The sequence below is a fragment of the Barbus barbus genome (genome assembly GCF_936440315.1).
Source record: "Barbus barbus genome assembly, chromosome: 7".
NCBI lineage: Eukaryota > Metazoa > Chordata > Actinopteri > Cypriniformes > Cyprinidae > Barbus > Barbus barbus.
The window spans coordinates 5,047,540-5,108,487 of NC_136735.1; the positions used below are offsets into that span (position 1 = coordinate 5,047,540).

The following is a 60,948-nucleotide window of genomic DNA, read 5'->3' on the forward strand; positions in this document are numbered from 1 at the left end:
AAGCAGTGTTAAAGTTAATGAGATAGTTATGTGATTAATTAAGTGCTGATTGAGCATTAGTGAGGAACAGCAGCTGTTAACAAGCAGAATAACTGAAGAAAAAGAGAAACACAAGAATTTCAACTGACTTCAGCCACAGCCTTTGATAAAATCAACTGAAATAAAAGACATTAAATCTCTCATGATCTCAGCAGAGGTGGATTAAACAACTCCACAAACAGCATCCCCAGCTTCACTCATGATTGACTTTATTTCTGTCAGATTAATACAGAAGCTCTTATTGAGAATTATCAGAGGTTTAAATGTTGATGCTTTATTGGTTAAAAACAATGTCACCATCATAGACATCAGTGTTTACTTTGGTTGTGCTCTTGACCCTTGACAATTTGTTAGATGTTTCTTTACAACAGTGCATATGTTGCTGTAAAGCAGAGAAGTCAGTGCTTTACACTAAATACATAGCTGTTTCTATGTAATGAGATATCCATTGTGAACATGCCAGATTACATTTTTTATTGGTATCCTACCACCATTTATATATTTAGGGTTTGCACAAGTAACTCTAACACTACATTATAAAAATAAAATGTTGCAGTCAACAGTTATCATGAATGATTTTAAAATGTGCATAAAAATGTTTGAAAAACTATATTACATACACACACAGACATCCAGAATAAGCACATAAATCTCAACAATGGTGACAATCCACAAAACGCTTCACACTGCAATGCATGCTGGGTAACACCATACTGAGTGAAGCTGGTGATGCTGTTTGTGGAGTTGTTTAATCCACCTCTGCTGAGTTCTTGAGAGATTTGTTGAGAGATCTTGAGAGATGTCTTCCTCTATTTCAGTTGATTTTATCAAAGGCTGTGGCTGAAGTCAGTTGTAGTTCTTGTGTTTCTCTTTTCTTCAGTGATTCTGCTTGTTAACAGCAGCTGTTCCTCACTAATGCTCAATCATCACTTAATTAATCACTTAATTATCTCCTTAACTTTAACTCTGCTTCAGTGTTACTTTAACACTATTTGGAGTGGGACCAAATATGCTCTGAGCAGTGTTGATTTAACTCTGGGGATTTTACTGTGTACTGTATCTGAAGTCTCGTTCCCGAAATTCAGCCTTGGTGCAGAATTTCAACCACTACGAGCCAGTCCCACAATGAGCTTTCCTTAGGACGTGCCGTTTCTGGGTCTGTAGCATTAAATGCTAATGAGGAGGAGAGAGGCGGGGCAAGGTGGAGGGTGGGTGTGTGGCCTTAACCAGCTTGCGGCCATGGTACCATGCGTTAATGTTGACAGTGGATGTATCGCAATGGCTTGTAGACACGCAGTCGTTCAAGCTTTTCAGTTTGACCCAGAATCTGATCCGGATGGAAAAGCACCGGATGAAGAAGTTGCAACTCAGCGGCTACAGCAGGACATCTCCGAATGGTTAGTTTAAAATATTGTGTCTGGATATGATCAGTGTTTCCCACACATAGACTTTACCTGGGCGGACCGCAACAATATCCACCGCCTGCTGCCATCAGCTCCCGCGTCTCACACACACGAGCGTGACTTTAGCACAATATTTAGTAACTTTCAGACCCTTTAGGCAGCTTTTGTTCCATAATATTTAATAATAGCACAATATAATAATAATAATAGCACAATATTTAGTAACTTTCAGACCCTTTTGGCAGCTTTTTTCCCATAACAGGTACATACTAACAAACCTAGCGTCTTTTTTTTTTTTTAACTATCATTCAGTTGGAAGATGTCTCAAGTACTGCCCCGCTTGCGCGAGGTCTGACTCTCCCGGCACAGTGTCACCTCTCTCGGCGTCTGTTCTGAGCAACGAGCGGCAGAGAAGCAGCGTATTCAGTTTGCCTTAAAGCAACAGACTCATCAATAAATAACTTAATATGAGCATAATTTGTCTGTTAATATGCGCAGTTTATTACTCAGATGCAAAACAGTATACAATAGCCAAAACCACTGCATATAGTTGCTTTTTAGTGTAAGTTAGATGTATATTGATTTTATCAGACGATGTTGCGATTATAAATCAGGATTTAAGGAGTATAGTGAGAGTGATTCAGAGTTAACATGTATTATTAATGGGTCATGTTTACTATTTATACTTGTTTTATGTATGACAACAGAAAAATATTTAAATGTGAACAGCTTTATTGGGCATTCAGTTGTATTACAGTATGTGACATTTCATAGAATAGATAATCTGAAGTCCCAAAAAACAATGCTTCACTCATTTGCAAGCCATGATGTCTCTCGAGAAAAAAAACTTTTTGCGCTCGCCTCGCACGGTCGTAGCTCATTTTCTCATGGGCGGACAAAGCAGAGAAAGGGGAGGTAACCTTTCCCCGTATGATGACATAAAGGGCAGATTCCAGATTGGGCCATCTGAGCTTTCATTTTCTCAAAAGCGAAGCAGGATACCCAGGGCTCGGTTTACACCTATCGCCATTTATAGCCACTGGGGGACCATAGGCAGGCTAGGGGCTAAAAAACCTCATAAAGTGAAATTTTCATGCCATGGGACCTTTACTATATATATTTATTCCAGATGAGCCCAATTCAATCACTGAAATTACAAACAAACAAATTGGATTTTTCATCTTGGATGTAGTTTGTACTTTTTTTTTTTTTTTACCTGCTACATTAATATTAATGTGCCAAGCAAGCCAACATAATAATTGTGTCTCCACTTACCTACAGTGGGAAGAGTAAAACTGACATTGGCACTTGTGTCCGTTGGCTTCACTAATGTAGAAATTAGTTTCTCACTGGTTTTTAACACACGGTTTCCATAGGAGGCTAGTTCAACTTGGTTGGCTGATGATGATGATGATGATGATGTCTCTAGAATCTTCTCTGAATTGTTGAAGGCCATAGTCAAAATATTTGCCACTTTCTAATTCATTAATCAGAAAAATACAGTGTTACTCTACATGTAAACCTAAAGACAACCAGTAAGACAGCACTGCTATGTCGATCGTTATGTAACTGACACAGATTAGATTATTTTATAGGACTTACATCCAAAGGAAGCACTTGGGCGGTAATGTTCTCTATTTGTTCAAGAAGATTTTGAAGACAAGTCTGACTCTGAAATCACAATTGAGCTTTATGCAATGAATAAAATAGACTCTGTGATGTTAATCAAGTTTTGTAATATTAATAAACCTATTTTGTGTGTGTGGGGGGGGGGGGGGGGGGGGGGTCAACAATAAATGGAAAAACACAATTGCATATCAAATATCCACAATGCACGTCTTATTATAGCTTTGGACTATTATATATAGCAGCTGTGAATCCAACGCGATCTCACGGCAATTCGTACATATTTTACGAGGTGGCAATTCGTATGAATTTGTACCAATGACCTACACCTAACCCCGCCCCTAAACCTACCCGTCACTGGGGTTTAGACAAATCGTACTAAATCGTACGAGTGAGGTCGTACGAGTTCATACAAATTAGCCACCTCGTAAAATACGTACGAATTGCCGTGGAATAGCGTTGGTGAATCCAACTTACATTGCATCCTTCCTGCGGCTTTATATTTATAACTGCAATGACAGAAATCAGCATGAAGATAATAATTAAACAAAGCAAGGCAAAAGAGAAAGATCTTTGGTATGGACACTTTTAATCTAAAGACATAACAACCATTAACAACAACTTGTGAACACATAATCTGCTACTGCACATGTCACTCATCTTTACCTGGAGCCAAAAACACCTGTTCAGTTCTACAGATCCTCAAACATTAAGTCAAAACACAATCAACAGAGGAAACATCAGACTACATTACCAGCCGAGGTTGTCTTTGGTGTGACTGTTATATTGGTGCTGCTGATGTAGGTAACATCTGAAAAAAAAAAGAATCAATATCAAGTCAACAAACAAATAGTAAGTGAAAGTGATGTGATGTGTAACCAAGTATGGTCACTCATAATGAGAATTTGTGCTCTGCATTTAACCCATCCAAGTGCGCACACACACACAAAAAGCAGTGAGTAGTGGCAACACGTTCTCACTCTCAACTCGTCACATATTTTTGAAGCTTGGTCAGGAACACTTGACGTTGCTTTTTGACGCTCAAGGTACCCCTTTAGCGGCATTTTTCGACTTGCAGGGTCCTCCGTTGCTTTAAATAAGAAAGCTTTGGCGTCAATATGCTGACGCGAAACGTACCTGGAATTTTATCGTCATAAATTATATATTGGGTAATAATATTGCCATTCTTGCATATATGTTGGGGTGTGATTTCACAGTGCAAACAGTCACAACAGTTTTATTTATATTCCATCATTTACACTGTGTAGGTAGGTTTAGGGGCAGGGGTTGGGTTAAGTGCTCACACATTTATGAGCACTTAACCCAACCCGTGTCTCTAAACCTACCATTTGTCAATAAAACACAAGATATAAAAGGCAGATACCACTACCTTCATAATTTATTCCAAAAGTATTAATATTCCAAGTCTTCCGAGGCAAAATTATTGATTTGTGAGAGGAATAGCCACGATCGCCATCTCTGTCTGCCGTAAAGCTCTTCCCGTGTGCTGCAGTCTCTCCCTGCATTCCATTCGGAAGGGCCCATCCCTATGCCCTAATCCCTTCAAAGGGTTTACCCTCTGGATTGAGAAGGGTTGACAGGTGTAGGGGACCAAACGAGTAGCCCCAGAGTGCACCCTGGATGATGGGGCGGGGCGACACATTAAGGTGGGGCGACACGTGTCGCTCCGCCCACCCCCAATTTCATTGGTTTATAATATAGCAGAGCTTATTGGTGTAGACGTTTGCGCATGAGCTTTCTTTTATATATGTTTTTATGAATGATCTACGCTGTTTGGCTGTACTACAGAAATATTAAGTGCTAACAACAGCAATTTCAGTTAGAATGAATTAGCAAATGTGTGTTTTTTGTTATTATTTATGACGAATTAAGATTAAGTTCCTGTCAAACGCTTGGTGTTGGCATCTCCGAGTACTTCGGGCAGAACAGAGCTGTGTAATATGAGCGGCTCACGAATTAAGTCTGGGGAACAAATTCTTAATTCGTGGCCATGATATAGTCCTACCTATGCTATAGCACGTTAAATGAAGTCAGATAGTATTGCACTTTTCACATTACACAAAGTACTCATTGAGCAGTTTTAGCTGGGCGATGTTGATAAAAATGATCCTCTATTTGAGATTTCGCTGTTTTGTAGTCAGAATGAGCTTAATTGCCAGATATGATCGAGTGTTAATGAATCTAAATTAATCCCGTACACAGATTAGAACACGCACACAATGAGGGCGTGGATACAGAAATAACTGCATTTTTAAAATATGGTGTTACATGGACACTTATTTACTATAAGATAGGAACCTTTAAAAATGGTAAGAGAATCAATATAGGCTCAAATATTTTATTAAGATATAAACAAGGAAACACAGAGCTTGCCATGAAAACATTTTATTAGCACTTTATAACCCACAAGTTTGTGACGCATTGAGCAATTTGCGTATAAAAACCCAATTTATTGCTGATCTGTGGCCTGCCGATCCTCAAGGAAATATGAATGAAGCGGTATTCAGCCTGAAGAACCAGGAGGTGCTGTCATCAAGAGTTTAAACAATGACTTCATCTGACTAAAATTACCATGGTTACTAATCAGATAATAATTAAGATAGGCCTATGATACTAGTTAGCACATAATATTTCTGTAATATGGCCAAATCAATTGCAAAATCGTACACAAAAGTGCGCATGCTCATGCTCAGGTCTACACCAATAAGATTCGCCGTGTTATAAACCAATGCAATTGGGGGTGGGCGGAGCGACACGTGTCCACGTGTCTCCAGAGTGCAATCGTCCAGATTGCACTCTGGAGTACTTGGACCAAACAAGTGTTTCTTGCATCATTATGTTATGCCCACATGGAGGCGCCATCATCATGGAAATAATCAGCGCAAAGCATGGGGCCCGAAGTGTCCATCAGTTACCCTTCGAAATCCTTCCCAAATGGCAAAGAAATATATTTTTTGTGGCCAAAATATATTTGAAATATATGCTAAATATATGTTGCAAACAGTGAAGCTCAATGAAATATATTTTTGAAATAGTAAATATATTTAGCTTCAACCATCATATACTAATTAAATCCAAGGCTGTGGCTGAAGTCAGTTGTAGTTCTTGGGTTTCTCTTTTCTTCAGTGATGTTGATTGTTAACAACAGGTGTTCATTACTGATGCTTAATCATCATTTAATTAGTCACTTAATTATGTCATTAACTTTAACTCTTTGAGGACTTGGGATTTGACTTGAGACTTGTTTGTGACTTGAAAGGAATGACTTGGTTCCTCCTCTGGTGAAATCAGCTGCAGAGTTCATGGGTGGAACAGAAATATGGCAGGACTTTTACGCTTTGGCCCCTGGACTTTTCACCTCTGCCATAACTTTTGTTTCAGCCCCCATTACAGACATAATAATGCAAAAACTGACACTTTGAATTAATTTAATATATTAAAGAAGAAAAAAAAAATTCAATCTCAACTTTGACATATTTTTATTAATAATTAAATATATATCCAAATGCAAACCTAATAAAATAAAATTATATCTGAAAGCAATGTTCCCGGCAACTAGGGCAGAGGTTCTCAACTTCTAGGGGCCTGTGTAGAGTTTAATCCACCCATATCCTCGTTACAACTTTTTAACATTGAGGTAGAGCAATTGAAAGCAAGCAAAGCATGCAATCACACTTTATTAATTTAGGTAAGTAGAGTGTAATATATGTAAGATTAAGAGATGAAAAATGTCAAATCAAACTCATGTTAGTTACTGTTTCTAACTAAAATGTAACAAAAACACCAAAAAAGTCTTGGCTGAAGGGAGGCACAGCATCACACTCACCTGTAGATGTAGAACTGGTAGATGTTGTGGAAGTAACTGTAAGTAAATGAAATGTAGCATTTACAAGACAAAAGAGATAAGTAAGATTTAGATGAACTACTGTGTTTTTTTTATGAGGGCATTAATTATGGAGTGTTACTGATACAATATCACAGTCCAGTCTAACATCATCCTCACCTGGAGAAGTAGAACTGGTAGATGCTGTGGAAGTGACCATCTGTAAAGTATCTAAAAGAATAACAGATTGAAACAGATGATAAATCAGACTGGGATGCCGAATTACTCTGTTACTCATGAACATACTAATTATGGAGGAGCATCTTTTGAAAGCCACAATCAGTCCAGAAACATGCTCACCTGCAGTAGTGGAACTGGCTGATGTTGTGGAAGTGACTGTCAGTATATGTAACGTTTACAAGATGGAACGAGATACCAAGTAAGATTTAGATGAACTACTGTGTTCTTCATGAAGACATTTATTATGGAGTGTTAGTGATTCAATATCACAGTCTAGTTCAGCATCATCCTCACCTGTAGAAGTAGAACTCGATGGTGTGGAAGTGACTTGCTGTAGAGAAACTAAAACAATAACAGATGGAATCAGATGAAAAATGTCAAATTACTCCATTACTCATGAACATACTAATTATGGAGGAGCATCTTTTAAAAGCCACAATCAGTCCAGAAACATGCTCACCTGGAGTAGTGGAACTGGTAGATGTTGTGGAAGTGACTGTCAGTATATGACATGTAACATTTACAAGATGGAAAGAGATACCAAGTAAGATTTAGATTAACTACTGTGTTCTTTATGAAGACACTAATTATGAAGGGTTAAATAAAATGATATGCTGATAAATGATGATACTGTTTATGATTTTTTGCAAGTTTTTGTTGGTCTGTTTTATCATCTACTGATACAAACACACCTACTCACACATACTGAGCGGTACAGATCATCATATGTATCAGACCAGAAAATAAGCTAATAGAGACAAAGTGTTACATTACCAGTTGAGATGGTCACTGGTGTGACTGCTGTAGAGCTGGTGTTAATGCTGCCAACATCTGAAATTTGGATGAATAGTGATTAATGAACAGAGACACAAATATAATGATAATGTTGAAAGAGCTCATATAAATATAATTACCTGCACAGTATGCTGAATTACAGACAGTTGGTCTAACCATCTCATAGACATAATAATTGTCTGGACAAGCTTTGACTTTAATGGGGTAAGACCCGTAATAACAGCAGTAATTGACAGCAAGACCGCAGACATCTCGAGTGACGATTCTATCCTCAACTCTTGGGTGTCCACCACGGATCCACAGTGTGATATCAGTACCACAGCTGTACTGAGCAACACAAGTGTCTGGGATCTGAGCACTCACACCATTAAGGAAGAGACGATACCAGCCGCTCCAGGTGACAGACCGGTCACAACTTCTTACTGAGGCATATGCATTATTGGTGGCTCTCCATGGATTGTCCAGAACAGTGTAGTTGTAGCAAGGGTCAGACAAATTAGCTGTAATGAAATAATAATAATAATAATAATAAATAAATTAAACAAATTGCTGACTCTTGCCTGACAGATACAGAGGCCAACATATCTGAAAAAACATTGATTATAATCTCTTGCAGTCAACAATCAACATATTACACTCAGTAATGGGGGCAATTAAACTAACCCAGTGCTCTGTACCTAGCTCTATCTACTGTATTAGTGAATCACCAACAGTCTGACAGACAGGCAGCAGCTAGTGAGACTGGGAAAATCTTTTGTATTCTTTACACTATTTTTCTCCCTGTACACCAATGACTGCACTGAAAAAGACTCCTCTTGCCAAGTTCTTGAAGTTTGCAGATCCCCAGTCCCCATAGGGTGGTTGAGCATCTGGCTGTCTGGTGAATTCATTCAATCTGGAGCTGAACATGCTCAAAACAGTGGAAATAATAATGGACTTTAAGAGGAACCGAACCCCCCCACACCCCCGTCACTTCCCCCACTCAACATCACAACCAGCACTGTGGCAGCCGTGGAGTCATTCAGTTACCTGTGCACTACCATCTCACAGAACCTAGGACTCTATTCCACATACACTATATTGCCAAAAGTATTGGGACACTCCCTTCTAATAAACAGGTTTGACTACTTAAGTCATTTCCATGAGTACAAATCTCACTGTTAAAGCATATAATGATATTCTAGGGAATTGTGTGCTTCGGATTTTATAGCAACAGTTTGGACAGGACCCTTTGGTATTCTAATGTGACAATGCCTTTTTGTATAAGGCAAGGTTCAAAAAGACATGATTGATTGAGTCAGTGTGGAAGAACTTGACTGGTCTGCAGAAAGCCAAGTCCTGATCCCAGCTGAACACCTCTGGTGTGACTTTATATGCAGACCTTGAGCCAAAAACCCATCACCAACCACTAATGACTTGTACATATGGGTACAGTCATTTTAGACACTTCCAAAACAGACAACTGACAGTCGCACAACTGACACGCAGCGAGGATAAAATATTAAATTAGCTTACTCCTCATCGAAAATGATTTAAAACATTTAGGTCTATACAATGAAGAGCCCTATAATTAAAATAATACTTAACTTACAAAAATAGCCTATGTCTGAACACTGTAAATTAGTCAGCAATGAAAATAAGAGCACAGAAGGAACTTTAAAAAACAACTTGTTTAACATGAAATACTTCAAATCTGGGTTTTTTTCTTCTTCACTACATATATCGACCATAAGAGAGTTTTCTTTTTGTTAGAAAATAAATTCGGACAGTTAGACTGCTCAATTCAGTTAGCCTGCTCAATCAATTGAATAACTTTGTGAATAAACAATAAATTAATGATAACGTAAATTACCAACAGAGGAGTCAAAATAGACACAGAGTTGGCTTGGAAGAAGTGAACATGGTCTATCCATTCTGCAGATAAGCAGCAATTTCCTAAATTGAAGCTGGTTTTATAGAGACAAAACTTATAAAGATCTTACCCTTTTTGTTTTCTTTCTTGCTGCATGAAAGATTAAATGGTTTAAATTCTGTTTTCACGCAGGTGCAGTGATGGAAAAAGCAATGACTTTAGGGAAATCGGTTCATAGCTTCCCTTCAACTCTGCGATACCCTCATGAGAGGCAAACAAAATTTCTGACGTGTCAGAAATTCATCCGACCGTCTGATTGCCAGTCGGGAGAGGTTTTCCCCTGTACAGTGCCCGAAGATTGCATAACAAATGACGCACGACAAAGCTGAAATTCACCCTGACTCAAAAAGGATTCACACTAATCTGAATTTGGCTCAAAATCAGATGAAAATCACACAGTGCCTTAAAGACCCCCTGCTCTAGATGAGATTAGGTCACTACATGACAATTACGTCAACATCAAATTTGTTCTTGTCTTTCTTTCAAACATGTTGCATAAACACACAGTTGCAACAAACTATATTAATAATAATAATAATAATAATCCATTACATTTATATAGCGCTTTTTCTGCTTTTCTAAGCACTCAAAGCGCTCTACATTGTGAGGGGTGGTGTTATATTACAAAGTCAAGGCTCAAGAGCCCAATTAAATATCACACAGTGATTAAAGAGACAGTGTGTTACATTACCAGTTGAGATGCTCACTGGTGTGACGGCTGTAGAGCTGGTGTTAACGCTGCTAACATCTGTTTGGATGAATAGTGATTAATGAACAGAGACACAAATATCCGGAATGTATAATAGGAACTTGTGTAAATATAATTACCTGCACAGTAGGCCGAATAGCTCACAGTTGGTCTAACCAGCTCATAGACATAATAATTGTCTGGACAGGCTTTGACTTTAATGGGGTAAGACCCATGATAGCAGCAGTAATTTTCCCAGTGACCGCAGACATCTCGAGTGACGACTCCATCCTCAACTGTTGGGTGTCCATCAGGTATCCACAGTGGGACATGAGTGCCGCAGCCATATCTTGTAATACACGTCTCTGGGATATGAGCGCTCAGGTCATTAATGAAGAGACGATACCAGCCGCTCCAGGAGACATTGGTGTCACACTTGTGATATTGATGCATGTAATGTGTATTATTGGTGGCTCTCCATGGTTCATTCAGTACAGTGTAGTTGTAGCAGGGGTCAGACAGATTTGCTGTTATGAAAAATAATAATAATAATACAAGAAATTAACATTTTGAGTTATACAATACAAATAAACATAACTAGTAGCCACTCACATACAGAATCCTTCATATCCTTAAAAAATGCCTAAAAATATTTCTGCAATTACCAGAAGCATATTGTTTTTTTCCAAGATTTACATTCTAATATGGGTCCAAATGGACAGAATAAAAACACACCAATCAACATTCAGATCATCATATTCATCACACCATAAAATAGTCCAATAGAGATACAGTATGTTACATTACCAGTTGAGATGGTCGCTGGTGTGACGGCTGTAGAGCTGGTGTTAACGCTGCTAACATCTGTTTGGATGAATAGTGATTAATGAACAGAGACACAAATATCCGGAATGTATAATAGGAACTTGTGTAAATATAATTACCTGCACAGTAGGCCGAATAGCTCACAGTTGGTCTAACCAGCTCATAGACATAATAATTGTCTGGACAGGCTTTGACTTTAATGGGGTAAGACCCATGATAGCAGCAGTAATTTTCCCAGTGACCGCAGACATCTCGTGTGACGACTCCATCCTCAACTGTTGGGTGTCCATCAGGTATCCACAGTGGGACATGAGTGCCGCAGCCATATCTTGTAATACACGTCTCTGGGATATGAGCGCTCAGGTCATTAATGAAGAGACGATACCAGCCGCTCCAGGAGACATTGGTGTCACACTTGTGATATTGATGCATGTAATGTGTATTATTGGTGGCTCTCCATGGTTCATTCAGTACAGTGTAGTTGTAGCAGGGGTCAGACAGATTTGCTGTTATGAAAAATAATAATAATAATACAAGAAATTAACATTTTGAGTTATACAATACAAATAAACATAACTAGTAGCCACTCACATACAGAATCCTTCATATCCTTAAAAAATGCCTAAAAATATTTCTGCAATTACCAGAAGCATATTGTTTTTTTCCAAGATTTACATTCTAATATGGGTCCAAATGGACAGAATAAAAACACACCAATCAACATTCAGATCATCATATTCATCACACCATAAAATAGTCCAATAGAGATACAGTATGTTACATTACCAGTTGAGATGGTCGCTGGTGTGACGGCTGTAGAGCTGGTGTTAACGCTGCTAACATCTGTTTGGATGAATAGTGATTAATGAACAGAGACACAAATATCCGGAATGTATAATAGGAACTTGTGTAAATATAATTACCTGCACAGTAGGCCGAATAGCTCACAGTTGGTCTAACCAGCTCATAGACATAATAATTGTCTGGACAGGCTTTGACTTTAATGGGGTAAGACCCATGATAGCAGCAGTAATTTTCCCAGTGACCGCAGACATCTCGAGTGACGACTCCATCCTCAACTGTTGGGTGTCCATCAGGTATCCACAGTGGGACATGAGTGCCGCAGCCATATCTTGTAATACACGTCTCTGGGATATGAGCGCTCAGGTCATTAATGAAGAGACGATACCAGCCGCTCCAGGAGACATTGGTGTCACACTTGTGATATTGATGCATGTAATGTGTATTATTGGTGGCTCTCCATGGTTCATTCAGTACAGTGTAGTTGTAGCAGGGGTCAGACAGATTTGCTGTTATGAAAAATAATAATAATAATACAAGAAATTAACATTTTGAGTTATACAATACAAATAAACATAACTAGTAGCCACTCACATACAGAATCCTTCATATCCTTAAAAAATGCCTAAAAATATTTCTGCAATTACCAGAAGCATATTGTTTTTTTCCAAGATTTACATTCTAATATGGGTCCAAATGGACAGAATAAAAACACACCAATCAACATTCAGATCATCATATTCATCACACCATAAAATAGTCCAATAGAGATACAGTATGTTACATTACCAGTTGAGATGGTCGCTGGTGTGACGGCTGTAGAGCTGGTGTTAACGCTGCTAACATCTGTTTGGATGAATAGTGATTAATGAACAGAGACACAAATATCCGGAATGTATAATAGGAACTTGTGTAAATATAATTACCTGCACAGTAGGCCGAATAGCTCACAGTTGGTCTAACCAGCTCATAGACATAATAATTGTCTGGACAGGCTTTGACTTTAATGGGGTAAGACCCATGATAGCAGCAGTAATTTTCCCAGTGACCGCAGACATCTCGAGTGACGACTCCATCCTCAACTGTTGGGTGTCCATCAGGTATCCACAGTGGGACATGAGTGCCGCAGCCATATCTTGTAATACACGTCTCTGGGATATGAGCGCTCAGGTCATTAATGAAGAGACGATACCAGCCGCTCCAGGAGACATTGGTGTCACACTTGTGATATTGATGCATGTAATGTGTATTATTGGTGGCTCTCCATGGTTCATTCAGTACAGTGTAGTTGTAGCAGGGGTCAGACAGATTTGCTGTTATGAAAAATAATAATAATAATACAAGAAATTAACATTTTGAGTTATACAATACAAATAAACATAACTAGTAGCCACTCACATACAGAATCCTTCATATCCTTAAAAAATGCCTAAAAATATTACTGCAATTACCAGAAACATGATTTCTCAAGATGTATGTACTAATATAGCAAAACATACTAGTCTACAGAGCTGCTCATTTACAGCCAAAATGACACAGCACAATACATTACCAACTGCATTTGATGTTTGTGGGTTAGTTAGAGAGGCCAATACATCTAGGGAAAAAAGATAACAAATACAAATTAATTAAAACTATTACAAAGGCTGCAATGTTTATAATAGCAGAAAACTGACAATGAAAGGCACCTAAAGCTGTCAATTATTCAGGCTCTTTTAGCCTTATAAAACATAAGAAATATCAACATTTTACACACATTTGTTTTGGGTGATACTGAGGTCACTATTACATGTTATAATTGTATAATATTCACTGTAATTATATATATATATATATATATATAGATATATATATATATATATATTAGTGCTGTCAAATGATTCATCGCAATTAATCACATCCAAAAATAACTTTTTTTTTTATATATGTGTGTGTGTACTGTGTATATCTATTATGTATATACAGTGCCTATAAAAAGTCTTCATACCCCTTCATTTTTTTCACATTTTGTAATGTTGCTGCGTTATATTAAACTGTTTTAAATTACTTTTTTTCCCCACATCAATCTACACCCCATACACCATAATGACAAAGCAAAAAAAAAAAAAAAGGTTTTTAACATCTTTGCAAATTTATTAAAAATAAAAAACTTAAATGATTCTATTGCGTAAGTAATCATACCCTTATCTGGAACAGTTGGAATTTAGCTCTGGAGCATTTATATTGCTTGTAGATGTTACTGCACTTTGAGTGAAGTTAACCTGTGGCAAATTCAATTGAATGGGTATGATTTGGAAAGGCACACGTCTTAATAAAAGGTCTAACAGCTGAAAATGCATATCAGAGCAAAAACCAAGTCCTGAGGTCAAACAAACTGCCTGTATAGCTCAGAGACAGGATTGCATCAAACCACACATCTGGGGAAGAGTTCAGAAAAGAAAATATGCTGCATTGAAGTTTCACAGAAGCACGTAGTCTCCGTTACCCTTAATGGAAGAAGTTTGGAACAACCAGGACTCTCGCTAGAGCTGGCCTCCTGGCCAAACTGAGCAATTGATGGAGAAGGGCTTTGGTTAGATTGATGACCAAGAACCTGATGGTCTCTCTAGTTGAACTCCATGATAATATGTGGAGATAGGAGAAATCTACAGAAGGACAAACATCACTGCAACACCCCACCAATCTGTGTTTTATGCTGGTGTGGCCAGATCCTCAATGAAGGTGTGGCCTCTCCTCAGTGAAGACACATGAAAACACACTTGGAATTTGCAAAAAAAAAAGGTACTCTCAGACTCTGAGAAAAGAGATTCTCTGTTTTTTTATTTGTAATTAATTTACGAAGTTGTGACAATTCTGTTTTTGCTTTGTCATTATGGTGTATGGAGTGTAGATTAATGTGGAAAAAAAGGAAATAAAATCAGTTTAACATAAGGCTGCAACATAAAACGTGAAAAAAATGAAGGGGTTTTTGTAGGCACTGTATAAACACACACACACATGCATGTATATATTTAAGGAAAATATGTATTAAATATATTTATATATGATATAATTTAAATGAATATAAACATACTTTTCCCCCTGTGTCATTCCATTTTATTACACATAACTTAATTTCTAAAATGATTTGTTTTGTTTTATTTGTATGTATGGATTACTTTGGTGGTTACGACATCTGGAGGAAATTTCATAGCAACAGCACTTTTAGAAACATATTTACTGGGAAAAACTTTACTGGGTGACACTCAAAATTAAAAAATTATTTAAAAAATTTACTGGGTGACGTGTTCAATACTTTTTTACCCGCTGTATGTATGTATTTATGTATGTGTGTGTGTGTATATATATATATGTATATATATTAGCCATGTCAAATTAGTTCGTTAACGCAGGCGATTAATTTTTTCAGTTTAACGCGATTAATGCTGAGGTGGAGCTAGGGTTGGCCACCCCACTCACAACTGCTGTTTCTGTGACTTTTTCTCTTGACAAGAAGTGCATTTCTGCAGTCACAGAACGTCTTTACGATCACATCAAACAGGAGACATTTCAGACGCACGCTCCACTTTACTCGGCAGGCGCAAGTAAAAAGAGTGCGGAAACGGTACTGTGCTTGCAGCGCATGCTCAATTGCACGTGCAAAGTTGCCGGCACGCGCTGTAGCCTGCCCAGTCAACAATTTGATTTCACAGTGACCTCACCATGAGCTCACAGGATACTCGTGAAGAGGTCACAATGTGAGGTAACAGTGAGCTAAAAGTGTATCCTCACAGCACCCTCAATGTGAGCTCATAGTAATGTGAGGTCAAAGTGCACTCACTGCACAGAGACTAGGTACCAAGCATCCATTGTTGAGATTCATAGACCGATTCTTGATATTTCTCTTTGTTTTGAAATGGCAGAGAAGTTAATAATATTTCAGAAAGTTGTGCAATTAATTTGCTACATTTTTTAATTGATTAACAGCGCTAGTATATATACTGATATATATATAATACAGCAAACATAAAAAAATGCTTTCTGAACCATTTCTCTTTGTGTTATGTGCTCTTTGTTTATGTTCTTGCTCTATTGAAAATGGCCTCTAAGCAAAGATTTTCTGTCAATGATTTTGTCCCAGTTTTTTGACAGTGAAAGTGACAAGAGAATGTGTCTGAGACAGACGATAATGCTGAGAAGGACCCTGATTATGAGGCGTTCTCTTCAGGTGAGAATAAGACTCCTAGTGTTGATCCTCCTCTTGTCTCTCAACCACCAGCAGAGACATTACCTTCCAAAAACCATCTAAATGGTTCCAGGACCCACCAGATTTGCTGTCAGCCATGTCCAATATATAAAATCAGCATTTGAGCTTTTCATTACAGCACCAATTGAAAAGAATATACATATAATAACATATAATAATATGCATATAATAATATATAAACCAATAGTGTTCAGTCATTTGAGCTGTATGTAGAGCCATTTGATAATCTGATTGGAGATTCAAGTGCAGTGAAGACTGCAAACAAAATAAAAGTTCTCCATATGTTAAACATAAATCAGAACAAACAGAGTATTCATACAGTTTTCACTGAAGAAAGAAAGAAAGAAAGAAAGAAAGAAAGAAAGAAAGAAAGAAATGGGTTTTGAGAGTTGTGAGTTCCCAGCAGGCACCGGACGTCAATATAACGTCAGATTGACGTTGGACCCCAACGTCGGAGAGACATTGAATTTTGGTTGAAAATGAAAATCGGGTTGATGTCAGAACCCAACGTCAGATTGATGTCAGAACCCAACGTCATGTTGACGTCAATCTCCAACGTTGGACAGACGTTGCATTTCGGTTAGTTAATGCCACAACCTAAAAATAACTGAAGATCAACGTCAAATGATGTTAGAATTTGACGTTGTGTGGACGTTACCATTATGACGTCTAGGCGAAGTTGGGTTTTGGTTGCTATACCTGACGACTATATATCAGTATTTGATGTCAATGTAACGTTGGCTTAAGATGTTGGCTCGACGTTGGATTTTGGTTGCTTCACAACACAACCTAAAAACAACAAAATATCAACGTCAACTGACGTCGGTCTTGGACGTTGAATTTTGGTCACCTGACGTCGCGACCTAAATCTAACCTAATATTAACGTTGTGTGCCTGCTGGGTAATGTCTATGAGTGTTTATACTTAACAGTTTATACTTACATATCATAACAGAGACTGATGCTGGGGGGGTTAAAATAAAAAAAGAGGAATAAAAGGGGGATTAAAAACAAATGCATATTGGATTTAATTGAATGAGATTAAATTTATTTTTCTGTTAAGTGGTTTTTGGTCAGTGTGAATCATCCTTTAAATGCTCATTACACAAATACTCACCTTTATGAAGGAAGGAAGCCATTAACAATTTCAAATGTTCAATGCCTCTTTATCCAAAAGGTAGTTCAGAGGATGGTTTTCTTTTACATTTGGGAATATAAATTTATAAATAAGGAGAGTTTTAATTATTTGTTGTCATCAAATACTTCACTAAAGAATGAAACAATTCTCTTAGAGATTTCAAACATTTTTAGGTTAATTTAAAAGCACAGTCAATTTAAAAAGGTTGCGGAAATGATGATATATTCATCACATGCAGTTTCCAAAAAAACACACTTGCAAATCCCAGTAGGTCTAAAAATGCTCTAGAATAACTCATAAAAATTGATCTCTAAATACTGTGCATAAACAAACTACACACAATTCACACATGATCACATATTAACACACATCAACACATGCTGTTTGAGTTACAGAGACTGGTGAGGATCATTATAAGCAGAAAGAAGGTCTTACCTCATGCAAGCTGATGTAAAGTGACCCTTACTTGACACAAATGACTGAAGAAAATATTTGTGTGTGCTGTTTATGGATATGTTATCTGTTCATCATCCTGGTAAGAAAATAGGAGCTCAAAATAGGAGCTCACTGTTCCTTCTCAAATTCAAATTAAAATACAAATGTATATCTAACAATAGTTCATATGTCCAGTTCCCATGAAATGTATTATTATAGTGACCTTTTACAACATCCTGTGTAATTAAATATGCTTGTTGTTGTTGTTTGTTTTTAAATCAGTTTTAACCCAAAGACTTCAAGTGGACTGTGATAGTTTCTGTAATTTTAGCAGCTGCTGGTAATTGACTGTTTGTTTTGTTTTGTTGTCTCAGCTTCACAACATTCCTCTCTTAACCTCCTCAATAGGATGGTCATTTCAAGTCATTCAAGTAATCCATCCCTCAAACTTGGTTTACTGACTCATGTTGTAAAAAATAACAGCAAATGTGCACATACAGATGTAAGTGTTATTTGTGTTATAACTTTGACTTTGAGACATTATCTGTTTATTTAGTTATTTTTACAGTTTCACTTTAAATGTATATCACAATACCCATAAAACCTGTGGCCATTTTTATTCCTTTTAATACATACAAAAAATAAATTTCTTTCATTTTAAAAAATTAATAACAAAATAAAACAATGGAAAATAAGATTTGCGTTCACTGCTAGTATAGCACAAACACTACCCAGAAAATTTCATTTTCATTTTCAACTTTTATCCATTTTCATCCAGCAGCTGTTTGGAGAAAAATCAATATAACCACTGAATGATTGTTTTCTGCCAAATACAAGGGTTGATTGTTAAAATATGTTATTCCTGTGAGTGACTATGTCACAGAAGCTCAGAGCTGCATTATTTATTTATAATCAAATTAACTTAAAACAACAACAACTCATTGTTCGCTGTTATAGCTTCCAGGAACCAGACCGATAGACACACCCACCAGACAAACAGGATGTGCAGAAGGCATGAGATTATGGCACACAATGTGATGTCAGATTTAACAAACAGATAGAGAGCACAATCCTCCCTTAGCCACACACAAAATAATAATAATAATAAAAGACTTGATTTAAACCTGAGCAAAAGCAAAAATCAATCATCATTCACATGTTTTAATGCAAAACTACAAGCCATTTGACAATATAGATTCACTTTGAATTTGAGACAACAGCTGTTCAAGTGTGCAAGATTAATACATTTATTAATTATTTGACATTTCTCAGTATCTAACTTTGTCATGTTATTTCTCGTCACTATGCACACATGAACTAATTTTCAGGAGTTTTTTTTTTATTATTTGCCAGCTTTTAACTGAACATTTTGTGTCTGTAAAGTCTTTTAAAGATTGCTTTTCACCCACAACCAAAACAATCTCATGTGTATAACAAAGATTAAATAAAAGAGTTTAGAAGATCTACACCAATAGTTTTTACAGCTGTAACATCAAAAGACTGGTAACATATTTACCATTTACAGAAAGGAGCTGAAACTACTACAGTTGCATAACAATGACACTTCAGTCGTACTTTTTACTTCCTGAACATGATGCTGTAGTCCTCAGTGTTGTTTGCGTCCACAGCAAAGACATCTGAAGAACTTCCTGTACTGCTGCCTGACCTGGACAAGAATGAGACGAGTGACTTCATGAGATCAATTTAACCTCTGAAACTCATGAACCAGAATGGAGTTTGTTTGTAATAAACAGGTAAGAAACTACTGTACTGCTACTGTCTCTGGGGGTTTAGTGGTTTATTTAAAGAATAGGGATGAAAACAAATCTGACCTCATGATTGAGGACACAGTAGATGAGGAAGATGAAGGTGCCCTGCTGGGAGTTCAAGATCAGGAAGAGGATCTCCAGCTCCTTACTGCCATTAGTGAAGAAACCCAGAATCCAGGAGCAACCAAGAACCACAAACTGAGCCAGTGTTTTAAACACCATAATCCTGCAGAGAAACAGAAAAAGAGAGTTAATGTGTCGTATACAGTGTTTATACACTGTTTTGATCATATTGTTTGTTACTTTGTTTGTTTCATCTGTGAAACCTCAGCATTCAGTTTTTTGAGAGTTGAATTTAAAGTGATGATGATCTTGATGAAGAGAATCATGTTTAACTGCAGAAAAATAAGAAATTATCAAATTATTTTACCGCTTCAACAGTCCATGTGAAAACTATTTATATTCAGAACTTACTGCTAGAATGACACAAACAGGACCCAGAAAACTCCAGATAAAACCTTTATCATGTTTAATCCAGCAACTGTTCAGAGGAAAACAATTAACCAAATTAATAAAATAATGCTATTTCAGATGGCGACTGCTGAAATATAACAGATTTCAATCTTGTGAATGCCTTAAATATATCATGCCAAAAAAATTATTTTATCAGATAGCAGAAACATCTCACTGTTCGCTGCCGTAGCCTTCAGGAACCAGACTGACAGACACACACACCACAACCAGAGCAACCAGATATCCAATCACACACAGGAATCCACTGCTAAGCACCTCCCTCTTTTTGGAGCTGATCTGTGATAGGTTCTTCACACAGATGAAGAGCAGCACAGCTTCAATGAACATCCACACAAAGCCAGAGAGAAAGAGGAAGTGCAGAAGGCCTGAGATCACGGCACACAACACCTGGAGACCATGAGAGACGGTTATGATGATTCTCAGTGAGGCTGTGCTGAGCTGTAGGGCTCCTTCATCATTCTCACCTGCAGAGGGTGTATGAGGCTCAGGAACTGCTGTGTGAGCAGGAACAGAAGGTGAGCCAGCAGAAGACTGATGCAGATGTTGATTCGAGCTACATTATTCACTCCAGGACTCCACTGACAAAGGGCAAAGGTCAACAGGGCCAAACTGAAGAACACCAGCCCCACGATCACACACACCAAATTCACCAGCTCCATCAGTGGGTCGTCCTGAGAAAACATGTCAGAGTACATGAGTGTCAAATCTGTGCTGTTCTTCAGTGTTCACTAGAAATGTTCTGTACCTCTGTTGGGCGGCTGGTTTGCATGATGAGAGCGAATGTTGACAGATGAACACAGGAACACACAGTGTAGCTGCTGTTGGTCTTTAAAACAGAACAACCATCTACAATCCACTCGCTGATATTCCAGTACACACAGGACAGAGAACCACTAGGATCAAACTCCTGAAAAATGAAGAAAATATTAAAACACTGAATATTAGATGTTTTCAGATGTTCATCAGTGCTCAGGTTGGACAAAAACAGATTTCAGTCTCTCACTCTGATGTGTCTGAAGGTGAAGTTGACTGGTTTGGTGAGTTTAGTGTTGGTGGTTTTGGGAAGAGTAGCTGAGATCACAGTGGACATCATGGTTTTAATCATGTTGTTTGATGTGTTGAAGAAGTCTGGCTTCAGTAGATTCTCCATCGTGTTGTAGCTCATGCAAGCCACAGCAGCTGATCCTGTGTGACAGAAACAAAAGTTTCATAATATAGTATGTTAATACAATAACAATACTCACAAAAGTAGGTAAACATGGTTTAGTTGTAATGGTATGATGTCTCTTTCTACAATTTTATCATACAGAAACATTTGACGTACCTTCAAGGTTGTTCTTGGCGATCCCAATGAGATCAATGTCCACAGATGAATTAGTCGTGTCAAGTCGAGGGATTTTATCTAAGGTGACCTGCGGTCCAACCATGAAAACTTTACCCTCTGATTAAACATAAACAAGAATATGCTATTTTATATGCAATAATATGCTATGCTACTTTCTTTTTTCTTTTTTTATGAAAGCCCATTGGAATCACTATTTACTTGTGTAACAGACGTAGGCAAGTAAGTGCTGGTGCATGTAAACCCCACTCCTCGCGACTGACGCTAGAGGCTGTGGCCTTTAGCCTGCCTCCTGTGCCGGAGACCACGGTTCGAATCCCGCTCGGAGAGGGTGGAGTAGAACCGGTTACATTTGGTGCCGTGACCCGGACGGGAGTGAGGTTTAGGGGGGTGAGTGTAACAGACATAGGCAAGTAAGTGCTGGTGTGTGTAAACCTCACTTCCCTGATCTCAAAAAGAGAGGCGCTCTGGCGTCTGACACTAGAGGCCATGGCCTTTAGCCTCCTTGTTAGAGCGCCCGCCTCCCGTGCTGGAGACCGTGGCTTGAATCCCGCTCGGAGCGGATGTAATAGAACCGGTTACACTTGCATTTTCATCTCTGATTAAATTTCCTATAGTGTTTTTCTTTAATTTGCTGCGTGACTAAATTAGTGCTGTCAATCAATAATAAATAAATAATCACAATTAATTGCATGTCAACTGTATAATTAATAGAATATTATTTTCATAATTTCACATTGAATCTCCAAATGGATGTAGTAATAACAAGGTGGCATATTTTAAATGTGTTTAAATGCATCTTTTTACTAAGAAGTCCTTTTAAAAGGCCAGTATAATTGATACCAATACAACTACTGATGTCTACATTTAATGCATTTCCCCCTCAATTTTAGCCTTTATAGGAACACTCCACTTTTTTTGAAAATAGGCTAATTTCACAACTCCCCAAGAGAATTTTACCGTTTTTGAATCCATTCAGCCGATCTCCGGGTCTGGCGGTAGCACTTTTAACTTAGCTTAGCATAGATAATTGAATCGGATTAGACCATTAGCATCTCTTTCAAATATGACCAAAGAGTTTCGATAATTTTTCTATTTAAAACTTGACACTTCTGTAGTTACATTGTGTACTAACACTGACGGAAAATTAAAAGTTGCGATTTTCTAGGCCGATATGGCTAGGAACTATACTCATATCCCGGCGTAATAATCAGGGAACTTTGCTGCCGTACCATGAGTGCATCAGGGGCAATGATATTGCGCAGCGCCTGAAAGTAGTCCCCTACTTTCAGGCGCTGCGTAATATCAGTGCGTGTTAAAAAAGTGGAGTGTTCCTTTAATTATAGCCATTCAACATTACAGTATACTGAAAGCCATTGTTTTTAATATGTAATAGGCTTTGAAAAAAAAAAAAAACTTTTTAATTTAAGGGAACTTAAAACAATCTTCCCATAGACTATGACTTTGATATGTATAAACTATAAACTGAATACATATTTTTAAGTTCTTTATTTTACTCTTTAACTCATTTAAAGGTGATCTATTATGCCCCTTTTACAAGATGTAAAATAAGTCTCTGATGTCCCCAGAGTGTGTATGTGAAGTTTTAGCTCAAAATACCAATGAGCTAAAACGCACCGTTTTTGTGTGTGTCCCTTTATATACAAATGAGTTGGTGCTCCCAACCCCCTTTTCAAAGGAGGGTAGCGCTTCAAGAGCTCATGCTCTGGCATACTGGCAACAACAAAACAATCAATCTCACGCACTGAAACTCTCAGTCCCACTTGTGATTATGAGCTTGACAAATTCACACGGTTGACTTCACATTGCTTTCATATGTGATTTTTAACTTCCACTTTCCTATTTGCGATCATTCTGGTAGCATGTGAAGGCAGCATTAGTGAAAACAGGCAGAAACAATGGTAGCTTTAACAACATTAGCCTTACAGAGTGCCAATATCTCCAGCAGCTACAGCAAGAAAACAGTAATGGCGGACTGCTGCCTCTCACTCAGGGCTGTGTAAAGAGGAAATTAATGGCATCTAAGGGTAGAAAATGTAGAAAGCATGAGCTTAATTACTTTTATAAATATGAGTTGGTCCTTGGAAAAGGAGTCTCTGTCACCCCTGACTATATAAAAATCATTGACATCATGTGTAATCTGTTTCATCTTCAATATAATAATAATTATGTCTCCACTTACCTACAGCAGCAAGAGTAAAATTGACACTGGCACTCGTGTCTGTCGGCTTCACCAATGTAGAGATGAGTTTCTCACTGGTTTTTAACATACGGTTTCCATAGGAGGCCAGTTCAGTTTGGCTTGCTGCTGATAATGACTCTAAAATCTTCTCTGAAGCGTTGAAGGCCGCAGTCAAAATGTTTGTCACAGTCTAATTTATTGATTAGATAAATATAATAAGATAAGACAGCACTGCTATGTCAATGATCATGTAACTGACAAAGATTTGATTATTTTATGATATTACTCATGAAGACTTACAGTCACAGAGAGCACTTGAGATGTAATGTTCTCTATCTGCTCAAGGAGGTTTTGAAAACACGTCGGACTCTAAAATAACAAGCGGGAAAGCAGTATTTGATGATTTTGATCCTGTTTTTAGGTACAAAATCCATCAACAGTAAACATAAAAGCACATTCATATTTCACATTACAGACTTATCTACAAAGCACCTTTTATTGCACTGTTCTTTTGACTAATTTGTTGTTTACAATCCAAAATTGTGAATTTAACCTGAGCAAAAAAAAGCAATATTGCATAAAATATCTGCACCATTTCCTTCCCATGTGATCAAGACAAGAGAAATGACTTGTGCCTCAGAGCGCACAGATGAAATCCAATAACAAACACCGTCATGTTATCTTTGGTTTGGATGCCTGATGTTCAGGATCGCGTGACACAGGTCTCAGAGATAATTACACCTAATTGTTGACAGGCATTTCAGAAAGACTAAAACAATGTTTTAAAAGGGGCATGATGAGATTGATTACAGTTATCCAATCATATGATCTGTTAAGGCAAGGTCACACAATTTTTTTGTGGCTCATTGAAGAATTTATGCAGTAAATTTGTTTCCATCGTAGTTTGTCTCAGTCGAGCGCATACCGTTTTTTTAATTTTTTTTTTAATTTTTTTTTTTATGTGGATCTTGGAATTTCAAAGATAGTTGGAAACATTGCTGTTGATCAAAGCTATGAGTCTAAAATGTAAGAAAAAAAATCTGAAACTCAACTTACAGTGCATCCTTCCTGCAGCGTTATATTTATACCTGCAATGGCAGAAATCAATATTTAGACAACAATACAATACAGCTGTAAATGGAAATTCAACAGTGTCAACCCATAAAACAAAGCAACCATAAATGTGAGAATGAAGAGAAACAGGAATTGCAACCCCCCACAAGCCAACAGAGGAAACATCAGACTACAGTACCAGATGAGCTCATCTCTGGTGTGACTGTTGGAAAGGTGGCACTGATGTTAGTAATAGCTGGAGGAAAAAAAGAAAGAAAAAAAAATTATATATATATAATAAAATAAAATAATGATGAAAGTCAGTGAATCAACAATCACACATATAATACTGAACAAGAATACTAAAGGGCTCATGCAAGTCTCACACATGAAATTTGCCTAGTCAGGCTTTAGTTTTTTTACACTTTTCTAAAGATGATGAAAAAAGACTCTAGCAAATGTACTGCTTGGGCACCAAATAATTCTGACAAAATTAAAAAGCCAGCTCCAGTACTACACAGCAAAATCCCCGGTGTCAAATTAACACTGCTGGGTGTCTATATGGGTCCACACTACAGAGTGTTAAAAATAACACAGGGGCAGTGTTAAATTTAAAGAGGTAATTAACAGATTCATTGAGTGATGATCGGCCATTATTGAAGACACCTGTTGTTAACAAGCAGAATCACCAAAGAAGAAAATCACTATTTTTTAAGTCACAATTACAGTGGTCAGTGTTCACTTCAGTTGTGCTCTTAACCCTTGATTTACTAATATTAGACTGTGTTTGTCTGCTATAACTGAAATATAACAGTCATACTTTTGCAAAGAGCCAAAGTCATCCGGTGGTACTGATTATCTTATGACATAATTATTGTTTGACCTGAATCACTGAATTCATTTAGAGTCTAATCTCTGTGTTAAGTTCCCTTTTTTGATTACAACAACCTTGTGATTCCACAGTGAAAGCTTAGCAAAATTATATAACTTGCTCACACAGATATCAAGAATCAGCGTATGAATCTCAACAACGGTGACAAACAGCATATTCAGATAAACAGATCAACTCTGAACATCACAAAACAAGCTACTAAAAAGTCACATAAAAACATCAAACATACAAGAAAATATTACCAATAAAATACATTACAAAGACAATTCTGCTCATAATTTATTCACTCAATGATTCTCTTAATTACCTCATTAACTTTCACACTGCTACAGTGTTACTTTTAACACTCTGTAGGATGGACCCATATAGACACCCGGCAGTGTTAATTTGACACCAGGGATTTTGCCAAAGGTGTAAAGTCCAGGGGCCAAAGAGTAAAAGTCCTGCCACATTTTTGTTCAGCAGCTGATTTCACCAGAGGAGGAACCAAGACATTCCTTTCAAGTCACAAGCAAGTCTTCAAGTCAAATCCCAAGTCCTCAAAGAGTTAAAGTTAATGAGATAATTAAGTGAGTAATTAAATGATGATCGAGCATTAGTGATGAACACCTGCTGTTAACAATCAACATCACTGAAGAAAAGAGAAACACAAGATCAACTGACTTCAGCCACAGCCTTGGATGAAATCAACTGGAAGAAGAAAAAAAAAAACATTGCCACCGTAATTGTGGTCAGAGGAGTTTGCTTTAGTTGGGCTCTTGACCCTCGACTCCTGTGTTAGATATCTCTCTATAGTAATGCATGTGGTGTTGTAAAGCAGAGAGATCGGCGTTCTACAGTGATCTGATAGTCACCATGAGCTGGTTTGATTATATCCAAAAATACTTTTGGATCATTTGTATGTTTAGGTTTTGCACAATTAGCTCTGTGACACTACAGCATGCAAGCAAAACTTTTCTCTAAAAATTGTAGATATTAAATTTGTTTTTAACTCATATACATATTCGAGCTGCAGTACTTTTCAGACACACACAGATATCAAGAACCAGCATATGATTCTCGACAACGGTGACAATCAACAAAATGTGTCATGCTGCAATTCATGACAAATTCCCATCATGCAATGCAGTATGAATAATTAGCCACCACTGTTGAGAATCATATGATAAATGTTCACGTCTAAAAGCCTAATCCTAAAGAAGTTTTTTTTTCTCTTACTTTATGGTGACCTATGGCTAATCTGAGCTTTTTTGTTTGTTTTTCTAAAGAGAGAACTACTAAAGCCAAAGAGATTTAAACCAAGAACTTTCACTCAACATAAGCTAATTTGCTACTTCAAGGTCTGATTCATCATTGCACAAATATTTTATGTGAACCAATATCTTAATTGTTTAGAAGCAAATTTCTTTAAACTACTAAAAAAGGCTCAAGAGCACAACTAAAGCAAACACTGACCACAATTATGGTGACAATGTTTTTTTTTTTGTTTTTTTTCTTCCAGCAGATTTCATCCAAGGCTGTGGCTGAAGTCAGCTGTTGTTCTTGTGTTTCTCTTTTCTTCAGTGATGTTTCTTAAGTGATTGTTAACATCAGGTGTTTATCACTAATGCTCATTATTTAATTAGTCACTTAACGATCTCATTAACTTTAACTCTTTGAGGACTTGGGATTTGACTCGAGACTTGTTTGTGACTTGAAATGAATGACTTGGTTCCTCCTCTGGTGAAATCAGCTGCTGAGTTCATGGGTGCAACAAAAATATGGCAGGACTTTTATTCTTTGGCCCCTGGACTTCCAACTCTGGATTTTGCTGTGTACATGCTTGAACCCCACAATATAAAATTAGCTTCAAACATGCAGATCTGAACAACGTGAAATAATTTTAAAAAACAACAAGATAAATGTTAAATGGTTCAAAACATTCATTCCAACATTCATTTATTCTTGTCTTCTACTGGCACTTACAGTTTACAAATGCCAATTAAAAATGCTTTAATAGGGAAGTTAAAAGTGGGGTCTTGCCTCATTATATAAAACTTTATTATAATTAATTTAATATAAACAGTTATTGCCAAAACATGCTACTGATCAGCAGAGCTGGGACTTTCAAGTCACAAGCAAGTCTTCAAGTCAAATCCCAAGTCCTCGAAGAGATACAGTTAATGAGATAATTAAGTGAGTAATTAAATGATGATTGAGCATTAGTGATGAACACCTGCTGTTAACAATCAACATCACTGAAGAAAAGAGAAACACAAGAACTACATCAGCCTTGGATGGAATCAACAACAAACAAAAAACACACACACACGATGCCACCATAATTGTGGTCAAGGTTTGCTTTAGTTGGTCTCTTGACCCTTTTACCAATTCAAAGTAGTTTGCTTCTGAGCAGTTACAATATTGTTTCACAGCAAACATGTGCAATGTTGAATCAAATCCTAACAGATTAATTTATGCATTTTGCTTATAACTTATGATGAATGAACATCATGAAGTGGTCTCTTGTTTTGGTTTACTGACTGACATTCTGGTATTACTGAACTGCAAAAAAAAAGTACTAGGAATTACCGTAACGCTTCAATATTGGATAGTATAAAAACCTTTATTGGCTCAGGCTTTTAGACATGAACACTTATCATATGCTCCTCAACAGTGTTGACAATAAATGTTCATACTGCAGAGCATGATGGGAGTTTTTACTATGATGTTACCAAGCATGCATTGCGGCATGAAACATTTTGTTGATTGACACCATTGTTAAGATTCATATGCTGGTTCCTGATGTCTTTATGTGTCTAAACATAATGAGTCCAGTTGTTTTTCCAATTACCCTTTTTTTTAATTTTTGCAATTCATTGACTATAGCTATTAGAGCAACACTTCATTTGCATGCTGTACTTTCACAAGTTGATTATGAAAGACCTGAACATATAAATGAAACAAAAGTGACTTTGATTATAACCAGGTCAGCTCATGATGACCGTCTCATCATTTAAAAACAGCTAATAGCTGCTCTCTGCATAATACTGACTTCTCTGCTTTACAACAACACATGCACTACTATAAAAACAGATCTAATGCAGGAAGTCAAGGGTCAAGAGCCCAACTAAAGCAAACACTGATCTCCATGATGGTGGCATCATTTTAACAAATAAAATATCAACATCTGATTCTCTGTAATTCTCAATAACAGCAAGTGTTCATCACTAATGCACAATCATCATTTAATTAGTCACTTAATTATCTCATTAACTTTAACTCTTTGAGGACTTGGGATTTGACTTGAAGACTTGCTTGTGACTTGAAAGTCCCACCTCTGCTGATCAGTGATGCTTGCGAACAATGTATACCTGAATAATTTCATATTCTGTAATCAACAGAAAATGGTGTTAACATTTGAAACCAGCTCTATTCTTCATCCTTAAATACAGACACAAATATCATGAATGTGAAGAAAGAGTTCATGTAAATATAATCACCTGCACAGTATGCTGAATTACAGACCGCTAGTCCAACCAACTCATAGACATAATAATTGCCTGGACAGGCTTTGACTTTAATGGGGTAAGAGCCGTAATAACAGCAGTAATTGTTCCAGTGACCACAGACTTCTCGGCTGACAACTCCATCCTCAACTGTTGGGTGCCCACCACGAATCCACAGTGGGATATCAGTACCACAGCTGTACTGAGCAACACACGTGTCTGGGATCTGAGCATTCCAGCCATGAATAACAAGACGATACCAGCCGCTCCAGGTGACAGAATGGTCACAATTTCTAACTGAAGCATATGTATTATTGATGGCTCTCCATGGATTGTCCAGTACAGTGTAGTTGTAGCAGGGGTCTGCCAAGAGATAGACTTGAGAAATATAACTTGTCAACATAAATTTATTTACAAAATACAATTCTTAAGTGCAAAACATGTTCACAAATTTTAGATTTTACATTTCACAATTTGTCAAACAGTTTCACAAATTGTCAAATATTTTTAAATCACCATGTGTGTGTGTACATTATGAGTAGTTTTTGAGCATGCTTTAATAAAAAATGCCCTCTTTAGCTGATTAGATTTTTGTGCTTGTCTGTTTTGTTTTGTTCATAGTTGACCTTTATGACCAGGGGCATAGCCATCATTTCAGAAGTGAGGGGGACAGAAATGTGAAAAAAATTTACCTTTATTTATTTATTTTATTTTTTCATTTATTTTGTCTAATTAACAGGTTTTATTTTTTTATTTTGTTTCTGTTACTTTTAATTGGCTTAGAAATCAAATACACTGTATTTTTTCATTGCATTTGTAATATTTTCCTGTATTTTCCTAATGGCAGTTTTATGGTTTTTATTTACTACATTTTTCTTTTCTTTTCTTTTTTTTTATCACAGAACAAGGCAGAAAATACATTTGATGGTTCCAGGCCACTGTAATAAATGCTATATCAGTTAGCACAGCATTATTGATATGCTTTATTTATTACCTGGAAATTACTTGAAAAACACACACAAACCATATATTGCCGCAATCATGCATGTATTTTCTTTACGTTTTTTTATGAGGGTTATGCACAACAGACTTCCACATTCTGTTAAACAGATCTCACCGCTTCCAGTTCAAGTGTTTTGCATACATTTAGTTAAATATGAAGCTGTTTTACTTAAGATGCCTTTAAAGCATATACAAAAATTATCATAACCAGTGTCCATCACATACAAGGATTTATATCTAAAAGGTGTTTGTTTGTTTGTTTGTTTATTCATTATTTCATTCTTTCATTTGAGATTAAAATAATGAATAAAACACAAACAACAGCTAGCTAGTTCAACTGAACTTTATTTTTAATGAAGTTCCAGACCATGTCAGAACTTGGTCCCTTGTTTGCTTCATTTTTACAAACAAGGCATAATTCGACGCAGATTTTCAGAAACATTGAACTAAAAGACGATGATCTGCTGACTATAGTGGATCTGCCATAGCCATCTGCTGGAGTGCCCTTGCCATCCATCGGAGGACACTCTTCTGGACTGTTGTTTGTATTGTTCCGGACTTCAGTTCCCATCACCCCTTATTACCCTATTAGTTCTCATTGTTCCCAGCTGTGTGTCATTTAGACTTATTAGTTCCCCTATATATACCCTGTTCTGTTATCCCTTGTTTGCTTCAGTATTGTGATCTGTTACCTTGTGCTTGCCTTTACTCTGTCTTTGTGGATTACCTTTTCCCAGTGTTTTTTTTTCTGGTTGCTCTGTTTTGCTTTTTGTTTGTTTTTTTATCAATGTTTGGGACTACAATAAAACTGCACTTGGATCTTATTTTTCCACGAGTAAAAAATAGACAGTAATGTCGCATATCATTATGTAGTCACTATTGCTTTGTGTGTTATTACAGAATGTTTGATATGTGCTGAGTATTGATGCGTTCTTAATCTAAATCACAGCACCATTCATCTCTGAGGAATGTATGCTGTCGAACATGCACAACTGTTAGCCAATCATAGCAGACGGCATTTACTTCCGAGTCTACAATCCGCTACGCCGACTCAAACAGAGCGTTCTGATGAGGGGGGTCTTCTAAATTATGTTTTTTTGATGTAAAAATCTTGATAACATTATAAGTGGATCTCAGAGAACAGTACAAAATAATAAAAAAAAGGCAGTTCATGGCCCTTTTAAGAGGCCCCTTCCAAATGATTTCCTGGGGCATTTTGTACCTGTATAAGGGCAATTTTTTTATAATTACCTTTTATGTTAAATGGTGGAACATAAGCTGCATCTGACATGGCATTTATGTTTATTTATATAGACTGATTAATGCTGCGCAAAGACAGCATACATGTACTGTATTTCCATAACAATTGAATAACGTAAACAGCTTACAATAAAGTATATAAATTATAAAATTAACAGAGAACTCATTATGGGGTAATGCAATGTTATGACAAATATTTATTGTCTATTATTGCTATTATATTAATGGTTATTAATGTTGAATAACAGAATACAAAACAGATAATATTTGCTTATTTTAAGCATATGCTCCAGTTATAACATCTGCTGCTTTATTGGAAAGTTTGCATACATTTTCTTTTATATTCTATTATTTCATATTTAAAAGCATTGATGCTGTCTCTGTGTATAATTAAACAGTCCTTCAAAAGCACCTTCTTGTGGTATTCATGCCACACCAGATGCAGCTAACAGCCCCATACTGTATATAGCTAAAATTATTTCTAATGGTGGTTTATACTGTTTTTAACTGGCATAGTATTTTGTAATAGAACATGAAATATATATATTTTTTCTTGCAACACAAACACACATGCATTCAGCAGCACAGATCTGTACGTACATTAGAAATTATTCAAACTATAAGTCAATAAGAAAAAAGTGCATTGCATTACCTATTGAGATGCTCACTGGTGTAACAGCTGTCGAGCTGGTGTTAATGTTGCTAACATCTGAAAGTTTGGATGAATAGTTATCAATGAACAGAGACACAAATATCATGAATGTGTAGAAAGTGCTCATGTAAATATAATTACCTGCACAGTATGCAAAATTGCATCCAGTGGGACGAACCAGTTCATAGACATAATAATTGCCTGGACAGGCTTTGACTTTAATGGGATTTAACAGGTGAAAGCAGCAGTAACCTCCATCATTACCACAGACATCTCGAGTGACGACTCCATCCTTTACTTTTGGGTGTCCACCACGAAGCCACAGTGCAATAACAGTGCCACAGCCATAGACTACAACACACGTGTCTGGGATCTGAGCATTCAGGCCGTTAATAAGGAAACGATACCATCCACTCCACGTGACTGAGGTGTCACACATGTAATATGAATGCAAGCCATGTGTATTACTGGTGGCTCTCCATGGTTCATCCAGCACAGTGTAGTTGTAGCAGGGGTCAGACAGATTAGCTGTTATGAAAATATTACAAGAAATTAGCATGTTTCTGAAAAACATGTTATTATAAAATCTATCCGGAAGTGCAGCTGAAGACTAAAAAATTGTTGCTAAAATTTGGAGCCAAAAATGCATTTATAGCATTATTTAGATAGCAAAGTGTCTTAGACAAGAAAAAGACAAGATTTTAACCTAAAAGTAAACACAATAAATACACGTTCATAGCTAACAGAAAATGTTCTTAGAACTTTGGCTAACATTCTCTGAACATTCTCTCAAAGTTATCAAAAATGTTCTTGCCATAACATCAGTAGAATATTTTTTTTAAATGTTATAAGCGTTCTAAAAACATTAGGAAAAAATTTTGGGCCCACTTTATATTAGGTGGTCTTAACGACTATTTACCATTTTTTACTATTTGTAAGTTTACTAGTTTACTTTTTAATACTGCTTAGATTTAAATCATTTGATACAATGCATGTATTGTGTACATATATGATTTTATTACGGAAGTTCTAAGCGGCCATGCATTATTATAATTTTTCTGTCTTGTTTTCTCATGATCACGACTTAATTTTCTCGTGATCTCGACATAACGAAAGTTGTTTTGTCGTTATCACGACTTAATTTTCTCGTGATCTCGACATAACGAAAGTTGTTTTGTCGTTATCACGACTTAATTTTCTTGTGATCTCGACATAACAAAAGTTGTTTTGTTGTTATCACGACTTAATTTTCTCTGTGTATTCGGCATGAGAAAATGCTATAGAAGCAGCATCATGGATGATCGTATTCGCTTTTACTTTGATCAGGGACTCACTCAAACTGAAATAGCTCTGTATCTGTCAGTGATTAACGACTTACACATAAGTGTTCGACACTTGAGAAGGAGGCTGTCGGGTCTGCAACTTTATCGTCGAAGACAATATAGCGACCCTGATTTTCTCATGATAGCTATAATTACGTCGTGAGAAAACGGTTTTTACGTTGAGATCAACAACTTTCGTTATGTCGAGATAACGAGAAAATTAAGTCGTAATAATAATGCATGGCCGCTTAGAACTTCCGTATTTTACATTGTATTTATATTTAAATATATATATATATATATATATATATATATATATATATATATATATGTATGTATCTGCATATAATTATATCTGTAATTAATTTCTGTAATTACATTTATAGCTACACTGTCAAACTCAGTTCCTGGATGGTCACAGCTCTGCACAGTTTAGCTCAAACCCTAATCAAACACCTGATCCAGTTAATCAAGCTCTTCATGATCACTAGGAACTTACAAGTAAGTTTTTTATTTTATATAATTACCTTTTATGTCAAACTTAACTAGCTACTTCAATCTATCAGAATACTATAGACTGTCACCAGTGAAATTTTATCACCAATAAAAGCCATCTTTACACTTAAAAGGTGGAACATAAGCTGCATCTGACATGGTTGTAAGTTACAAGGTGTGAGTTGGGGCTAGATGGAGCTAAACTCTGCAGAGTTGTGGCCCTCCAGGAATTGAGTTTGAGACCACTGCCTTACACCTTAACCCACCATTAATCCTACATACCACCAAACTTTAACCGAATCCCACCTCAATAGCAGCAAAAGTGTTTTGCAATACATTATGAATGCAACAAGTATATTATACTTATTTTTTGATGTAAGTAAATAGTAGTTAAGGCTAGGGATGGGTACCGAAACTCGGTATTAAATCGGTCTCGGGGCTAAATTATGAAAGACCGGAGTATCGATAAGCTCTGACGTTATCGGTACTTCTGTCGGTATTGGAGAAATTAAGAAAACACACATACATTTATTGTTGCTCTCTCTCTCTCTCTCTATATATAATGTCGCCAGCTGTTTTTATGTGCAATAATATTCAAACATTTGTCTATGATGCATTTTTGCTATGCGCAATTCAGAAGCCAGATCGCGCTCACGCGGATGAGCTTCAGCACACGCAACATGAAAGTCCCGTTTAATTGTGATAGAGGAGAGAACCAACTATTCAAACATCTGCTAACACTTTAGGCCTGTGGCTGTTATATTAAGCTAAGTATTTTAATTTTTTTTCGATTTTGGCTTCCAAGGATTATAGCCGCATTTCTTCTAGCACAACTCCCTTCCCTTCATAGCGGCGCGGATTCGTTCCTCCGAACCAAAACTTAACATCTGAATCAGCTCAATCAGTGATTGTTATAAAATGCCGTCTTTACTGTTGCTACATTGCAGGACATATTTGATAGTAAAACGTTGAAAGTACAATCTGCTGTTCCCCAGGCTGAAATGTGTGCGCGCGTGTGTGCCTGCGCGGCGGCGTGCTCCAAAACGGACAAGCAAAGTACACTTTGAGCTTCGGGCGCGTCGAAATAACACACAAAAATATGCCAAAAAATACACACACAATGTGTCAAAATGGCCGGTTATGAGAGTCTTCACTTTTGTTTTAAGTGGACGAGAACAGTTGGGAGAAAATCCGATGCGTGTCAGTATATTGTCTTAAAGTGTCAGACTGGAGCTTGAGCCATCAATGTTAATCAAAGAACAAAATGCAAAGAGAAAATCACCCACAGCTCTTAATCTGAACAACGTTATAGCTTTAATAAACATAAATCTATCAGTACATACAGTGAAAACTATGCAGTGCTCATTTACATTTGATTACTTTTGTAACTATTACTTACCTGAACATTAATATTAGTAGACCTTAATGGAAAAATGAAAGCACTGTTTATTTCATTTCGTTTGTGTGTTTGTTTTATTGTATTTGTCAGTTTGTTTTACTTTGTTTCTTTGTTCATGTTGTTACTGTATCTTATGTATATAAAACACTAAAAATACCTGCACACTGGTGCATTTACAAATTGATGAAGTGCAGGCATTTTTAGTGTTTTATATACATAAGATAAGATACTGTAAGAATATGAACAAAGAAACAAAGTAAAACAAAAAGTACCAATAAGAATACCGTTAAAGTACCGGATCGATAAGCAGTATCGATAAGAGTAGTAATACCGTTAAAACCTTAACGATACCCATCCCTAGTTAAGGCCACATAATATTTCATTCCTAAAATGTCATTGTAATGTAGGCCTACATGTGGAAGGTGTGGTTTTAAGTATCACGTTAGGCTGTTTCATTCTCATTGGCTTAAAATGTCTTAAGACCCGCCCTCATCTATGTATTGAAGATTGTGAGTGGTTGGAAAAGAAGGCAGAAGATGAAAAAAGAAGGACGAAAAACAGAAGCTACTGGTGGGTTAGAAAGAAATGAAAGTAAAGAAAAGGAGTATTAAACAGTTATTCATATACTGGGGAGAGTGGGGTAAGATGAGTCAGTGGGTAAATTATCCCACCCCATCGACAAGCTTTTTTCCCCATAGATAACCGCACTTAACGTGGCTTAATATAAGGAGCCCAAATTTTATAAATAATTTAAAATATATACTACAGGAAAGCAACATGCCAAGTCATGTTAAGAGTTTTATTTATAATGTTTTTGATCTACCAGGAAAAAAACACATGAAACTTTGCGAGTTCCAATCATATTCATCTGCTTTCCTGTGTGTCACATATTTTATTAATATACTGTATAACAGATTGAGTCTTTTTTTTCACTGTTTTCATCCAATAGGAAGAGAAAAGTCTTAACGGGCATTAGCACGTTGCATTCATATTCTGGCCTATTCTGCTTGTCTGTAAATAGTATTAGTAAAATTAAACAGATGTGGTTAGATGGTCAGTTTACACCCAGATGGTGCATCTTACCCACTGACTCGGATCAATTTACTGAATAGCATTGATCACAATGAGAGGTTCAAAGACATCTGTTGTCATGGTCTTGCGACCAAAGAAAGCCTGCAGTAATTTTCAGTGTCAGGAATTCAGCATGATCATCGAAGAGTGTGTTTGCTACTACCTACGTCTACTGACCAGACCATTAAAAATGCAACATGGCGTGTTGTTCAACAATCTTAAAACTGCTTACCTCAAACTCTTTTCCCTTCTCCTATTGAAGCACACATAAAAAGTACAACTGCTAAATGGTGATTCGTCATGCTGTGTTTGTTTACCACTAGCGATGACGTTTTATTCTTCTATAGTAGTGTGCGTCATAGCCCTAGGTGTCATCATTGTATAGTCCACATGTTGTACCCAAGTTTATTAGATCCATGCCGCATTTGTAACAATGTTATAAGATTGCTGTAATTGCTGTAAGTCTGTTAAAAGTTAAAAGTACAAAGAAAAGGACTCAAAAACTGAAGCTTGCTGCATGTGAATTGGTAGGATTTGTGATCAGTGCTATTCAGTTCAATTAAAAGCTACAGACATGCATATCCAGACCAAACACCAGTCAGCAGCAGAGTACATTACCAACTGTAGTTGTCGCCAGTGTGACAGTTTTGAATGACAAGTTAAGTGTCAAGCCATCTGAAAAATATTGATGACCACAAATTAATCAACAACATTCAAAGGCCACAATGAAAGCAGCTGGCCAAATAAACAAAGAAATGCAAACTTATTAAAGTTCCAGTTAACACAAAATTTAAAATTGCAATTTACTCATCATGCCATTCCAAACCATAACGTTTTCTTTCATAAAATACAGAATAATTATCTGTCTATCCTAGAATTTGCTGTTATCCTGAGCCATCTTTTCAGTCTAATGGGGTTGTAGTGACATGAGGGTGAACAATTAAACTTCAACTCTGACCACCACATTAATGCCACAGATCAGCCATCTGAATGAAAGAAGTGGTCATTGTTGAGTATCTGCTCTCCAAAGATAAATCAATCACACTGTAGTTTCATCAATATAAATGAATACATGTGACCCATTGATTCAGGAATTCTACAGGTTTTATCAGTGTACAGATACAAAAGCAAAATAACTTACACATAATAAAAGCGATGATAGGCTGTGTTTTTATAAAAGCTGAAACATGAAGAAAAATCCATTTAAAACAACTGAAAATGTTTGGATTGAGTTTGTGAGCACTACAGTCATCATTATGACCACAGTTCATGTAATAAAGCTTTTTAGGTCAATGACAACCAACCTTTAAAGACAAGAAAAATACTCACCTTTATGAAATGTAGCCATTATCAGTTTGGTGTATTTCTCTTTATCCACAAACCAGTTCAGAGGATGAATTGCCCTAACAGTTACAGGAAAAACTAATTAGATTTGGTTCTGACTCATGACTAACAAAGGTTTGTTTCCTCTTCGTTTTAAACGCACATGAAAAATAATCCACGGCATTTATAAATTTGCATGTACAAGAGTCAAAATTCAGGAGAGTTTTAAACACTTATTGTCAAAGCATAATGTAATAAATGATGAAATTATGCTCTTAAAGAAGTGTTTTCCCAGAAATCATCTAAGAATCATCTTAGAATCACAAACTGTTTCCCAAAAAACATCACACCTGAAAACTGGTGTAGATCTACAGGTGATCTGGAGTAATTCATAAAGACTTATACATCCATAAAATGTTTAAGGACTTACTGAAAGGTCAAAAGTCAAAGCCCAAATTACTCAACTGTAACTATCACACATGTTTGATTTAGACACACTGATGAGAATTATTGATCAGAAAGAAAATATTACCTGATGTGAGGTGATACAGTGATCCTCGCCGTCACAAATTACTGTTAAAAAATTTGCGTTCAGATGTTTATAGAGAAGTTATCAGTCCATCACCCTGTTAAGGAAATTTGACACCGTTTCCTTCTCAAATTCAAATACAAATACAAATTACATCAGCTCACATTTCCAGTTTCTTGGCAGTGTATCTTCAAACTTTCCACAATGTGTAATTTTTTATTTATTTATTTTTTAAATTTGATTGGATTTTGCAATGTTTAACCCACATTTGCAGCTGTTTTAATCAATCATTTTTACCTTTCTCAATAACAGGGACATTTTAATTCTCATCCATGCCTCTAACCTTAATCATCTCCTCATGTTGTAAATAGAAAATGTGCAAAGACCTTGTTATCTGATTATCTGGTTATTTAACAGATACACAGTGCCTATAGAAAAACTAGAATAAGTAGGAAAAATCCTCTGTCCCTTCATTTTGTATGTGTAGGGACACCTTTTGCTTTAATTACAGCCATTAATCTGTTTGGATATGTCTGTACTAGCTTTGCACACCTAGACTGGAGAATATTTGCCCATTCATCCTTGCAGAATTGCTCAATTTCAGTCAAATTCCGTGGTGAGCAGCAATGGACTGCTCTCTTCAAGCTATTGAGATTATTAAAAAACTTTTGTGGAATAGAAATGGGAAGAGTTTGAAATAAATATAAAATTTAGGAAGAATGTTCATTTTTATACAATTTATCCTGCCAATTAATGATAACGGTAGAGAGATCCATCTTTCCAAATCTCTCATTACCTTTTCGAGTAATGGGGAATAATTCAAAGAATATGTCTCTTCCAACTTTGAAGGAATATTTAATCCTAAATAAATAATCTTCTCTGAATTCCATAGAAAAGGGATGTTATTTAAGGGCATTTTCTCCGCCGCCAAGTTCAGTGGCATCATAACACTTTTATTAATATTAATTTTATAACCAGATATGTCTCTAAAGTTTTCCAACAATTGAGATAGAGTAGGCAGAGATGATTTAGGATTAGTTAAATATAACATTACATCATCCGCGTACAATGATATTTTGTGTACATAGCCTCCTATCTCTAGCCCAGAGATTGATTCGTTTGCCCGTATTGCTACGGCTATGGGTTCCACTGCTAACGCAAAAAGTAGTAGAGATAGAGGACATTCCTGTCTGGTTCCTCTTGATAAATTAAAGTGTGAAGATCAGAGTTAGTACGTACGGTTGCCGATGGATTTCCATACAACATTCGAATCATATCAATAAATTTTGGACCGAAATTAATTTTATGCAAAACAGCTATTAAATAAGGCCATTCTACTTGGTTGAAAACTTTTTCTGTATCTAAAGAAAGAGCAATCACCGGAGAATCCATTTGTTTTGCCGAGTAAATAATATACATTAACCTCCGTATATTATCGAAGGAGGATCTATTTTCAATAAATCCAGTTTGATCCATATGAATTAAACTAGGCAAAACCCGCTCTAAACGTAACACAATGGCTGCGTCCGAAATCGCATACTTCCCTACTATATAGTATGCGAAAAACAGTATGCGAGGCGAGTAGTATGTCCGAATTCATAGTATTCGAAAAACAGTAGGCGAGAATTACCCGGATGACCTACTACTTCCGCCCGAATTCTGTAGTAGGCATACGATGGACACTTTACTATCCCATGAGGCCACGGGAGAGGAGGCGTCATATTCGAAAAATGGCGGAAAGCGGCGACGCGGCTGTTTTCAAGTGCAAGTACCTCAAGGAAAAACATTGTTCATTGTGGTTAAATTGCACTTGTTTAAAATAATCAAAGTAAACTGCTGATTTATTAAAGTTTAAACGTTGTAAATCGATGAGATTACTTCGTGAATCGGCTGTAAAAGGTTTTTGTTTCTATTCATTCTCTCTCTCTATATATGCATGTATTCATTCAAGTTTATTCATTGATTCATGTGTCTTTTGTTTGTCCTGTGTATTTTTATATGTATTCATTCATAACAATAAATTACTTTATTTCATTGCTCCAAATCAGCCTTTGTCACGGTGTTCATAGACGTGTCTTTTTATTCTGAGGTAAAACTTGCAAGCTAAATTGGCGATTATACTTGCATTATTTGATAAATATTTTATAAGCTGTGGACGAAGGCATGATCTGCGAGAAGCTGACCTATGCCTCCTCTGAGCTGTTGATCCAATCAACGTTAAAACGGCGATGAAAGCGGTAAGAATTATGAGCAACATTGCTGAAGAGTGGGCTCTTTAAATTTTCGCGCTGTTGTGACGACGCATGACACATGACAACATGAACATGGCGGATGTAGTACGTCCGAATTCCATTCATACTACCCTCATTCATACTATATAGAACGTACTGTTTTAGCGGTCGAGAAGTACGTTTGAATTCAAATGTAGTACCTACACAAGTAGTATGCGATTTCGGACGCAGCCAGGAGGAGGAGCCAGATGGAGCCGGGGAAGGAGGAGCCAGATGGAGCCAAAGGAGTGGAGGAACAAGGCGCAGTTGAAGGCCATAAAGTCTGTGGCGGAGGTAGCGCAATGATTGACCAAGGTGGAGAAGAGGAATGAGGGAGCCCGATGGGGCCAGAAAGACGAAGATCCCAGGTGGAGCCGTGGGAGGGAGGAATAATAACGTATACGATATCCAAAATGATAACGTATAGGCTGTGTTTCAGGCTATAGATCAAAGTTTTACAGTTTGTATATGATGTTAATATGAATCGATACTCACCTTGAATTCTTTGAAAAGATTGGGATGCCTGTCTTTTAGGTGCTTCGCCAAATTTGAAGCGTTACTTCCCTTGGTTTGAAAAGCATGATGGCATTGTTTGCAAACTGGCTTAAGACTAGCTTAAGAGCATCAATAATACACCTTCAATCCAAAGTACTTCCATATTCAAATCTCTGCACCTTTCTTGCCAACGAATTGGGGCATAGCTGAACTCCTTGCCATTTTCCATGTATAGCAGAGGGAGTTTCAAATCACAAGCAAGTCTTCAAGTCCTATCCCAAGTCCTCAAAGAGTTAAAGTTAATGAGATAATTAAGTGACTAATTAAATGATGATTGTGCATTAGTGATGAACACCTGCTGTTAACAATCAACATCACTGAAGAAAAGAGAATCACAAGAACTACATCTGACTTCAGCCACAGCCTTTGGTGGAATTCAACCGAAAAGAAAAGAAATAACAGAATAGCACGATTCGGATGGCAATTGTTTCTCGTATGGATGTCTGTAAAAATTAATTTACATATCATCTCAGTGATAAAACTTATGTAATTTATTCACAGTGGAGGAGTGAGTTCTGTGATCCTACGAACCCGGAAACGCGCTGCTCACGTGGCCAGTCACATCATTGAGTGCTGTAAATAAAATTCATTTTATTTACAAATGTATTCTTATTATTGTGTAAAATGTATTTTAAAATACTTATGTAAAATGTATTCTTATTATCCCAAGCATATTTTATAATGTATAATCTTATTTATTATTTGATTATTTAAATCTCCTGTTTAAAAATAGGAAAATACGCGCTAGTTGTATATAATTACACGCGATATATAATACACATTTTAAAATTGTATTACATACCTGCTGCTGCCATAATAAAGACCCATTTCGAATGTTTACATGCTTTTCTTCCCTTTCTGCTCTCACTTGCTGTGGTGGAGCAATTATGAAGTATTGTTCTTTTAAATAGCCTACTTTCCAGCATTTCAGAAATAAATATGTATGCAAATTACACCGAAGTACAACAATTACCGTACGGTGTTCAGGAATGCTCAAAAAGGGTTTAAATGCTGAATTTTGAATCGATTTCTTCTCGTAAACTCAGATATGTGGATTCGGATGGCAATTAAATTACCGCACGACCTTGGTGTTTGTCAAAAAACAGTAGGTAATTCGGCCGGGGATTTTTACGGGGGTGGTAAAAGAAAAACACTGAGATCCTGGATTCGGACGGCATTAAAATCACCAACTACCCCCTGGTGAAAATAACTTACGTCCCCCTGAGAAACAATTACTGTCCAAATCAGGCTAAGGTTTGCTTTAATTGGTATCTTGACCCTTTTACCAACTCAAAGTAATTTGCTTCTGAGGAGTTGCAATATTGTTTCACTGCAAACATTTATGCATTGCTGAATTAAACCTTAACTTGCACTTTCTGCTTGTAACTCATGATGAATGAACATCAGGGTCTCTCTTTTTGGTTTATTGACTGACATTCAGATACTACGGAACTGCAAAGAACAAAAAAAAAAAGTGCTATGAAACAAACGTCACCGCAACGCTTCAATATTAGAGAAGAAAAAAAAATGATTTGTTCAGGCATTTACACGTGAACACTTATCATATGGTACTCAACAATGGTGACAATAATTGTTCATTCTGCAGTGCATGATGGGAGTTTTAACTATGGTGTTACCCAGCATACATTGCAGCATGAAACATTTTGTTGATTGTCACTGTAGTTCAGATTCATATGCTGGTTCTTGATGTCTGTATGTGTCTAAACAGTACTGGAGTAAATTCTTTCATATGCATTACATAGGTTTGAAATTAATTCACTATACCTATTAGAGCAACTCTATGTTTGCATGCTGTGGTTTCACCGGGTTGATTTAAAAAAAAAAAAAAAATAAAGAAAGTATTAACATACGAATTAAATAAGAGTTCTTTTGATTGTAACCAGGGCAGCACATGATGATAGCCTCATCATATAAAAACAATTAATAGCTGCTCTCTACATGTCACTGACCTCTCTGCTTTACAACACCACATGCAATGTCTCAGAGAAAGTTCTAATGCAGGAATTCAAGGGTCAAGAGCCCAACTAAAGCAAACACTGATCTCCATGATGGTGACATCATTTTAACCAATAAAACATCAACATCTGATCCTCTGTGATTCTCATTAACAGCAGGTGTTCATCACTAATGCACAATCATCATTTAATTAGTCACTTATTTATTTATGCATGTAGGCGTTTTTCTTGCTCTCTACACTTTGAGGACTGACTGGCAAACTTATTGGCATATGTGCTGCCCCCATCAGTTCTGGAGGAATTGCAGCCTCACTATCTTTGGTACTTACGCTACTGTAGAAAAACAAGTACCATCAGGCAATGTTGCTACCAACTTGGTAGCTAAGTACTGGTTCTTATGACATCCTTATTGCAGACAACGGAGAATGGCTTTGCTCCAGTTTACATTCATCACGTCAGGCATTTCCAGCAGAAGCAAGTGATAGCATAAGTAAGCAGATGCATGTGTAAAATGACATGATTATCAATCATTTGACGGCATATAAATCAGAACTGGGCATGTTTGTGGACTCTTTGTACTTCATGTATGCTTTGATTATTGTTCTAATTATTGTTCTAATTCTAATTATTGTTCTAATTCTTTGACCAAAGAAAAACAACAACAACAACAAAAAATGATTTTCTCAGCTTTTTGTTCAAAATGTTATTTATTTTGTTTCGTTTTGTTTTGTTATGAAGCTTTTTATGAAACTGAGTGCCAGGCAATCTGACATTAGTGAGTAGCATAATCCAATGTAGGAAGCCTTTCACGGGAGAGGGCGACAAATTCTGTTGCACAATCCATTATCCTTACTGTCTGGTGTTTTGTAGTGTTCAGGCTATGGATGAAGACAAGGTGAGCAGCATAACTTTATTAAAACAAAATAAATGAGGGATCTCCATGTACAAAGGTCAATGACACTGTGCAGGGCACAAACAACACCAGACAATGAATGGAATACACAGAGAATGTACTCGGTTACTAACGTGACCTCAGTTCCCTGAGATACGGGAATGAGTACTGCGTCTGCTGAGACACTATGGGGAAAACTCCTTTTTCTCCAATAACTGAAGCCTGCAAATCTCTCATTCGCTTGACCGATGTGGAAGTGGCCGCTTATATAGCCAGATAGCCTCACCTATTTTAGCAGGCTCTGGCGGGCTTCGTCGCCATAGGTTATTGAAAAAGGCTTCAGTTATCGGAGAAAAAGGAGTTTCCCCCATAGTGTCTTAGCAGACGCAGTACAAGTGAGGTATTGATAGGGAACTAATGAAAAAGTGATGAACAGGTGTGTGAAATCAATGAACAATCATGACAACCAATGAAAAAAACAGGAAACAAAGACAAACAAACTAGAAGTCCATGAAACTGGAACTGAAACCAAAACTACATGTGATAGTTACATTCTAAATACAGTTATATTGCAGAAGATATATTTTAAATTAGGATATTCCTCTCAAATTAGAATCAGTCTAATGATATGGAGCTTGTTTTAGTCTTCCGTGGAATGAAACATGTTCACAGATAAGCTACAGTTATTGTCACACTCTTTGTAAAGACAAAACTTTGTAATAAAATGCATTAAAATAATGAAAACCTGTGTGAAATGAAATATCAATCATCATTCATGTGTTTTAATGCAAAAATAAAAGCCATATGACAACACAGATTCACTTTGAATTTGACACATCAGCTGTTCCTTTATTTTAATAGTTTATTTACAAAGGTAAATACACTATACCTGTCAAACCTGTAAAACCACTCCATTCTGAAAGTATACTGTATTTTGCCAGATGGACATTTAAAGTAATAGAAAAAAATAATATTATAACCACAAACAAAAATATAAGTGTGCAAGATGAATACATGTATTAACATTATTTTACATTTGACACAAGGCTCATTTAAAAACTTAACTTAAACTGTCAAGAGTAAGTCATGTTATTTTCCTTCACCATGCATACATGAAACTGTTTTCAGGAAGGCTTTTCAATTTGCCAGCATTTAGCAGAACATTTTGTAGATTCTCTGTAAAAAAATGTGCCTTTCTCTCACCACCAATTATGTTGACAAAATATTGATATATTCTGTATTTACAACTGTAATATCAAAAGTCTTTACAGATAGGAGCTGAAACTACAGTTACATTTTACATTTAGCCATTTAGCAGATGCTTTTATCCAAATGGACTTACGAATGAGGACATTAGAAGCAATCAAAACCAACAACAGAGCAACAACCCAGCTAACAAAAACCAGTTGTCAGAACATTTTGCTAACATTCCCATTAAATTAAGAAAGCATTATTTCGGAAGGTTTTGTACACATTGAAAACGTCTAGTTTTTTTTATGTATTAACAACATTTTTGTGGGGTTTCTGCAAACGTTACAGGAACATTCCATCTTACCATTTTGAAAACGTTATGAAAACATTATTTCGGAATGTTTTGTACACGTTGGAAATGTCCCAATTTTTTATGCATTAAGAACAATTTTTGTGGGGTTTATGAACCTCAACAATGGTGACCATTAAAAAATGAATTAAAAAAATTATGCAGCAATGCATGCTGGGAGCCTTGGATGAGTTTTGTACTATGCTGGTACCCAGCATGCATTGCAGCATGATTTTCATTTTTTTTTAATGGTCACAATTGTTGAGGTTCATAAGCTGATTCTTGATGTCTGTGTGAGTCTAAGTGCAACTGTAGATGAAATCTTTTTGTGGACAAACTTTATTTTAACTGACTGTCACAGAGCCACTGGCTCTTAGAATCACTTTCACTATAATCAATACAACATCCATTTAATTAAACATTAGACACACAATGAGTTTATGTTCACTCTCAATTAAATCATTTCACTAATAGATGATTGTCATTATAAATATGTAACAACCAATAACTGATCGTTTTCTCTAGGCTTTTGAGTTATAACAAATATGTGCAAGGAATACATGACTACAACAGCCAGAGAAAAAAAATACTAACCTATAAGTCAAGGTTCAAGAGCGCAACTAAAGCAGACACTGATCTCTAACATGGTTACTTCAAATGAAACAATAAATCAACATCTAAACCTTAGTTAATTCTCAATAAGATCTTCTGTAGATGTCTCAGTCTGGTTATTAATAAGTGGAGCTGGTGATGTGGTTTGTGGGGTTGTTTAATCAGATCTTGAGAGATTTAATGTCTTTTATTTCAGCTGATTTTATCTAAGGCTGTGGCTGAAGTCAGTTGTAGTAGTTCTTGTGTTTCTCTTTTCTTCAGTGATTCTGGTTGTTAACAGCTGCTGTTCATCACTAATGCTCAATCAGCACTTAATTAATCGCTTAAGTACTTAACTGCAAGTTTTAACACTTACATGGTTTAAGCCAAGGGGATTGGTTTACTCAAATGGTTTGAGTTACCATAACTTGTTGGGTTTTACAGTGCAATGACATTTTCTTTAACCATTATGAGAACCTTAATTGTGTACAAATAACATCAAAATAACATTCCAACTTTCCAAGAAAATTTTATTTTAACATTACAAGAACGAGTGAAAACGAGTGGATAGAATATATATAAAAAAAGAAACCTAGTGTTTTTTTGTTGTTGTTTGTTTGTTTGTTTTATAAGGAAACAAGTAGATAGAATAGAAACAAGAAAGCTATTGTTAGTTTTTCAAGAAATGCTAGCAGTTAGAGAACAAATATGCAATTGATAGAGGGTCAAATATGTGTTTTTTTTTATATAAAAAGAAGACAGATAGATAAAATAGAATTAGAATAGAGAGTGCTAGAGTTAGAGGGTCAAATAAAGATTAGTTAACATCTAAAACATTGATTTTACTGTAAGAATGACATCATCTGTATAATAATGGCACGTTAGCAGTACTTTTTACTTCCTTAACATGATGCTGTAGTTCTCAGTGTTTTTTGCGTCCACAGCAAAGACATTTGAAGAACTTCCTGTACTGCTGCCTGACCTGGACATGAATGAGACGAGAGGAGCTGAGTGACTTCATGAGATCTATTTAACCTCTAAAACTCATGAACCACAATGGAGTTTGATTTTAAATAACAGGTAAGAAACTACTGTACTGCCACTGGAGATTGTTTAGTTTATTTACAGAGTAGGATGGAAAAAAGTCTGACCTCATGATTGAGGACACAGTAGATGAGGAAGATGAAGGTGCCCTGCTGGGAGTTCAAGATCAGGAAGAGGATCTCCAGCTCCTTACTGCCATTAGTGAAGAAACCCAGAATCCAGGGGCAACCAAAAACCACACACTGAGCCAGTGTTTTAAACACCATAATCCTACAGAGAAACGAGAGAGTTAATGTGTCTTCATTGACTATATGTTCTTGATTTATACAGTGTTTTGATCATATTGTTTGTTACTTGGTTTGTTTCATCTGTGAAACCTCAGCATTCAGTTTTTTGAGAGTTGAGTTCAGACTGATGACGATCTTGATGAAGAGAATTGTGTTTAACTGCAGAAAAAGAAAAAATTATCAAATTCATTTTTGGCTTCAACAGCCCATGTGAAAAATGTTTATATTCAGAACTTACTGCTAGAATGGCACAAACAGGACCCAGAAAACTCCAGATAAAACCTTTATCACGTTTAATCCAGCAACTGTTCAGAGGAAAACAAATAATAACTGAATAATTAAATAATGCTATTTCAGATGTGCATGCCTTTAATATAGCGTGCCAAAAACTTAATTTTATCATATAGCAGAAACCTGCCCTGAGCAATTTACTTCTTTCTAAACAAATGACCTTAAAAACAACATCAACTCACTGTTCGCTGCCGTATCCTTCAGGAACCAGACCGACAGACACACACACCACAACCAGAGCAACCAGATATCCAATCACACACAGGAATCCACTGCTTAGCACCTCCCTCTTTTTGGAGCTGATCTGTGATAGGTTCTTCACACAGATGAAGAGCAGCACAGCTTCAATGAACATCCACACAAAGCCGGAGAGAAAGAGGAAGTGCAGAAGACCTGAGATCACGGCACACAACACCTGGAGACCATGAGAGACGGTTATGATGATTCTCAGTGAGGCTGTGCTGAGCTGTAGGGCTCCTTCATCATTCTCACCTGCAGAGGGTGTATGAGGCTCAGGAACCGCTGTGTGAGCAGGAACAGAAGGTGAGCCAGCAGAAGACTGATGCAGATGTTGATTCGAGCTACATTATTCACTCCAGGACTCCACTGACAAAGGGCAAAGGTCAACAGGGCCAAACTGAAGAACACCAGCCCCACGATCACACACACCAAATTCAGCAGCTTCATCAGTGAGTCGTTCTGAGAAAACATGTCAGAGTACATGAGTGTCAAATCTGTGCTGTTCTTCAGTGTTCACTAGAAATGTTCTGTACCTGTAAATGTTCTGTTGGGCGGCTGGTTTGCATGATGAGAGCGAATGTTGACAGATGAACACAGGAACACACAGTGTAGCTGCTGTTGGTCTTTAAAACAGAACAACCATCTACAATCCACTCGCTGATTTTCCAGTACACACAGGACAGAGAACCGCTAGGATCAAACTCCTGCAAGAAGAAGAACAAAGATGCAGGAAATATTTAGAATATTTAACATGTTCAGATGTTTTCAGATCAGTGCTCAGGTTGGACAAAAACAGATTTCTCACTCCGATGTGTCTGAAGGTGAAGTTGACTGGTTTGGTGAGTGTAGTGTTGGTGGTTTTGGGAAGAGTAGCTGAGATCACAGTGGACATCATGGTTTTAATCGTGTTATTTGATGTGCTGAAGAAGTCTGGCTTCAGTAGATTCTCCAAAATCTTGTAGCTCATGAAAGCCACAGCAGCTGACCCTGAGTTACAGGCCAACATGAGACAAAAGGTAGTGAAAGAAAATCACATCAGTTTACAAAGTAACTAACATCATTCAGACAAAAATTAAACATTGGGCATTCACAACGGCAAATTTAAGTTCTCAAAAAGCAAGCGTTTATGTGGATATTTTCATATGCAGTCAGGACACATTCATGCTTGTCACACACCTGAAGGACTGCTCTTGGCAATCTCAAAAAGGTTAATCTCCATATCAGCCTTTTCCGTACTGATTGAAGGAATTTTTTTTTCAGTTGCATTTGGTCCAACTGCAAGAGTTCTCACTTCTAAGAGAAACAAACAAATATGGGACTTTGTTAATTCTTATTGCAGTTTTACTGTAAACTGCGATTTTCCAAATTTTAATGAGATATATGCATTATATATAAATATATAGGCTCCAAATTTTTAGGCAAGTGACATAGTAGTAGGATTTTAGTCTAATAAAAATTAGGATTTTAGTTTTTCAAAGAATTATGTGTTTGTTTGTTTTTCTCAAATCGTTTTAGATAACTCCTTTCAATCTCAGACAGGTTTGTTCAATAATTTGCCAGGTCTTCTAAGGTAAGTGGAAAACCTACTTAAAGGGATAGTTCACCCAAAAAATGTTGTACATTGTTAAGCAAGTCAGTTCTCGTGTAATTTGGGGAGGGACAAATATCTTTCAGAAGATAAAAAGCATGAAACATTGCAATGTCTTGCAAAAGGCATGAAAACAACTCATTTTTGCAAAAACTGAACAGAGAACATGATCTGGATAGAACAGCTATTGTTACAAAGCACATACTAGCTGTTTACTGCAAAATCAACACTAGTCAACAAAATCTAGATATAGTGACTGTTACATATGCATGTATTTTTATTATTATTTGTTTGCTCTCTAGGGGTCTGGAAACCTGTTACCTATGTTTGTGACTAGAGCAGATTTTCTACAGCTGAAAAGAAGCCATGCAGCCAAGAGGTCCTCGCTGCAGCCTGTAGCACGATGGCATACTGGATCAGATCCAATACGTAGTGGATGTTTTACGTGCATGCGCTGTATAGGTCTTGAATAAATTCCTATTTTTTTATTTACATTTAATAATTTTGCAGATGCTTTGAAGTCTAACGCAGTACATGTAGCAATTAAGGGTTTTTGAGCTACATTACAATATGCAATGACCTACATTCATCCACGATGTTTTTGTCTTTACTGACGACTTCAAAGTTTTTTTTTTCCTTCATTTCATATGTTATCGCCAGGATGCCCACATCAGTGCTGTATCCATTATTATAAGGATACAATAAGCACTGTAACATGATATGAAGAGTTTATTTGCAAAAACAGATACCTCCGTTTTTTTTTTCATTTTCAAAAATCATGTTTTTAATTATGTTATGTTGTGTAAATTAGCTGTTTTTAGTTAATTTTAACCTTGTCTCAGAAAGAATAGGTGCCGTTAATGCATCGTTAGCCATCAGTTTTTTTTTACTTTCACTTTCTCTATAGTGACGTTCACCTTTACCCCTCCCCCATTATCAACTGTTTATTGCCACATAGTGGGCACTTTTTTAAAGTTTTTAATGTTTATTTTTAAATGTTAATGAGAGTTAAGCTAAGCATCACTAATGCACAATCATCATTGAATTAGTCACTTAATTATCTCATTAACTTTAACTCTTTAAAGACTTGAGATTTGTCTCGAGACTCATGTGTGACTTGAAAGGAATGTCTTGGTTCCTCCTCTGGTGAAATCAGCTGCTGAGTTCATGGGTGGAATAAACATATGGCAGGACTTTTACCTTTTAACTTTTACTTTTACTCACCTCTGTAGTGTGGACACGTTTAGACACCCAGCATTGTTAATTTGACACCGGGGATTTCGCTGTGTATGCATGCTTAGTGAATGAGAACCAATGTTAGATGAATGGTATTTTTAGGGAGCCAGAAATGGTGTTCTACAGTATTCCAGCAAAACTGACTTTTGGACAATCGCTTATGAAAGAAAAACATTTTAAAAAAATGGAAAAGCAAAAACTTCTCGAGAAGAACTTATTTGACTATGACTCACACAGTGTAACTGATCCCGGAACATGTCATAAACACAAATACAAACAGAGTCTTTTACCTGTGTTGTTGAGACTAATGTTCAGCAAGTTGTGAGTTTCTGTTGGCGTCACCAGTGCAGACACCAGGCTCTCAAAGGCGTTCAGATAACTGTTTCCATATGACACCAGTTTACTTTTATCGTCTTCTTTGACCAAATCTGAAATTTTTACCTGGGTGCCATCAACAATCTTCAAATAGTTTTCTGCCACCTAATCAAATACCAAAAGAGATACTTCTGTAGAATGCAAATTATTTCTATGGAAAAAGAGTAACACCAAATCTATGGATCATTCTCAAAATACAACGACAAATCTGCCCCTTGACTTTATAATCTTGTAAGAAAATAGTAAAGAAACTACTTGTAAAAGGCACATTTTTTTGTAAAATGAGTGTGAAATATTTTACAGTTTACTCTATTATTATTATTATCATTATTACCAGGGTTAACCATTAGTGCAAGGACTGAACTGTGGTCTAAAAAGTCAAAATAAGAAATAATATATAAATAATTTAGGAAAAATGACTACAGGAAAAATGCCCCTCTGGGTTTTGTTATTATTATTATCAATGCTTATATTAGTGTTAAAATATTTTATTTTGGAAAAAATACAAAGATTTGCAGAAAAGTACTTACAAGAGTACTTAAAATATTTAAGAGTAAGAAGTGGCTGTTTAAATGTGCATATGGAGACTTTCCACCATGTCGAAAATGTAGATTACGTTATTTATTTATTTATATTTGAGTGTAAATAGATTTAGTATGGTTCATTTTAGTTGTGTCGGTTATTACTCAAAGTTATAACAAGTATTTTTGAGAAAATATTTTTTTCGAAATAAAATATAAAAGACAAAACATAAAAAAACTCAACTTTTATGAGAGAAAAATCAATTGAATTCACATTGGGAAAAGAAAAAAAGTAAAAAAATTATAAATTGAGAATGACCCCTATATTGGCCAAGAACGGGAAACGTTACTTACTTCCGTAGACATCAGACCTGTCATATTTGCGATCTGGTCAACAAAATTCAGTATGGTTTCTACAATTTTCTGCAGCTCCAGAAAAAAAAAAAAAAAAAAAAAAAAAAAAAAAAAAAAATATATATATATATATATATATATATATATATATATATATATATATAATAAAATAAAAAACAAATAAATTAAAAAGATGAAAGAAAAATCATTAGTTTTTAACAATGATTGTATAACATTTATAGAGTAACAACCATCTTTTAGAAACTCATTCCCACTTACCCCTTGCTCGCTCTCCTGAATGTTCAACATATCTAGAAGGAAAGAATTGAATAAATTATGATGCCTGTGAATAAAAACAGCATATGAAACAAAAGGGCAGTACTGTACACACTGTTCAGGCATCTGCAAGCATCTGCATTGCATCTACAGAGGTCTGGAGAAGATTCGTAGCTGCAGTCGCTGCTGCAGTTGTAGGATCCGATCATGCAGGAGCAGCTGGGACTCTGAAGGGTGCAGGAATAGGCCTCGCAAGAGACATTTTTTCCAAGACACTTCACGTAACTAGAATTTGTGCAGCTGCTTGTGTTTGCCGAAGGAGGGCAGTACAAGTGTGCTTGAGATTTGGTGATCACTGCATAACTTATGATTATCATAAGCTGCAACGCTAGAGAGATAAATCCATCAGTTACTGCATTATCACTTCTGCATCACAGTATGTCTTTGATCATTAGAGAATTACTACACACGATTAAAAAAAAAAAAAAAAAAAAAAAATTGTTTAAAAAAAATCATTTTGGCAGCTGTGGTTGCCAAAATAATTTTGTAAAAATAATAATCATAATAAATATAGAAAAAGCTTTTTTTTTTACAGAACTGTAAAAACTGTTAGCTTTACAATACAAAACTGTAATTTACAAACAAGAAAATCTGAATAATTCTGAAAATCTGAAACCAGTAAACTCAACAATGCACACTGCTACTAAAATCTGTTTTGTACCTTTAACTTAACTTGACTTGTCTTATTCATTTTGTTAATAAAAGTTAAATGTTTAATTTGCGAATTTGCCATTATACTATTTTATGGCTGATGTGTTTTGTGAACCACAAACTTACGATCGTTTTAAAGAAAGGGGAAATCCAAAGACCGTTTATTTATTTGTGTTACAATGCGGGTAAAACATATTTCCCTTGTTCATATTGTTAATAAAATTTCAAAGTTTAATATAAGTGAATTTGTCATTGTAATGAGCCAAAAGCATTCGTTTGAAGTGAGGGGAAAATCCAAAAACCTTTTATTTATTTGTTACAAAGCAGGTATTCGTTCAGTTAATATTGTTTTTATGTTTAATATAAGCTACTTTGTCATCGTATTACACTGTAAAAAGTGATAAGTTGACTTAACTTAAAACAATTTAGGAAACCCCTTGCCTTAACATGATTGTCAGGTTCACTTAACTTATTTTGTTTTATTATTATTTACTTAATAATTTTAAGGCAACAGGTTTCCTTTTTCCTTTTTGACTATTTTTTAAAGTTAAGTCAACAGTGTAGCCTAGACCAGGGACGGGCAGCTTCGGTCCTGGAGGGCCACTGTCCTGCAGAGTTTAGCTCCAACCCTAATCAAACACACCTGCCTGTAGCTTTCTAGTGATCTTGAAGACCTTGATTAGCTGGTTCAGGTGTGTTGGATTAGGGTTGGAGCTAAACTCTGCAGGACAGTGGCCCTCCAGGACCAAAGTTGCCTATCCCTGGCCTAGACTATTGCTGATGTTGTGTGTGAGATTTTTTTTTCTTTTCTTTTTTTCATTAAGAGTAATACTGAATCAACCTTAAGCATTCGTTTTGTTCCAAGAATAGGAAAGAATCTCACATTCTCGCTGCAGATGCGAGAATGTGAGATTAGTTGCTTCTGAGATACGCTCTAAATCTTTCTCTGTATCTTTGCAATGGTTGTAGAAATGGCCGTTAATTTTTGATTTGGGTATGGCACAGACATGTTACACGTAATAATATGATTAAAAAAGTAATGGCAACAAACGACTTCCTAAGTCAGTTTAAGTTGAAACAATCAATTTGATTCAACTTAATTCATGTTTTACTGTTGCTTATTGTCTTGTAGGCTTAGGTTACATTTTTCTATTAATTTAATTGAATATACAAATTAATAAAATGAGTTTTATTTATTTTCTGTTACAAAATGTTCATTTAATTATTTTTAACACTGCACCCCCCAGCCCCTATTTTTTCTTGGGGTACATGCCAGAGGGTGCTACAAGCCTTTAGACAGTAGTGAACATACACTTGGAGCAGAGGGCAGTCAATGCTGCAGTGCCGGAGAGCAGTTGGGGGTTCGGTGCCTTGCTCAAGGCTCTCACCTCAGTCGTGGTATTGAGGGTGAAGAGAGTGTTGGTTATTCACTCCCCACCTACAATCCCTGCCGGACCTGAGACTCGAACCCACGACCTTCGAGTTACACATCCAACTCTCTAGCCATTAGGCCAGGGTCGCAGAGTGGGACAAGGTGGATCGCACAAAGCCACTTGGCGGCAGCTAAATGACGCACACACAGTTCCTAGGGCTGGACGATATACAAAGATTAATTACGAATTGTGAAATTGCTCAGTGAGATTTTCGAATCGCAAAGGCTGGGATTTTTCAAAGGAAACATGCCTTGCGTCTTGAAGTGCGGACGCGCAAGAGTTGTAATAACAGTGAGGGTCTCAGAGCAATGATTCATTATTAAAAATGCTCATCCTCATTATTAATGAGAAGAAACTCGCTGACTTCACTGCACTGTGTTCTGCATCAGATTGCATACACCGGACAATTCAAATGTTGCGAAAAGGTTTCAGGCTATGTTCATTCATTTCTATCGTCTGTTTGAACTCGACGCTAGAGCCCTGCATTTCGGCCCGGGCCCGACTTCTCATTTAGGGCCGGGCTTTGGGCCAATTTTCACGTCATAGTTCAGACGCGGGCCGGGCCTGTTTTAGGCTTCTCCTTATATTTTAGACATCCATCAATTAGTAGCCTAATGAAAAAAATAGCCGCGCTGATGGAAACAACATGAGTCCGTGCTACTGTGACTGTCAAGAGCGGCTCGACGGTGTTTAGAGTCTGTGAGCGCAGATGAAGAGTTCTGCGTTCAAATACACGCAATAAAGCTAGCCGTAAAGCCCCAGCAAAAGTAATATTAAGAAAATATTAGAAATATTTTAATTATTTACTAATTAACTAGTGTTTTCTGTGTCAGTGTCGCAAAGATGAAGATGACGATCTTGACTCGCCATTTCCTCATTAGATGCGCCTTTAGAGAGAAGTGCATCTTCATGGATTATGATTATAATGAAAGAGTTTTTGTTTTCGATTTGATTTATTTCGTTAAGAAGTCATTTAAAGCATTCTAATGATATATTTATGTCTGTGAGGCATGTATTTGCTGACTTTCGGTTCATTTTTGTGAAGCGCTCCTGTTCAAAACGAGAGGGCAGAAAGCGCATCGTTGTTTTCTATTGTATGAAAGCAAACGTTTTGCTGATATTTTGAGTGCACAAAAATAAAAGTAGACCCTTTACAGTTCCGAATGATGCATTACTCTTATGAGCAAAAAAATACAGCGTATTTTAAGTTGTTTCTATTGAAAAAAAAATGCAATTGATTGCGCTGGTCCTCCATGTCCTGCACTTTAGCTTCGACTCTCCGTACAAACTATTGATACAGCGCACATTTACTTAGGTTTAACGTTTAAACACTGATATATGCTTGAACTGTTTTAGTATATCTATAGATCTTATTTTAGGCAAGATTTGAGAATGCTAAATTGATCAAACATCCGTCGGTCTGCCGCTGGCTGGTCGTTACTTTAAGAAAGAAAAAAACGTAGGCCTATTTATTTATTTATTTAGTCATTTAGCAGACGCTTTTATCCAAAGCGGCTTAAAAAATGAAGATATAAGAAGCAATCAAAACCAACAAAAGAGCAACAACGTGCAAGTGCAATTACAAGTCTTGGTTAGCCTAACGCAGTACAGATAATTATTATTATTATATATATATATATACATACACCATAAAAAAAAAGTTGACCTAACTCAAAAAGATAAGGTAACCTAACACACTCAACTTTTTAAGTTAACTCAACTAGCAACCGAAACTTAAAAACTTTAGTTCATCTAATGAATAAAAGTCAGTCTATTGAGTGTTAAAAGATCTGTCAGAGAAATCAAAAAACTTTCAACAACACTAATCTCTTTTTATTTTTTTAACAATACTTTCTCTTTTAGATTTATTTTCAAAGATTTCTACTTATTATAGGTAGTATTTGCCTCTTAAAACTAAAAGCAAACATTCATACTAATGAGTAAATTAAACAAGTTTTAATGAGATGCAAATATACAGTACCTCAGCACACGATTCTCAAACATAGTGAAGATCAACACATTTAAAATCAGTAAAAATATGAACTCTGATCCACATGACAGCTAACTGACAGTAACAACAGCAGCAGCAACATAAATTAGGCCAGCAAAATATAAACAATGATAATATTTTAATAATAATGAACATAAAATGTTTTCAAGCTGCAATGCATGCTGGGAACTTGTGCAATGTTGTTCAATGTAAAATGATTTAAGATGACTCGATTAGAAAAGTTCTACTAACCAATGTAAAAAAGTAGCCTGAACAAAGAATTTTTAGAAGAAGTCAGTTTAATTTTTGGTGTGAACTGAACAACAATACTCTAAACATGTCGTTAGCAAAAGTTGTTTTGTTTACCTTACTTAGATACTCAAATATATGTTCACAACATATCCAAATGTTCTCCCAACTATTCAAATTGAGTCATCTGAACAAACAATTTTACATTGAAAAATACTGCACAAGTTCCCATGCATTGCAGCTTGAAAACATTTTATGTTAATTATTATTAAAATATTATCATTGTTTTATATTTTTCTGGCCTAATTTATGTTGCTGCTGCTGTTGTTACTGTCAGTTAGCTGTCATGTGGATCAGAGTTCATATCACTGTAAAACCCAACAAGTTAAAGTAACTCGAACCGTTTGATGAAACTTATTGCCATTTAAGTTTTTATAACTAACAGTTATGAGTACTCTGAACTTATTTCTGTTGTTGAGTTTACTAAAAGAAGATAATACCCGACAAGTCACGGCAACTCAAACCGTTTGAGTAAACTAATTGTACGGTGGCCGAGAAGTGCAAAACAAATCACAATTCTGAAAACAAAATAACAAATTACAAACGCAAATGCAAATCTAAAAAACAAAATAACAAGTCAGAAAACACAACGACAAATCTGACAAACCGGAAGAGGTAGGTATAGTTTGAGACAGCGCCATTGGTTTGGGAATAGATTACTCACCGCTGACTGGACGAGACATCTGTCAATCAAGGTGTACAGGAAGAACCAGAAGAAGAACATCAGAGTCAGCTGAAGCATCAACTCCAGTCGCGCAGATGATAGATTGCGTGTCATTGTGTTTTTTGACGCGATCGACCCGGGTTCGATCCCGCCTTTTGCCAAAAAAAATTTCTCCCTTTCCAAATCTCGTATCGCATTGGAAAGGCATTTATTTTCAATAAAAATGAAGGAAATTTTCAAAAAGTTGAAAATAAAGTATCGGGTAGGGTTAGGGTAAGTGTAGGGAGGGCTTTATTGTACCAATAAGGTGGCATCCATTTAATAATTTGAATTAAAATTATAATTTACACTCAGTATGTTATGATTGCATACTGTTTTTTTTTTTACTACAATACTGAGGTGCAGATAATTGCCACTATTTGCAAAAAGTAGTATACATAGCACAAAATCCTGCTATTTTAACATGCTATTTTTCTGACTTGTTTTGTTTTCGGGTTTGTCGTTGTGTTTTCTGAATTGTTATTTTGTTTTTTAGATTTGCATTTGCGTTTGTAATTTGTTATTTTGTCTTCAGAATTGTGATTTGTTTTGCACTTCTCGGCCACCGTATAATTGCCTTAAAAACCCAAGTTAGGTTAACTCAAACCGTTTGAGGAAACTTATTGCCTTAAACTGTTTAAGTTTTTAAAACTAACAATTATGAGTGCTCTGAACTTATTTCAGTTGAGTTCACTAAGTAATTAAGTGATTAATTAAGTGCTGATTGAGCATTAGTGATGAACACCTGCTGTTAACAAACAGAATCACTGAAGAAAAGAGAAACACAAGAACAACAACTAACTTCAGCCAGAGCCTTAGATAAAATCAACTGAAATGAAATGCATTAAATCTCTCAAGATCTGATTAAACAACCCCACAAACAGCATCACCAGCTCCACTTATTAATAACCAGACTGAGACATCTACAGAAGATCTTATTGAGAATTAACTAAGGTTTAGATGTTGATTTATTGTTTCATTTGAAGTAACCATGTTAGAGATCAGTGTCTGCTTTAGTTGGGTTCTTGACCCTTGACTTCTGAATTATTTTTTCTTATTTGGCTGTTGTGAGCAAGTGTTTCTTGAACATATTTGTTATAGCTCAAAAGCCTAGAGACAATTATCAGTTATTGGTTGTTGTATATTTATAATGGCAATCATCGCTTAGTGAACTGATCTCATTGAGAGTAGACATAGACTGTATATTCTCTGTTTAAATGGAAATTGAATTGATTTAAGTTAAAGTGATTCTAAGAGCCAGTGGCTTTGTGATGGTCAGTTAATATAAAAGACTTTCCAAACAGCTTGTCCAACAAAAAAAGTTTTAATCTATGGAAGTAACTAGCCTCACACAGACATTAAGAATCAGCTTGTGAACCTCAACAATGGTGACTATTAAAAAATAAAAATAAAATAATAATCATGTTGCAATGCATGCTGGGTACTAGCATAGGACAAAACTCATCCCAGCATGCATTGCTGCACGATTATTATTTTATTTTTATTTTTTAATGGTCACCATTATTGAGGTTCACTAGCTGATTCTTGATGTCTGTGTGAGTATAAAGGCTTTCATAGATTAAAACATTTTGTGGATAAACTGATTTGGAAAGTCTTTTATATTAACTGCCTGTCACAGAACCGCTGGCTCTTAGAATCAATTTTACTAAAATCAATACAACATCCGTTTACTCAGATATTAGACACACAATGAGTCTATGCTCACTCTCATTGAGATCAGTTCATTAATAGATAATTATCATCATCATTAAATAACAACCAACTACTGATCATTTCCTCTGGGCTTTTGAGTTGTAACAAATACGCAAGGAACACATGGTTACAACAGCCAGAGAGGGAAAAAAAATCAAGAGCCCAACTATAGCAGACACTGATCTCTAACATGGTTACTTCAAATGAAACAATAAATCAACATCTAAACCTTAGTTAATTCTCAATAAGATCTTCTGTAGATGTCTCAGTCTGGTTATTAATAAGTGGAGCTGGTGATGCTGTTTGTGGGGTTGTTTAATCAGATCTTGAGAGATTTAATGCATTTTATTTCAGTTAGTTGTTCTTGTGTTTCTCTTTCTGTCAGTGATTCTGGTTGTTAACAGCAGGTGTTCATCACTAATGCTCAATCAGCACTTAATTAATCACTTAATTACTTAACTGCAAGTTTAAACCAAGGGGAATCGGTTTACTCAAACGGTCTGAGTTATCGTGACTTGTCGGGTTTTACAGTGTGATTTAAAATGTGTTGATCTTCACTATGTTTGAGAATCGTGTGCTGAGGTACTGTATATTTGCATCTCATTAAAACTTGTTTAATACATTTGTTCGTTATGAATGTTTGCCTTTAGTTTTAAGAGACAAATGCTATCCATGTTATATAGAAAACTTTGAAAATAAAAGAGGATCGTTTAAAAAGATTAGTATTGCTAATTGCTACAATTATTTTAATCTCCAAACTGTTTGAGATTCTGCTTCTCTTCTTATGCTTTGCTTAAAAAAAAAAGTGAAGGCATTTTCTGCGCTGAACCCCACGATGAGTTTAACAACACTCGCAGCGCTGATTGCAGTTCATAGCCGCAGAGTGAGCGCATTTCGAGATTTTATGGACATATTTCATAGACTCATTATCGTCTGTAAATGAAGAAATTAAAACTGAAATATTAGTAGTGACATTTTACAGTGGTAATATAAAATAAAATGGCTATTTTTCTTAAATATTATGCCATATTATGCTTTTAATTAAGATTAAGCTTATGGTAATGTCAATTGATTTTTATCTCAAATATGTTGGTGGGTCTTGAAATAGATTCTACTTGTCTAGGTGGGTCGTGGAACCCCTGCATTAGGCCACGACTGCCCTAAATGAACATTGAAATGAACAGTTGTGTAATATGAGCTAGGAGAGATTACTTACCAGTCAAATGAAGGATCATGTCCAAAGCAGTCTGCATGGTTGATCCTCTAAAAAGAAACCAGTGTCCACTGTCCACTGCTGAATAGCAAACTAACTGCTGTTTAGTAAGCTAAACAATTCTGCAAACTCCTAGGGAGATGCATTTGCATTTTGTCCTCTAGGAAATACAAACCTCATAGAAACAAAACAGTGGTTTTTACCACTGTGCTTCTGTCAAACTTCATTTACATACTTTCAGGAACACGTCGAGTCTCTTTCAACCATCCTTTACAAGCCAATAAAGGGTTGTATTGTTTGACAGCATGTTGGAAATGCATTTTCCACTAAAGTATCACATCTCACTCATTTAAATAAAGGAAAAGAAGAGCTGGTGATTTAAATAGACATTCGCTGTTTTGGGTGTATTTTGAGAAAGACTGATTGACCTCTCAGGGTCAGGGATCAAATCACAGTTCATCTTGTGGTGAAGGACTATTTGATTTTGAACCGATCACAAACAAATGTCATGCTAG

General features: G+C 36.2%; 2 protein-coding genes across 2 annotated transcripts; both read right to left on the reverse strand.

Annotated features, from left to right (window-relative positions):
* Positions 1 to 19,137: 19,137 nt before the first annotated feature.
* LOC306872411 (adhesion G protein-coupled receptor E3-like) lies at positions 19,138 to 21,195 on the reverse strand. The gene is made up of 7 exons (XM_079420943.1): positions 21,040 to 21,195; positions 20,759 to 20,965; positions 20,449 to 20,681; positions 20,235 to 20,301; positions 20,064 to 20,155; positions 19,824 to 19,986; positions 19,138 to 19,657 (listed from the first exon to the last, which is right to left on the reverse strand). Exons 1-7 carry the CDS (start codon positions 21,061 to 21,063, stop codon positions 19,598 to 19,600), a joined length of 846 nt encoding a protein of 281 aa, XP_079277069.1. The 5' UTR covers positions 21,064 to 21,195; the 3' UTR covers positions 19,138 to 19,597.
* A 25,465-nt stretch (positions 21,196 to 46,660) lies between these two features.
* On the reverse strand, positions 46,661 to 60,559 carry LOC306873152 (adhesion G protein-coupled receptor E3-like). The gene is made up of 14 exons (XM_079422231.1): positions 60,437 to 60,559; positions 52,477 to 52,749; positions 52,365 to 52,396; positions 52,086 to 52,154; positions 51,126 to 51,315; positions 49,188 to 49,304; positions 48,817 to 48,998; positions 48,545 to 48,715; positions 48,264 to 48,470; positions 47,954 to 48,186; positions 47,719 to 47,785; positions 47,548 to 47,639; positions 47,301 to 47,463; positions 46,661 to 47,131 (listed from the first exon to the last, which is right to left on the reverse strand). Exons 1-14 carry the CDS (start codon positions 60,471 to 60,473, stop codon positions 47,072 to 47,074), a joined length of 1,893 nt encoding a protein of 630 aa, XP_079278357.1. The 5' UTR covers positions 60,474 to 60,559; the 3' UTR covers positions 46,661 to 47,071.
* Positions 60,560 to 60,948: the final 389 nt, after the last annotated feature.

Bases quoted from the DNA above. Each gene is read 5' to 3' on its own strand.
- LOC306872411 (XM_079420943.1), bottom strand. From the start codon at position 21,063: ATGCAAACCAGCCGCCCAACAGAG. The intron at 20,682-20,758 runs GTGAGAATGATG...CATGGTCTCCAG, and splicing joins GCCTCATACACCCTCTGCAG to GTGTTGTGTGCCGTGATCTC. The intron at 20,302-20,448 runs GTGAGATGTTTC...TCCTCTGAACAG, and splicing joins GAAGGCTACGGCAGCGAACA to TTGCTGGATTAAACATGATA.
- LOC306873152 (XM_079422231.1), bottom strand. From the start codon at position 60,473: ATGCAGACTGCTTTGGACATGATCCTTCATTTGACTG. The intron at 52,397-52,476 runs GTGTGTACAGTA...CTTTCCTTCTAG, and splicing joins TGCTTGCAGATGCCTGAACA to ATATGTTGAACATTCAGGAG. The intron at 47,464-47,547 runs GTAACAAACAAT...GTTTCTCTGTAG, and splicing joins TCACAGATGAAACAAACCAA to GATTATGGTGTTTAAAACAC.